At 40.0% G+C, this 72,089-nt stretch overlaps 1 protein-coding gene and 1 non-coding gene across 2 annotated transcripts; one reads left to right on the top strand and one right to left on the bottom strand.

Moving 5' to 3' along the window:
- The first annotated feature begins 31,412 nt into the window (after positions 1-31,412).
- On the top strand, positions 31,413-61,892 carry RNF125 (ring finger protein 125). The gene is made up of 6 exons (XM_066353364.1): positions 31,413-31,806; positions 41,661-41,814; positions 45,228-45,322; positions 47,663-47,753; positions 58,260-58,367; positions 60,347-61,892. The coding sequence occupies exons 1-6, from the start codon at positions 31,643-31,645 to the stop codon at positions 60,431-60,433; spliced, it is 699 nt and encodes a 232-aa protein (XP_066209461.1). The 5' UTR covers positions 31,413-31,642; the 3' UTR covers positions 60,434-61,892.
- An 8,120-nt stretch (positions 61,893-70,012) lies between these two features.
- LOC136383629 (U6 spliceosomal RNA) lies at positions 70,013-70,119 on the bottom strand. Its single transcript, XR_010747450.1, has one exon. It is a non-coding gene; the product is annotated as a U6 spliceosomal RNA (small nuclear RNA).
- Positions 70,120-72,089: the final 1,970 nt, after the last annotated feature.

The following is a 72,089-nucleotide window of genomic DNA, read 5'->3' as shown; positions in this document are numbered from 1 at the left end:
GACCCAAATACTGATGCAGGATGGGATCTCCAAAATCAGTGTCTGATGGTAACTAGAGACACTGAAGAGTTAAGTCACTTGTCCAGCATTACAAGATCTTAGTCTAGTTAATTACTGAGTCATTCCTATATGTTCAGACTCTTAATTCAGAGCTCCTCACATCATACTTAGTGAAGCTGCTGAAAAAATTAACAAGGAAAGGCCCTGGAATCTCACACTCTGACCCCAGGTTTGTTACCTTAGCATGCCTATATTGGAGGAAACTTGAAAAGAGGTCTTAGCCACAGACCTGGAAGAAACCCTGGGATTTAAATAAGTGATGGAAAGCAAAGCATGATGGAGCAAGTTGATCCTGAGTACCAGACTGAGACCGAACAATTGATATATGCTGTATTTCCTTACTGTCAGGGGCCTGTACATCTCTCCACGTACACAGCAGTCTCCTCTCTTAGTAATCTGGGTTAACAAGTAGATCAAACTTGGGGACAGTGCCTGACCTGTGGTGGCACAGTGGATAAACGTCGACCTGGAAATGCTGAGGTCGTCGGTTCGAAACCCTGGGCTTGCCTGGTCAAGGCATATATGGGAGTTGATGCTTCCAGCTCCTCCCCCCTTCTCTCTCTCTCTCCTCTCTCTCTCTCTCTCTCTGTCTCTCCCTCTCCTCTGTAAAATGAATAAATAAATAAATAAATAAATAAATAAAACTTGGGGACAGGAGTTAGTACTCTCAGAGACAATAACTACCTGTAGAAATCTGAGGCCATGCAGCATACATGAACGTGCATCTCCCAACATCAGTGCTGGAGGATGTTAATAGATGTTAGCCCTGGAATACAGAAAAAAGTTCTGCAGCTAGTTGGAAAATGTTTACTTAACCAGTTTTCTTCACTGTGAGACTTTACAGGGTTTTAAATATGCCAATATGAGTTTTGAACCTCCAAAAGGCAAACTGGTTCTCAGACTTTGCCAAGCTATTTGACCATTGTTAAGCTAATTAAACAAGGAGGCTGTTAGGTGACTCTAATCCTTGTGGGTCTTCTAAGCAAACCAAATGTTAGCTTGTAAATGCCTCAAAGTTAAGAAATCAAAACTTAAGGACAATTACAAACAGCCATCTAGGCTTTAAGCTGTAGCCAATCAATTTTCTTCCTTTGCTTTCGCACTTTCTCTGTGTAAGTCCCCTGGCTCCTTTGGGAGAGCGCTCTTAATCACTTCCCACACTGCCCTGTTCCGATCAATTTTTTTTTTTTTTTTTTTCTGAAGTGAGAAGCCAAGTTCTTGTTGCAAAAGTTGTTTTCCTGATATTCCAAGCATCATTTCGTATCAAGAATGGCATTATTTATCATTCCTTTTCTTTTTCTTTTTTTTTTTAAATTCCAGTGAGAGGAGGGGAGGCTGAGACAGACTCGCACATGTGCCCCACCGGGATCCACCCGACAAGCCCCCCTAGGGGGTGATGCTCTGCCCATCTGGGGCTGTTGTTCCTCCGGAGCCACTCTAGCACCTGAGGCAAGGCCATGGAGCCATCCTCAGCGCCCGGGACAACTTGCTCCAGTGGAGTCTTGGCTGCAGAGGGGAAGAGAGAGACAGAGAGGAAGGAGAGGGGGAAGGGTGGAGAAGCAGATGGGCGCTTCTCCTGTGTGCCCCAGCCGGGAATCGAACCCGTCCCTCCACACACCGGACAGATGCTTTATCACTAGGCCAACCAGCCAGGACCAACTGATTTTTGTTCAAATAAACTCTTCACATTTTTAATATGCCCCAGTTATCTTTTAACACCATAAACCTCCTATTTTTTCTTAAGGTTTAAAGGACTTATTTTCTCAATGAGTACATTTGGGGACAATGTTTTTCAAATTTGTTTTTGCCCCCTGGCCAGGTGGCTCAGTAGATAAAGTGACAATTCAGCACACCAAGGTCACAGGTTCATCCCCGGTCAGGGCATGAACTCTTCTCCAGGGCATGTTGGAGAAGCAATCAATGAGTACACAACTAAGTGGAGCAACGCGTTGATGCTTCTCTCTTCCTCTCTCTCCCTTCTCCTCTCTCTCTGTTTGTCTCTGTCTCCCTTCCCCCTCTCTCCTTCTCTCTCAAATCAATGGAAAAAATATATATATATATTTTTTGTATTTTTCTGAAGCTGGAAACGGGGAGAGACAAACAGACTCCCGCATGCGCCCAACCGGGATCCACCCAGCACACCCACCAGGGGCGACGCTCTGCCCCGCCCCTCCGGGGCGTTGCTCTGCCCACCAGGGGGTGATGCTCTGCCCCTCCGGGGCGTCGCTCTGCTGCGACCAGAGCCACTCTAGCGCCTGAGGCAGAGGCCAAGGAGCCATCCTCAGCGCCCGGGCCATCTTTGCTCCAATGGAGCCTTGGCTGCAGGAGGGGAAGAGACAGAGAGGAAGGAGGGGGTGGGGGGTGGAGAAGCAAATGGGCGCTTCTCCTGTGTGCCCTGGCCGGGAATTGAACCCGGGTCCCCCGCACGCCAGGCCGACGCTCTACCGTTGAGCCAACCGGCCAGGGCCAGAAAAAAATAATTTTTTAATTAAAAAATTGTTCTAGGCCCTGGCCAGTTGGCTCAGTGGTAGAGCGTCGGCCTAGCGTGCGGGGGACCCAGGTTCGATTCCCGGCCAGGGCACACAGGAGAAGCGCCCATTTGCTTCTCCACCCCTCCGCCGCGCTTTCCTCTCTGTCTCTCTCTTCCCATCCCGCAGCCAAGGCTCCACTGGAGCAAAGATGGCCCGGGCGCTGGGGATGGCTCTGTGGCCTCTGCCTCAGGTGCTAGAGTGGCTCTGGTCGCAACATGGCGACGCCCAGGATGGGCAGAGCATCGCCCCCTGGTGGGCAGGGCGTCGCCCCATGGTGGGCGTGCCGGGTGGATCCCGGTCGGGCGCATGCGGGAGTCTGTCTGACTGTCTCTCCCTGTTTCCAGTTTCAGAAAAATGGAAAAAAAAAAAAAAAAAAAAATTGTTCTAGCTGTGACTTAGGTTAGGGATATATTTCATATCAGAAGCCAGTACACACATATTTGTAAAACAAATGTTTTATAAAATAATACCTTTTCTATCTATGCTACACACATTTTCTATTCTACTCCCTTTTTTTAAAATGTATTCTGGATTTTAAACCCACCAAGGTGATTTCACAGTCTACTGATAGGTTACAACCTGCAGTTGAAAAACACTACTTTAACAAATACTAACCTTTCATCTTTATTTTACCTGTGAGATGTGCAATATTATTGAGTGAACCTAAGATCTGCTTAGGATGAATTCATATAACAGAATGGGGTTAAATAGTCCCCAGCTATTTTATTGCACTTATTTTGAAGCATACCAGAAAGGAAGTGTAGTTGAGAAAGCCTGGAAACAGAGTGATCACAGTAATCAAGGAGATCTCAGTTTCTTTGCAAGATACCATTTGACCCATTAAGTGAAAATAAGAGAACCAAAACTACCTTATATTCTAACATATAGATATGCTATTAACAAAAATAAGGTATTAATTTTCAACAATCCATAAGATCTATTGTTCAAGGAATAAAGCAAGATGTATGGTGTTGTTACAGAATGCTTTTATTTGTGTTACAAAGGGAAGTTGTATATACATTTATGTGCTTGGTATGCATAGACTGTCTCTAGAGTATAAATTGGCTATAGTGGTGTGTCGTTAGTAGAAATGACTATGAGAGGGGCATTATTTTTCACTGTTTATCCTTTAATACTTTTAATATTTTTTTTTACCATAAGCATATATCACTTTTTCAAAAACAATAATATACTACTAAATGAATAAATAAACATATTTATGAGAGGTAGGAAAATTTTAAAAACCAAAAGACTTCCAGTGTTTGGTTTTGTATGTCACTCACTGTTAGTGATGACATCTGCAAGAAATAAAATTGTCTATGTTCAAATCTTTTTTTTTTTTCTTTTTAAAAGTCCTAATCAGGAATCAAACCCTTAACCTTGGTGCATCGGGACAATGTACTAAACAACTGAGCTATTTGGCCCAGGCTAGGTTCAAATTTTGAAGACATATGGATGTGCTTTGTCACAGTGACGTATGTATGTGATTGTTACACATTCTGCTTCTTTCACTGGACTCCTGACCTTATTAATCAGAACCACCTATGCCTCGGGTGTGTGTTCGCTATTCTCCCTCTTCTATAATGTATGGCTTAAAATAAAAATGCAGGAAGATGTCTCCAAATATATTTTTTCATGGTGATTCAGATTTCCCATTTTACCTGAAACTGAGTAGAAATGCCAGTGAAAAGGAGAAAAAACAAGAGGAACGTGCTGAAACGGGCAAGTCTCCAAAAGGAGGGCTGTCAGTAGTTTGGGTAATTCAAGAGGGACCACAGTTTTGATTTCCAAACTTTAATATAAGAATCACCAGCCTGATCAGGCAGTGGCACAGTGAATAGAGCATCAGCCTGGGACACTGAAGACCCAGGTTCAAAACCCCGAGGTCGCCAGCTTGAGCGTGGGGTCGCTGGCTTGAGCAAGGGGTCATTGGCTCGGCTGGAGCCCCCCGGTCAAGGCACATATGACATATGAGAAAGCAATCAGTGAACAACTAAAGTGCCACAACTATGAATTGATACTTCTCATCTCTCTTCCTTCTTGTTTGTCTGTCTCTCTCTCTTGCTTAAAAAAAAGGGGGGGGATCACCAGGGATACTTGTTAAAAATTAGCCTCCTGGGCCCAGCCCTCAAAGATTCTGATGCAGAGGATCTTAGGAGTATTAGAGAAATTCTCTTTTCTGAAGCTTCTAGGGTTAGAATCAAGTAAAGTGAGGTGTAACACCCCCTTGAGAAACACACACAAAGACAAGATAAGAACCATAGACCTTTTCTGTTATACATATCACTGACACAAGGATTTCTTATATAAGAAAATGATCTGTTCTTCTCCTTAAGTTTTTTGCCTCTAAAGCAGATTTTCTTAAATGAGTTATTAAATGTAAAGAACAATGCCTGCACAGTATGTAGGTTTAGTAAATGTAAACAGTTCTTATATATTTTTAGGATATATAAAAGAACAATTGTTGTAGAGATGAATCAACTCCATACATGATATGGGGATGGGTTGTAGCAATTCACATTAGGAGAAATATTTCTTTAGAACTTAAGAGTTTGGGGTCTGAGAATGCTAGTTTTCCAGACAATGAGCTAAGTAAATGCTCAGGAGGTTGTACAGTATCCAAACAGTTTTTAAAATTAACAATACAGAGTCGTTTGAAGCATTTGTAAAGAAAATGTCCAGTTGGTTTCAAACTTGTATCTAAACTGTCATCAGTGGCACTTTACAAGTAACAATATTATTAAAAGTACATCTTCACAAACCTATAAATGGACCTATGACTCTTTTCCTTATTTCATCTCAACAGATTGTTTTCAATTTTATTTTGTTTTCATTTGCAAAGTTGCTGAATACCCAGGCACTGATCCCAGTTTGGGTTTTAACTTTGTTCTAAATGCTTGAATAATGTCCCAGATTCTGTTTCTTTTTTAAAGCAATAACATATCAACCTAAGGTGAGTCACTCCTCAAACAGATGTGAGTTTCCGTGTTGGCAAAGTCTGAGAAGCCAATCAGCAGTCTCAGCGTTAATACCTCCTTGAGAGTTTCCAAACCTGGGTAATCACACAGATAACATTGTGTTTTTATCAAATTCCCTCCAGTCCCAAAAGAAAGAGGTTCATTCAATAAATAGTATTTTATTTTATTTTATTTTATTTTTTCATACTTGATATTTTAGAGGAAAGCAATAAAGGAGGTCTTCAAAAGATTGAGTTTGGTTCAAACTGGCCCAGCACCTTCAGTGGCCCCTTCCTTCCTTTAGTGCAGGCCACAGATGCCTTGTAAGAACTATATAGGTATCTTCATCTTTAAAACATGCTTTTCAAGAGGTTGTCTAACTTTGACCTTGTTTCAAAATCGTAAGAAGAATTCTCTCCCTGTCAAGGCAGCCTATTCTATTTTTAGGAAACCAGGTAATTAGAAGGCTCTTGCCTTCTAAACGTGCCCATTGGTGCTGACCTGGACTCATGTGCCCTTTGAAGAAAAGCTGAGTGGGTGCATCAGTTATGGACGTGGCAGCTTTTCAGCTTTTTGAAGACAGCTGCAATACTCTATACCACTCTCTTAGTCTTTTCTCTGGCTTCTGAAAGAGGTAGGAAGGAATTGTGCACTGGGATTTACTATATATGTGAATCTAGTTGCATTTAAGCTACTTTATACAGAGTCAGCAACTAAAAAACTCTCTAGAAGACATAGAGAATTAGAATGCACTTGCAATCTACTGAGAAATTTTCCTTGAAAGAGGCATGTATTATTTTTTCTTTTTCAGTAGGTATACTTGGGTGGTGGATCATTTTTAGCATGATCCTTTTGTTTTTTTAATTGTGTATGTGTGCTTGTATGATTTTTTTTTTTTTTTTTTTTTTTTTTGTATTTTTCTGAAGCTGGAAACGGGGAGAGACAGTCAGACAGACTCCCGCATGCTCCTGACCGGGATCCACCCGGCACGCCCACCAGGGGGCGATGCTCTGCCCCTCTGGGGCGTCACTCTGTTGCGACCAGAGCCGCTCCAGCGCCTGGGGCAGAGGCCAAGGAGCCATTCCCAGCGCCCGGGCCATCTTTGCTCCAATGGAACCTCGGCTGCAGGAGGGGAAGAGAGAGACAGAGAGGAAGGAGAGGGGGAAGGGTGGAGAAGCAGATGGGCGCTTCTCCTGTGTGCCCTGGCCGGGAATCGAACCCGGGACTTCTGTGCACCAGGCCGACGCTCTACCACTGAGCAAACCGGCCAGGGCCTCTTGTATGATTTTTAAATGAAATAAAAACAACTTGTGGGGGCTGAAATTTCAACTGTGTGGAGACAGATAAGTTCTATGGAATACATACTTCTTTCTAGAATGATCCACCCGGTTCTGAGTTTACTGAAGGCCGGGATTGTTTTATTCTTCTTGGTATCACCAGTGCCTAGTTGAAGACATGCACAAAGTTGGCCTCAATAAATGCTCGTTGGATTTAATTTACCTGAATTTCCAGCAGTGGAGAGATCAACAAAGAGAGCTGCAGACCAGAAGGAGAGAACTGAATTTACTTCAAGGAAAACATTTTAACTGGATTCTCCTAATCTTGTCCTCCTACATATGAGGAATACCCTCAAGGAAATGAAATTATACTGAGAGCCAGTTGACAAATGATGTTTAGGGCCCTGCCCCCAAGCTAAAAAACACTACCTTCTGAAGCAGGGGTCCCCAAACTACGGCCCGTGGGCCACATGCGGCCCCCTGAGGCCATTTATCCAGCCCCACTGCACTTCTGGAAGGGGCACCTCTTTCATTGGTGGTCAGTGAGAGGAGCATAGTTCCCATTGAAATACTGGTCAGTTTGTTGATTTAAATTTACTTGTTCTTTATTTTAAATGTTATATTTGTTCCCGTTTTGGTTTTTTTTACCTTAAAATAAGATATGTGCAGTGTGCGTAGGGATTTGTTCATAATTTTTTTTATAGTCCGGCTCTCCAATGGTCTGAGGGACAGTGAACTGGCCCCCTGTGTAAAAAGTTTGGGGACCCCTGTTCTGAAGTATCAGTATTGTGATAACTCAAAAGCCATGACATTCTATGTGTCATAATTGGCATTCTTTCCCTTCAAGTCAACATGCATTTTTAACACGGCCTTCTGCGGAAAGTGTTTTTAACTAAAGGAGAAATGATAAGAATGGATAGAAATGTCTTGGAATGTATTTTGGTGTCAAGTGGTACCTCAGACTAGGAGTCGGAGAAACCCACGTCAATGACCTAGCTGGGGAGATCAGGAGACCCCATGAGATAAGCTGGGGTGAGGGGAAAGCTGCGTGGGTGTTGCCGCCAAAGCAACGATGTGGTTTGCTGAACTCCGAAAAACATTCTAACCCAATGACCTATTTTGGTGCAGTGCTGCGAGCGCTGGGGGAAAACACAAGTGGAATTGGCAAAATCCTGGGAGTGCAAAGTACCCTGTATTTTTGTTCTCTTATTAGAGGACTGCTTGTACTTTAACCAGATAATTGGATTAACAGCAGCACTTGCCCTGTGGCAGGAAGCATGGCTATTTTCTCAGAGTAAAACAGGCACTAATCTTGGGACTTGGCCAAACTCACTGCCCGCTGAAGAGGTAGGAGTCTGACTCAGCTGACAAGAGAAGTACAGCCAGGAAGCCAAAGAACAGTGCCATCAGATGAGGCAATCAGTGTCTTGGAGATCTGGTGTTTGGTGGCAACCTCCATTCACCAACCAGCTGGGTTTTAGGAACAGGCTCTTGGTCCTCAAGGAGAAGACAGGCAAATGCAAGACAAACTTCCAGTACCAGGAAAGGTATTGATAGTTAGCCTGGAACAGTACTGTGTGGTGATGTGGTCTTGATATAAGTATAAACAGCATCCCCTTTCATCCTCAACAGGGTCCTGGTTAGAATGATAAATTATAGGCCCTGGCAGTTTGGCTCAGTGGTAGAGCATCGGCCCAGCCTGTGGATTTCCCAAGTTTGATTCCTGGTCAGGGCACAAAGGAGAGGTGCCCATCTTTCTCCACCCTGCCTCTTTCTGCCTCTTGCTTCTCTCTCTCTTCCCCTCCTGCAGCCAAGGCTTGATTAGAGCAAGTTGGCCCTGGGCGCTGAGGATGGCTCTGTGACCTCTGTCTCAGGTGCTAAAAAATGGCTTTGGTTGCAGCAGAGCAAGGGCTCCAGATGGGCAGAGCACTACCCCCTAGTGGGCTTTCTGGGTGGATCCCAGCCCGGGCACATGTGGGAGTAGGTCTCTCCCTCCCCTCCTCTGACTAAAATAAAAAAAAAAAATTTAATAATAAAAAAGAATGATAAATTATGCTATGTATGATATGAAATGCTTGGAATACCAAGAAAACAACTTTTGCAACAAGAACCAAAGAAGAAACTGTCTTTATAAATTGAGGCAAAAGGATGTTAAAATGAGAACAGAGGCCCAGGACTACTTGGGGAGGGGGCGGAGCTGAGCAGGATGCTGTTGCATTTACTGGGAACCTCAGACTCAGTATTAGCCACATCCACATCAGAAGAGCAGTAAGGGTCTTTGTCCTTATTTACAATGACCTCTACAACCCTTTGGAATGCAGGGGTATATAGTCTACCTATGTGTGTTTCTAATGTGAGCTTCAGAGTTGAGCATGACTGCTACTGACTTCACATATTAAAGTAATGTTAACTACCTTCAGAGAAGAGAAAGTTCTGTACTGGGTATTCTTTCCAAAGATATGGACAAATCACTTTGCTACATAATGCAGATTGAAAATGGCTTATAACTTAATTGGAAAGGTAAATAGTTAAGTGTTTTTAAAGAGTCTAAGACAGCCACAAAGAGTTATCACAACACAGTACTTGGTTAATAATCAAACCAATCCTGTTAGCTGTGATTTTTATGACGGTTCAGAGAAACAGTAACTACTTCAGTTTTGGAAGATGAAAGAAAATTTAAGATGGAAGTAGGATTTGGAGGATTTCTTTTTTTTTTTTTTTTTTTTTTTTTGTGGCAGAGACAGAGTCAGAGAGAGGGACAGACAGACAGGAAGGGAGAGAGATGAGAAACATCAATTCTTCGTTGCGGTTCCTTAGTTGTTCATTGATTGATTTCTCATATGTGCCTTGACCGGGAGGCTACAGCAGACCAAGTGACGCCTTGCTCGAGCCAGCGACCTTGGGCTCAAGCTGGTGAGCCTTGCTCAAACCAGATGAGCCTGCACTGAAGCTGGCGACCTCGGGGTCTTGAACCTGGGTTCTCCACATCCCGGTTCAACACTATCCTCTGTGCCACCGCCTGGTCAGGCCAGAGGCCTTCTTATTTATTAAGTACCTATTACTTGTCAATCATTGTCACATATGGATTCTGACTTCTCAGAACAACCCCATGAAATAAGTATTGATATCCACAATCTACAAAGGAGGAGACTGAGGTTCAGAGGATTTAAGCAAGTTGTTCAAAGTCACTCAACGAAGAAACAACAGAAAAGACTTAAACCCATATGTATTTGGAAAGAAAAAGTCCACATGCTTGGGTTTCTCCCCTACTCTCACTACACTTTGACAATACTGCCTCACTTCTGATACCAGATGTGTGAGTTTTCTACACACCAAGCAATTCTGGGACACCATTGTATGTCCTACAATTTTGCTCAATTCTGACACATCTACCTCGAGATAGCATCAGATCCCACAGGCTAAGGGCTGTTGAGTGACAAAGTAAAACAAATAATACCAGTTTGATGTCCTTTATTCAAAGGAAAACAATCTATGAATGGGAAAATGCAGTGCCTCCCTCACTGTAAAACATTCTTCCTAAGAGATATTTGAGCAATAGGTGATTTTAAAAAAAATATGGAACACTTCACAAATTTACATGTCATCCATGTATCTCCATATGATGACCAACCCAGAAACTCTGCAAAACCTCCTTTTGGGGCTTTATGGGGATTTTATTTTATTGGTTAAGTCATTGGCCATTGGTGATTGATTCAACCTCTAGCCCTACTCCCTTTTCTTGAGGTTTAGAATGGGGGATGCTGAAAGTTCCATACCTCTAATCATGGTTGGTTGCCCTGGCAACCAGTCCTCATCCTTAGAAGTTTTCCTAAAGTCACCTCAGTAACCTAAACTCAGGTGTGATTGGAATGGGGCATGTTAGATGCTATTTCAGGAACCCAGGATAAAAGACTAAATATTAAAATAAAAAATGTGCCTAGTTATCTTATCACTTAAGAAATTCCAAGAGTTTTAAAAGTTCTGTGAAATAGAAATAGGGATAGAAACCAAATATATTTGTTATTATAAATCACAACATCACAATATCTTATTTCAAAATTTCTAATTTTTTTTCTACCAGGAGGGTCACAAAATTCAAAGGCTTCCAGCCAAGTTGAACAGTGTCAACAAGTGGAGCGAGATCTAACGATGGAAGGAATGTTTGGAGTTCCGCAAGCAAGCCGCTGGATTTGACAGAACTAGAGATTTCAGGAAAGTGGAAGGGTGACATTCCAGCAATGAAGCTAAGTAAGAAGTACTTACAAGGCCTTTAAAAAGTAAGGACTTTGTTTTCAAAGGCTTTAAATAGTACTCCAAAGAGCACTGGGGCACTACTAATGTTTGGGCCTGGCCCTCCATGCCTGGAGCTCAAGGTGGTGGGGCATCGAGCTCAGTTCTGGATTGTCCACTCAGGTGCAAGGGCCAGGCCAATGTATCTGCTCTCACAAGAGAAAGCAGCCTAAACTAATAGGAATAAACTACAAACGTGGAAAGCAAACAAAAGATACTAGTCTCATGTAGTGCAAAGAACAAGTCAGCTGAATTTATATCTTGGCTTTCCCACTCAATGTAATAATCATGACCTTGGCTGGTCACTTAACATGTCTCAGATTGTTTCCTCATTTGAAAAATATATCTATTTGACCACAGACTTTGTGATTGATTCCTTTACATTCTTTTCACCTCAGTTTATCCATCTAAGCCAATTACAAGAATCCCATTCTTCTTGCAAATAATTGGGCCAGGGATGGCTAAGAAGATATGAAAAAGGATGTGATGGTCTAAATTGTGTCTCCACAAAATTCATATGTCGAAGCCCTAACCCCAGTGCTATGGTATATGTATTTAGAGATGGGGCCTTTGAAAGGTAATTAGGGTTACATGAGATCACGAAGGAGGGACCCTTATGATGGGATTAGTTTTCTTAAGAGAAGGAATACCAAAGAGCTTGTGAACTCTCTCTCCCTCTCTCTCTCCCTCTCCTTTCTCCTCCCCAACCCCCCACTCCTTTTCCCCCCCCTCTCTCTAATGTGAGGACAGAGAAAGAAGTTAGTTATCTACAAGCCAGGAAGAGAGTATGCACCAGAACCCCACCATACTGGCATTTTGATCTTGGACTTCCAGCCTCCAGACTGTGAGAAAATACATTTCTTTTGTTTAAGTCACCTAGTCTATGGTATTTAGTTATGGCAGCCTGAGTTAGCTAATACAAAGGATTTAATGGAGGCTTCTGGGAAACTTTTTCCTTGCTCTGCTAAACAAACCACAGGAAGTTTCTTTCTCACTCCATACATCAGAAAGCATATAAGAAGCCCCGACTGCCTCCAGCACCCATTCCATACCACCAGGGAAATCAGCTTTAGAACACAGCTGACATATAGAATTGAACAGCATTGCAAGGAAATGGAGCCAGAATCCTGATCAAGTTATGCCTAAAAGCCAATACTACTTTTGAACTTCCTGTTATATGAGCCAGTACAATTTCTTATTGTTCAAACAGGCTTGAGTCAGGTTTCTGTTACTTGCAGATTACAGCCACCTAGGGCCATTGTGAGGCTAACAAAAGTAAATCAAATAATGAAAATAAGGACCTTACTCCAGGGCATAGTATATACCAATGACAGCTATTATTATTTTAGGCAGTAAACTAGTTTATAAGTCACTCAATGTAGTGGTCATGACTAAAAGAGCTGTCTGGATTTAGAGAAACTTCCTATCAGTGAGTAAGGTTAGGGTAAGCAGAACCAGTCTCTGAAAAACAATGAAAACCAGAATAAACCATGTAGAGAACTGATCTGGGATTTGCCCCTAGCAAACCAGATTTAGATTCTGGGTGACAGCAGAGAAACCAGCAGAAGAAACAAAGTAGAGCTGACAGAAAGGTTGAGAAACGCAATCTCCTTCCTCATTTCCATTTTTCAGCTGGGAGTTTTCCTATGGTCACAAATCAGCCAGTTCTGCTCTTGAAATTTCCTTAAGTCTTTTCTTTGCCCTTATTAAGAGCTCTCATTTATTAGTTTCTCTGGAATGTGCTTCTATAAAAACTCTACTTCTCCTGTTTAAATGTTTATGCTAGTTAACAGGTAAAAAATAGTAAAATTAAAGAAGCTCTACATTTTTCTTTAGATTCAAATAAAATAATTCTACATTTAAAGCAAAGCAATAAAAACATCTGAAAATTATTCCCAAACCACATTGTTTACTTGACAGTGAGCAGTTTCTAAACAAAACCAATGTAGTCAGGAAGATAGTCTCTCTAGGCCACTGAACAGCTCTTCCTTGAATTGTTGTAGCTGGTAATTAAGCTGGTATATATAGGATGATTGTTAGTGTTTTCTATTTTTATCAGTTGCTCTTCTACATTCTGAAAACTATTCAGTCCTTGAACTACTTGTAAAATCATTTCCTTCTTTTTAAGAAGCATGTAAGACATTAAATGAACTCTTATGATCTTACAGCAAAAATGAAGGAATGTTCAAGGTTTGACTGCAAGAATGTTCATCGCAGTATTAATTATAATAGCAAAAAATAAAATAATCAAATGTTCAGTAATAGGGAATCAGTTAAACAGATTATGGTACAATGCATAAAATACAATTAAAATATACAATAAAATTATATAAATATGTATTGATGTATACAAATAAGTAATAATATGACCAAATAAAATATTTTATATAATTATATTTATTAATATGATACTCCTGTCAGAATAGAAACTCCTATCCAACAGAAACAGAGGTGCCTATTGCAATTGTAGATATACTAGGCAAGCAGCCCTGTGTTAGGCAGAAAAACGGAGCAGCCCTGTCTGAGTATGAAGCAGCCTCCAGCAAAGTATGATGGAATCTGGTGAAAGAGTTACTGTGAGTCAGTAATAGTGCCCAATGGGAACTGCTTCTTTTGTTAGTATATGCGGGATATCTCCTGATAACGCCCCTCCCCCCAAATACCTATAGTCAAACTGGAAGAAGGGAGAAGGGAGACGAAGTCCTGCGTTAGTGATTATGGGGCTGAGAATCCACGCAATTTAAACAGATTGTTGATTAAGTTCTATGTGTTCGATAAACATACAAACTGATAAAGCCTTGGAAGGCTGGCTCATTTTTTGTTTTACTTTCCTCTTAAACAATATTTTTCCCTACATAGCCATAGATGACATATTTATGTATCTTAGGCAAATAGGGCTTAACTACTTTAAAATAATTTAGAAGACTTCATTTGCTTATAAAATTATGTTGACATTAATATTAAGAATTTCCTAGGAACTCCTTATATTCCTCCATTTTATGTAAGTTATGTAGACAGATGAGAACAGTAAAACTTTCCTTCCAAGCAGAGCTCATTTTAAAATATCAGGAAATGTGAAGTAACTTTGTGTGACTAATTACAAAGAACTTCCACTTACCATTTAACAAACTCTCATCATGTTCCTATCATGTTTAAGACCATAAATTGAATGAGATCAGGTCCCTAATTCTGGAACAGACAAGATAATTAATTACTATATTTTTAGTTAACCCTTGATGTTAATGATTCTAAAACCAGAACATCTAATATAAAATGAACAATAAGTCAATAAAAATACAAGTAAAGGCAAATAAATTAATTTGCTAATTATTTGATGCTACTGACATAATCCCATTAAGCTTTAACCTCAACCATATTCTAAAATAGATCATCTTCCTTAAGCAGTTCTTTGGGCTGAAAGTACACTTTGGGATTCTTGAGCATGATTTGGGAAAATCAGCCTGCAAAACCTTCAAAATTTATTAGTGGTTCATATATTTTCCTTGTTGAACTAGTTCATCCAGTTGAATTACTAAAGGGGCAATATTTGGATCACTGCTCACCATCAATTACTTCCTTTCTCATTGTAAAGCAGCCAAATGGTTGAGAAACAGATGACTGTAAGGATATGCCCCAACCTAATAAACCAATCCCCTGCTTTCCTTATTCAAGATCCCAGGCCTAAATTATTTAGACCATTCTTATTTCAAGAAAGAATATGATTATTCGAGGTCAGGGCACACAGGAGAAGCACCCATCTGCTTCTCCATCCTTCCCTCTCTCTTTTCTCTCTATCTCTCTCTTCCCCTCCTGAAGCCAAGGCTCCATTAGAGCATAGTTGGCCTGGGCGCTGAGGACAGCTTCATGGCCTCCACCTCAGGTGCTAGAATGGCTCCAATTGCAAAGGAGCAACGCCCTAGATGGGCAGATCGTCCCCTGGTAGGCTGGCTGGGTGGATCCTGGTCAGGCACGTGGGAGTCTGTATCTCTGCTTCCCCACTTCTCACTTCAGAAATACATAAATAAATAAATAAATAAATAAATAAATAAATAAATGTAAGAATGAATATGACTTAATTCAGGTTAATAGGGAATTTGGTTGAGGATTTTTGTAAGAATCCTCTTTTTCAACATCTCACAACCATTCAGTCCCTAAGTAATCACCTGACATGGAAAGCTTACCATTGCTGAATAGATGTAGCTCTTAGCAAAGGATTTTGAGCTGATGCTCACCCAAGATAGGACCAAAGAGGAATTCGGATAAAGGAAATTGAGCCCAGAGGACAGTACTAGGGCTCAATTAGAGCAATAAAAAGACGGTCCTTGAAAGGGCATAATCTCAAACTGGTTAACCAAGTTTCTCTGCATGGCAGAAAGCTCTTGCTATTCCGGTCCAACAGGATATGATGTATTTTGAACTGTATGTTGTTGCCCAGCCTCTTATTTTCTAACATTTTAATCAGTTCTTTGTATAATAGGGTGTTCGGTGTGATTTATCATTCAGACATAGTCCTCCATAGGAACTACAGCTAGAACTAATAAAGATAACAATACGACATGCAGATTGTTGAACTTGGCACTGATACCACAGTTGAATGCCTTTGGGCTGACTCCTGGGTGGATGTAACTCATATTAGAGGGACTGTGAATGAAGATATATGTAGTAGATGCTACAGTGCACCACTCAGATCTCCCATTCCCACCAACTGCCAGGAATGATGTCGGCTAGTGGCTCATGGCCACTACAAATTGTCCTACCTCTGAATTACTCTTGTCCTCAGGGGAAGCCTGCATCCAAAGTTACAGGAAGGCAAGGATGTGGAGTACTAGCCAACAACTTTCCTGCACTTAAATTCCTATCTCATAGGTTATTTCCTGGGAATTCAACCAAAGATAAATGATAATAATAATGATGATGTCAGGAAATACTTAAAGAGGGCTTATTATGTACCAGCCATTTTTCAAAGTGCTTCACATATATTAACTTATTTAATTCTCACAAACTCTATATGGTAGATGCCATTGCTAACCCTGTTTTACAGGTGAAGCAAATGAAGCACAGAGAGGTTAAGCAAGCTATGCAAGCTCACACAGCTGGTAAGCATTGAAGCTAGGGTCTAAGCTTAGGCATTCTGTTTTGAGAGTTCTGTGCTCCTAACTGTGCCTCTCAGCCACTTGCATAGTACTTACTATGTGCCAACCATCTCCAAACCCAGTACCACTGCTGAGAAATACAAGACCAAGAAAAACAGCAAGTTGCTGCAGAAGAAGATGCATTGTAAATAAAATTTGGCTCAGTTTGCCCATGGCCAGGAGGATCACCCACAGCAAGAGCTCCTTGGCCTATTCCTGGCCTCCCTGGCTGCCTCAGAAGGGGCATTGCAAACAAAGGCTCCAGTGCCTTCTTTAAGAAGAGAATGTGCACTGGCCAGTTGGCTCAGTGGTAGAGCATTGGCCCGGTGTGTGAAGTCCCGGGTTTGATTCCCGGTCAGGGCACATAGGAGAAGCACCCATCTGCTTCTCCACCCTTCCCTCTCTCCTTCTTCTCTATCTCTCTCTCCCCCTCCCGCAGTGAAGGCTCCACTGAAGCAAAATTGGCCTGGACGCTGAGGATGGCTCCATGACCTCCGCCTCAGGCGCAAGAATGGCTCCAGTGGCAATGGAGCAACGCCCCAGATGGGCAGAGCATCACCCCCTGGTGGGCATACCGGGTGGATCCTGGTCAGGCACATGCAGGAAGTCTGATTGCCTTCCCGCTTCTAACTTCAGAAAAATACAAAAAATAAAAATAAAAAAAGAATGTGACAGAGGTAGCTGCTGCTGACAAGAAGATCCAGAGGAAAGCCAAGAACCTGAAAAATCTCAGGTAGTCTGGCTCCACTGCAGAGCTGTTCATCCTACACCCACTGCTTCTCAGCCAGCAGGAGGAAGGGGCACTGTGAAGATGCTAGTAAGCCCAAAGGGCAGGACAAGAGCAGACACCAGCATCTGTCCCACCCCCATCCTTAGTAGCATCCATGTTTTTCAGGAAAGCGACCCTGATGAATTTCCATCCTGCTTTCCAAATACAAATATTGATCGACTTATGACCGTTCAACTTTATGACCACAATCACTAGCCACGACTGCTCCGCGTCTGGCAGCGCAAGCGTTGCCCAGCTGGGTATACAACAGTGCAGACCAGCTTCCGGCAGCACTACCATCTCTGCGTGCACCATTTCAATTGTTATCCCAGACTCAGTACAGCAATTTGTGTTTTGTGTCTTGGATATTTTTAATCAAACCCCTCCCAAGATGTCTACCAAGAGGAAATTGTCTTTACAAATATTAAACCAGTTGTACTGGTAATGCAGTGCTTTACTTAAACCTGACGAATGTAAAAATAAGAAACAAAATGGTGTAGAGATGATACAAATGGCTTAAAATGAACAAAGAAAATTATGATATATAACAATAATGAAAGAAAATTATGATAAAATATGACTTAAAGATTTTTATAACATCATTTCACAGTACTGTACATATAGCCTACTCAACTTACGACCAAATCGTGTTACGACTGGTCTGTTGGAACCAATCATGGTCGTAAGTCGAGCACTAGCTGTATTAGCTCAAGAACTCAGGCCTCACCTCAGTACCTGACATTGCCCCGGACACAGGAATTGTAGCAAGAATTCATAAGGGCTATGAAAATGTGTTGGGGACACTAGGAAAGTGTCCTCAAATTCATAGCAGTTGTCTCACCTCTTCCCTAAGAAGGAGGTGGGCACGGGAGAGGCAGGATAAAAGGAAATGGCTCTGGTGTCCTTGGTGAAGTCAGCCGAGAGGCCTGCAGTTCTTCTGGGTTTGCAGCTGCAGGAGCCAGTAAGCCCTTTGACCGGTTCGGTTCGGTTAAATCACTGTGTGAGCTGGATTATCTGGCAGCAGCTGATAGCAGGGGCATCTCCAGACTTCACTCACATCACCTCCCCTCTAGACCTACCAACGTTCTTGTGAGACAGACAATTGGAAAAAATTCTTAGAGCATTTAAAAAAAAATAAATTATGAGCTCAGATTCTTTTGGTTACATGTGACAAGGATCAACTTTAGCTACCTTAAGCAAAAAAAGAGAAATTTCTGGGAAATTGGGACATTTCACAGAATCCAAGAACAGAGTCCCAGGGATAAACCAAAGCCTGAAACACTCGCAGGGGTCCCCAAACTTTTTACACAGGGGGCCAGTTCACTGTCCCTCAGACTGTTGGAGGGCCGCCACATACAGTGCTCCTCTCACTGACCACCAATGAAAGAGGTGCCCCTTCTGGAAGTGCAGTGGGGGGCTGGATAAATGGCCTCAGGGGGCCACATGTGGCCCGCGGGCCGTAGTTTGGGGACACCTGCGAGAATCCAGAGGCCCTCATTCTCCGTATGACTCTGGTGTGCCTTCCTCTTGCCCACCACCCAAAGGCTGTTTCTCTTCTGCAGTCTGCTATGCAGAGCACGACTACATACATGGGTTCTGAACTTTACATGTTACAGCTAGTGCAGAGAGAAACTGACTCGTTTCCTCTCCTTCCCTCCCTTTCTCCTCTATCTTTTGAAATCTCTCTGCCCGGATTTCAAAATTCCTAGGAACAGACTAGTCAGCTCAATTTGGATCACGTAACCACCCTTAAATGAATAAACAGTTTGGTGGTTTGGGAGAGGGCATTGGGTGCAAAGGCATTTCTGGAAGAGTAGTTACTCTTGCTAAACTAACTGAAAGGATACAGTGGGTGGGAAGAACAATGAACAGAAAAGAAGTTCCCAGCATTATTGCTGTGAGTAACAATGAAGGGGAATACAAGAAAATGAAAGTGGTTTTTACCAGGGTTAGGGGTTTATTTATACAGTTTTACTTTTCAATTTTGTAATTTTAGGACACAGAGTACAGCCATTAGAAACTGAAACTTTGGTGTCATACAGATCCGGCTCCACCACTTAGATGCTGCCTGGCCCAGTGCCAGTTATTTAACTTCAAAGGGGGATAATAATGCCAGTCTCAGAGCTTAGAATGAATGTGTGTTAACACATGTAATGCACCCTGCACTTTACTGGCACATAGTAAGTGCCTTGCATGTAGTAGCTAGTGTTATTTATGAATTTTCTTTAACTGGCTAAAATACCATTTCAACACAAATAAAAAGTGGAAAAGGAAAAAGAGGGGGAATTTCTGCTTTGTCTGAATCAAGTCATAAATCATTGGTACCGTGAGAAATGGTCATTGCTGGGGCCCATGGGTAAGAGAGCTGGGCGGCCTCCTCTAACCACGGAGGTCAATGGTTCATGAGATATGAAGTCTGAGGCCCCGCATTGCTGTATTGATTAACTGTGAAGAAATTTTTTTCTACGGGGGATTTGACAATAGCAGAACCATTAGCAGCATCTCTTTGAGAGCCATCTGGCATTGATTTTTCCACTGTTTCCTGAAGGAGAATTCTCCAGAGCCGTAAAGTGAAAGAAACAACGATTTTCTCTTACCTCTGCAACTGCTGACTTAGAATCACCTGATTTTTCTATATTCACTTCAACACAGACAAAGCTAGAAAGAAGGTCCCACTATGCCATACAAAGGCCATTATTTCCATATTAAGGCTCCTATGTGCCAGGGACACAGTGCTTCACTTTAAAATTTTTGCTCCATTTCTATTCCTGTAAGTTGTATGTTTGCAGTAGAACTAACCCACAGTTACTGTTAATTTTATATCACTCTAACATAAACATTGTTTAATTTAAAGTCTGCTTGTCTTTTGTATTACTGCTATCTACAAATCACTATTAATAACTACAGTTTTTAATCTTGGCAATGGAGTTCCAGATAATTTTTTGAAACAAATTTATTAAAGTAGTATTGTCATTGAATCTCTTCAGTTTGTTTATTTATAGATTATAATTATCAATTGTAAATATAAATAAATAGTTGTAATTATAAATATAAGGCATATTTACAAATATAATTCAATATTCAATTATAAACATAAGGGAATAAAAAATAGCAATTTTAAATATAAACAAAGGTTAAATATAAACAAACTTAAGGCCACTTATTTTTCAAGTAGAATCATCTTTGATTAAACTCATATGTTTAAAAGATTAATAGCTTCAAATTTGACCAACTCTATCTACATGTACCTGACCAGAAATTTGTTCACTTCACTCACATTAGCATTTTAATAGTAACCAGTTTAATATATTGAAAGGGAAGTGTGTTTTATATTGGGATCAATAGAAGAAGAAAATAGGCCGATACAATTTATTAAAGCTATATACACATACACTAAAAAAATTGTGGCATATATTTTTTTAAGCTTTTATTTATTTATTTTAGAGAAAGGAGAGAGAGAGAGGGAGAGAGAGAGAGGGAGAGATGGGGGTGGGGAGGAGCAGGAAGCATCAACTTCCATATGTGCGTTGACCAGGCATGCCCAGGGTTTCAAACTAGCAATCTGAGCGTTTCAGGTCAATGCTTTATCCACTGCACCACCACAGGTCAGGGAAGTGGCATACTCTTAACACACTATATCCAATTACCTAGCGCCTTTAAGAAACATTTATGGATTTAAGTTCATTCTCTTTGTATGATTTTTAATATACTCTTGAGTAGTGTGCTTTTAATAAACTTTTATTGCCAGTGATGATATATTGTTTTGCTATACTACACTGAAGTTGGAGAAATGCTATACTTTTAATAATCTCAGTTGAAGTCTTAAAATTAATAAACTTAATTCCAGTGTTCATTGATCCATAACATCTCTTCCTTTTTAACATCTGTTGCCAATTGTGAAGGGTCAGAGAGTGACTCCATCCAGATATCACCCCACCTAATCTGGCCAGGCACCAGTTGTGAGAAGGTTTTGTATACCTAACAGTTGCCACACAGGATGTCATCATCCCATCTGACCCATGGGGTTGTACCTTCTTTTGTCTATGGCCTATAATTCCTTTGTGGACCATGTCTCTGTACCCTGTCCCACTTTTCCTATTGCTTATACAAAAGACCAAAACTAAATGGGAAGAGGAGTAAAGAGGAGAGTGAGGAACACAAAGACTACAAAAATGCATGTTCTCTATTGCTTTCTTAAAGACAGTTGTTGCTTATTTCAACATCTGAAAATGCCACTGCTCTTTCACCTGGTTTAGTTGATAATGAATGTTGATGTAATGTCAAAAATGACACCCATGCCCTGGCCAGTTTGCTCAGTGGTAGAGCGTCAGCCTGGCGTGCAGAAGTCCCGGGTTCGATTCCCAGCCAGGGCACACAGGAGAAGCGCCCATCTGCTTCTTCACCCCTCCCCCCCTCCTTCCTCTCTGTCTCTCTCTTCCCCTCCCGCAGCCAAGGCTCCATTAGAGCAAAGATGGCCCAGGCACTGAGGATGGCTCCTTGGCCTCTGCCCCAGGTGCTAGAGTGGCTCTGGTCACAACAGAGCGATGCCCCGGAGGGGCAGAGCATCGCCCCCTGGTGGTCAGAGCGTCGCCCCTGGTGGGCGTGCGGGGTGGATCCCGGTGGGGCGCATGCGGGAGTCTGTCTGACTGTCTCTCTCTGTTTCCAGCTTCAGAAAAATAGAAAAAAAGAAAAAAAAAATGACACCCATAACACTTAATGCTCTGCTATTTTTAAGAGGTGAACTTGTTCTGTTAGTTTAAGGCACAGAAGAATAGCTCTTAGCACTAATCTTCCCAGAAGTTTCTGCATAAAATCCATGCATCAGTTGTTGACACTCCAGATCATTGGAATTTAACCTCTACCATAGTATCTTTGTGTCTATTTTTCAACTGACCTACCTTACAAATTGTGAGGTGAGGACATAGGCTAGAAATTAATGCTCTGTTAGGCTTATTTATGTGCTTGAACTCAATTGTAAAATGGGAATAATAAAGTTTACATTTGCTTAATTCCAGGGACATCTTATTACTTATATTATCACCTATATTATTTGCTTACAATGGCAGCATAGATGGCAATTACATTTTTTAAATTAAAGCCTAAAGCATTGACATTCTTCTGTAATAAAAGATAGCTAGTTGTGTCCTGGCTGGGTAGCTCAGTTGGTTAGAATTTCATCCCAGTATACCAAGGTTGTGGATTCAATACGCTATCAGGGCACATACAAGAATCAACCAACGAATGCTTAAATAATTAGAACAACAAATTAATGTTTCTCTATCAAATCAATCAATTAAAAAAATGTGTTAATTGTCCACTAAATATATATATAGCTAGTCATAGAAGAATGTACAGTAGCAAACTACAATTTTTGTTGTGTGAAAATCACAAAGATCTTATATTTGTATGCAGTTAGTTAATCTTAGGCTGCTTTGTTATATTATTTCTAATTTTTAAAAAAATACCATATAAATCATTCATTGTTACTTATCTTTTCATCATTTATGATCTCATCTCACCAAATAGATTATATCTCTTAGAAGTAGGACAGTGCTTTCCAAGTACTAAACTACCATTTTTCTTTCAAATGTGTCATTTTGAAATGTTCAGGGATGCCATGTGAATGTTTTTATCTCAGTGGGAAGCAGTTTGCTTGTATGCAAAATGAGAGAACTGGTCAGTTGCCCTCTATGAGCCTTTCTCATTCTAGGCATGCCATAGTTTCATGTTCATTGAAATAGAACACCCCAAATGTGGATTTGGTTCAAACATTACCCAGTTGTGCTGTCCACTGAGTTATCCTGAAGTGCTGCAGCATGCTTTAAGGATACGCTGTAATGTGACTGTTCACAGTTGTGGTAAATTGCAATGATCAGAATGGCATGGGCATAGCAGCCGCTGACGTGCTATTTGGGAAACCTAGCAACAAATTGCAGTGAAGAAAACTGAGGGCAGTACTCAAGGTTGAAAATCCAATTATGCTGAATCCAGGGCGGAAGATCCAGGTCTTTGACTGGCTTACCCAAGTGAACTCATAGGTCTTGCTCTCAGCAGTGTTGTGATGATGTCCTTCTCCTTTTAAGAAGAGAATAGTCCCTCATTTTATCATCAAATAACAGTTGAGATTGTAGAGGTGGGCTAAACACTATTCAAGGTCACACCTCGGATTTTTGTGTTTCTGTTGAATACTCTGAATATTACTTTCGATAGATTTATAGCTAGGTATTTTTTAAATTGTCTTTGTAAATTCAGAAATATGTGTGTTTCAGTACTAGAGTATTTACCAGTGTACTGTTAGCCAGTATGGAGAAGGTAGATCTAGCTTGACGACAGATTACATTAGGAATGAATATACTAAGTAACCCTCTCTTGGCAGCTGACATCTGTGCTATTGTCTAAGTAATCTGAAGGGTCTGCTGTTTGCCCACCACGTGGAACTGTATTTTTCAGAGACTGATCCATTGACCCCTGCATCAGAACCAGCTAGGAGACTATGAAAAATTCAGCTTCCATAGTTTACTCCTGGCTCACTCAGTTGAAATACCTTGAAATGAGACCAGTTTAATAAGTTCCTCAGGTAATTCTGATCTAGATAAAGTTTGGGAAGCTTTGACACAAGGGTGACTTGTCAACATCGCAGGTATAGCCATGTCACTCTTCTACCTAATCTCTTAGTTGGCTCCACAAGCCACAGAAGCAAGCTGAAAATGTTTCACCTGTCACATGTAGCTGAAGTGACCTGGCCTCTGCCTAGGACTTGGTTTTTTCTCTCCTCATCACCCACTGCATGCTTAAACATTCTAAAACAAGGAACTGTTGGTAAACTTTCCTAATAAAGTGTGCTGCTTCTTCCCCTTCTAGCTGCGCTCACTGAGTCCCCTCTACCTGAAATGTACTACGGTTCTTTCATTCCCGTTTCTCTCTGTCTGGACTGTTCCTTCTCTCTCTTCTTTTTTTTTTTTACATTTCCTCTGGGCTAAGTCAGCACCAGAGCTCTTTCTCTGTGTAGATCTCCATCATTGGTCATATCGTATTGAACTATAAATATAATGCTATTTTTCTTATCTACCAGGTCACAAGAGGCCTTGAGAACAAAGGATAAATACGTCAGTGAGTTTGACTGCAAGTACTGAACTCCAAAGAAATTAATCAAGAAAAATGGAATTATTAGTAAGATGCTGCATAGCTAGGAGATAAAAGAGAGAGAGAGAGAGAGAGAGAGAAAGTACATCAACTATGCTTAGAAAGGACAAACACCAGAGAAGCTACAGATCACAGCAACAGGACTCTGACTCACACCAGGGTAGGCAATGAGGGGTCAAAAGTACACACTATGACTGGCAGCCCTACCAAAGTCAAGTGAGATGATGAGCGGACAATTCCCTAAGGAAGAGTGTCTAGTGCTGCTGTTACTGAGGAAAATGAAGAGATGCTTGGCAGACAAAAACAATGGCTGTCAACTCTATCAAGTCTGGCTCCTTATGCCCCCAGGGTCTAGTGAGGAGTTTGACAAATAGTAGGCTGTCATTGGATGTTTGATGAATGAGTAAAGTCAGAGAAAGAACTAACACTTATTTAACACAACCTGCTAGGTGATAAGTGAGAGTTTCAATGTTACTACATTCAACTTCTCACAACAATTCTAAAGCTAAACACCATCCATGTTTTCCAAATGAGGACCCTAAGACCAAGGAATTAACCTGCCAAGGTCACTCAGTAAGGGAAAGAACTAGAATCTTGATCATGTACTGTAATGCTACCCCCCTCAAAGTGAGAAATATATAATGATTTTTCTCCTTAAGAAGTATATCTTATATTGAGTTTTGTTTCCTTCAATAACATCCCTTCTTAGTTAACAGTGTCTTAGAAATACCTCTATGTTATGTCAAATAGAGGAAGGCGTAGTGACTAAGTTCACAGACAGTGAGAGCCAAATTTCCTGGGTTGGACTCCAGCTTTGCTTTTCACTATCTATGTGATCCGAAGCAAGTTTTTAACCAATTTCCACCCCTGTTTCTCTAGAAAATCGGGGAGACAATATTAATTACCCATATAATAAAGTTATTATAAGGATTAAAATAGTTTACACATACAAAGCTCTTAGACTATATATCTGTTATATAGTTAGTGCTATAAAATTTTTGCTTATTCTTTTTAGCTATTGCATTGGCTTCCACAGTGTGCATGCACCATAACATATTTAATTCTTCCTGTGCAGAGAGTTTTGCTGGTTGCAAATTTTTGGTATTATAGACAGTGTTTCAAAAAAATATTCCTCTTTATGTCTACTTGTGTACATGTTTATCTACACATTGGACCATGAATTAGAATTGCTGAATTAATATATGTATGTAAAAATTATTAATTTTTATATATTGCAGTAAATACACACAGTACAAGTGTCCAAATGGTGAGCTGCACTTTTTTAATGTTTTTTTTTATCTGTTTATTGAGTAAGTTTACATTATAAGAAAACATCTCCCTATTATGCATATTTAAGTTTTCTCTAAGTTTTTGATACTAAAAATAAACTTTGAAAATCTTTCTCATACTTTCAACACTACTGGATATTATAAATTCATTTCTTTTTATCACTTTTTTTTTAAGCAAGAGAGAGAGAGAGAGAGGGAGACAGACAAGGACAAACAGACAGGAAGGGAGAGAGATGAAAAGCATCAATTCTTCATTGTAGCATCTTAGTTGTTTATTGATTGCTTTCTCATATATGCCTTGACCAGGTGCTGCAGCCAAGCCAGTGACTCCTTGCTCAAGCTAGTGACCTTGGGCTTCAAGCCAGCGACCTTTGGGCTCAAGCCAGTGATCATGGCTTCATGTCTGTGATTGTACACTCAAGCCAGCAACCCTTTGCTCAAGCTGGTGACCTCCTGGTTTCAAACCTGGGTCCTCAGCATCCCAGGTTGATGCTCTATCCACTGCATTACCACCTGGTCAGGTTTTTCATCACTCTTTTGAAGGAAGTAAATGTGTTTTTCTGGCAATTGTGTTCACCTTTCAGTTTACTGAGTGATACATTAGCCTATTAGCCTTCTTGATATCAAAGATGTTGGTTTATACTAATCTTTACTTTTCTAGCTGACACCATAATTATAATCTTTATCATTATTACCATCTTTATAAGTTTATTAAGAGCCTTATAAATAATATAAGCTGTTTAATTTTTAATTATCTTCTCAGATTTCATTTTCCTGTACTATTTAATTTTGTCTTATTTTTTTCTAAGATTTTTAGCACTTATCTCTTCTCAAGAGCCTTCGTATAAAGCATATGGATTTTAAAATAAAAGATTTAGAATTAAAACATGATTCTGCCATTTATTGGATATGTGACCTTTTGCTAAGTTAAATTTTCTGAGACGATAAAATGAGAAAAATAATATCTACCTGTGAGATTAATACCCATTTACATATATAAATATATGTATCACCTCCTATATGCCAGGTAATTAACATGCATTATCTCCAACTTCTGGAGTAACCACAAGCAGTATAAATTAGAAGGCAAATAGAACAAGTTATGAAAGAATCAAGGAGATAGTATGTGATGGGTGTGGTGTGGAAAGTCACCAAACTAAGACCTGAAATTTGAGTTGAGGGAAGTTGAGAGTGGTGGGTATTGATAGAAATATTCAGGCAAAGCAGAAAAAGAAAAAAATATATAAAGACCCAGAAAACAGAAAGAAACTCAGTACACTCAAAGAACTTAAAGAAGTAGAGAAATTTAGAATCATGCAGAGTAAGAGAGAGTGATAGCAGATGAAGCCAAAAATGGTTACTTTGGGAGACCCTATTGTTGGCCTTTCCAATTGCTTTATCCTCTTTTTCTTGGTATTACATTGTTCAGATGACTGAAGGGCCAAGACTTATGGGATAAATGATAAGTTTAAGCCAACCAGAGTACCCTCATTGTCTTTTGCTAATGACTATTTAAGAATGATCATGGAGCCTGACCAGGCGGTGGAGCAGTGAATAGAGCATTGGACTGGGATGCAGAGGACCCAGGTTCAAGACCTCGTGGTCGCCAGGTTGAGTGTGGGCTCATCTGATTTGAGCAAAGCTCACCAGCTTGGACCCAAGGTCGCTGGCTCGAGCAAGGGGTTACTCCATCTGCTGAAGGCCCGCAGTCAAGCCACATATGAGAAAGCAATCAATGAACAACTAAGGTGTTGCAATGCGCAACGAAAAACTAATGATTGATGCTTCTCATCTCTCCGTTCCTGTCTGTCTGTCCTGTCTATCCCTCTCTCTGACTCTCTCTGTCTCTGTAAAAAAAAAAAAAAAAAAAAAAAAAAGGTCATGGAGTGCTGGACAGGGTGCAGAGAAAAGGGAACCCTCCTGCACTGCTGGTGGGAATGCAGACTGGTGCAGCCACTGTGGAAAACAGTATGGCATTTCCTCAAAAAATTAAAAATGAAACTGCCTTTTGACCCAGCTATCCCACTTTTAGGAATATATCCTAAGAATCCCAAATCACTAATTCAAAAGAAGATATGCACCCCCATTTTATGGCAGCATTGTTTATATTAATAATAGCCAAGATCTAGAAACAGCCGAAGTGTCCGTCAGTGGACAAGTGGATTTAAAAAGCTATGGTACATATACACAATGGAATACTATGCGGCGGTGAGAAAGAAGGAAATCTTATCTTTTGTGATGGCATGGATGGACCTGGAGATTATTTTGCTAAATGAAATAAGCCAGGCAGAGCAAGACAAATATCATACGACTTCACTTATATATGGAATCTAATGAACTGAGAAATAGAATAGAGGCAGAGGCAGGGTCATGGGAAACAGCAGGACAACTGTCAGAAGGAAGGGGGATGAGGGGATGGGATCAGAAAGCGTGAAGGGATTAGTGAAAACATATTTACATAACACATAGATACAGATAACAGGACAGCAAATCTCAGAGGAAAGGGGAGGAGGGAAAGATGAGGGGAAGGGAATACAATAGGGGGCACATTGTTGGGGGGTAAGGGTGTTATACTGAGTGGGACACTTGAATCCATGTTGGCGCAATAAATTAAAAAATTTAATAAAAATAATTTTTTTAAATGGTCATGGAGCTCAGTGTGGACCAATAAGATATAAGTAGAAGCAGACAGAAGGAGGCCTCTAGGAAACATTTTCCTTTTGTTTAAGAGAAGAGAGAGTTAGAAAGAGGAAGCCTTGTCTTTCTTTTCTGTTTTTAGAGATTGCTGTGTGTCGCTGTGATTACTGGAGCAATCTCTGCCATCTTTCTGCCACAAAGAAGACACTACTGACACGCCAGGGATGGCAAGGGGCTGAGACCTTGAGGGCATCATGGAACTGCCGAGCTGTCTCTGGAACTGTTCACCTCCGGACTAATTTACTATTTAAGTTCATAAATATCTTTATTGAGTAAGGCACTTTCTGTTGAATTTTTATTCCCTGCCACTAAATAGGTCCCGACTGATTATAGTTTTTGAGAGAGTAAAATTTACAGGGCTTTATAAATCATGTTAAGGATTTGGAATTTAATTATAAGGGTTTGGAGAGCCATGAAAGGGTTTTGAGCATAGGATGACATAAGGTACTTGCTTTTCAAAAGGTCACTTAGTTGCAATGTGGATAATAGCTTGGACAGCAGCAATAGTGAATGCAAGTGGAACGAATAAGAACTACTGCAACAATCACACAAGAGAATGCAGTGATTTAAAGTAAGTGGTAGCTGGCCACGGAAATAGATAAAAATGAAACAATTCAAGAACTACTGAGAGATGTACTGGAGGCAGAAATCTGTGATTGTGATTGATTCAATGTGAATGAGGAAGAAGAAGAAATCAAGAATGGCTCCCAGGTGTCAGGGCTGAGACACCGAGTAGGTGGTAGTGCCATTTACTAAGACAAAGATAAACAAATGGAGGTGGAACAGATGGGAGGGTACAAAAGTGAATTTATTATTAGACATGTTGAGTCCAAGGTGCCTATAACAACTGGGTGGTTATGTCAAGTAAACAGTTGGGCATATGAGTGGCCTAGAGTAGAGATAAAGATTTGAATGTGTTTGGAATCGAGATGGTTAAGAGAATCTATGTAGTTTTTGAGATACTTAGGGAAGGAATGAAAAAAGTTCCTAAGACAAAATCTTTAGATTTCTAGCACTTAGCCTTTTGATGGAGAGGGAGAGGCCAGCGAAAGAGACTGAGAAAGAGCAGCCAGAAAAAAAATAAGAAAGCCAAAGATTGTTTCTAAAAGGAGGGAGCGATCAACACTGACAAATGTAATTCATGGGTCAAGGAAGAAAAGGACTGAAAAGAGTCTATTGGATTTAGCCACATCAAGACTACCCACCAGTGTCATTGGTGATGAAATAGTTTTTAGACAGATGAAGATAGAGCCATTGGTTCAGAACCCAGGTTGGACAAGATGAAGAGGGGATAATTAAGAATTGGAGACATAAGAAGTAGAGAATCAGGTCAGGACATTTGGCCTGAAAGAGGACATTGGAAAAGAGCGAGAGACATGTGGGATCAAGGGACAGTTTTTGTTTTAAAGATACCCAATTCAATGAGCAAGCCCTTTTAGGTCTTTCTCCTAAACATACTCCAAACCTGTCCATTTCTCACATACTCAACTCCCTGTTTCAGGCCTTTTCCATCCTCACTTGGACTAATTCAATGGCTTTCTAACTGGCTTCTCTGCTTTCATATTGTGTTCCTGTCTTTTTGAAACCACAGAGCAGTCAGACTAAATAAAATCATGACACGGAATAAAATCCAAGCTATTGGTCCAGGCCTGTGAGAGTGCAGATGATCAGGCCTGTTTCCTACCTCATCTCATCCCATCTACACCCCTGGGCCCCTATGCCCCAGCTTTCTGTTTTTTGTTCTTGCTTCACTCACTGTACCCAGGGCTTAGCAAGCTTTTTTCCTAAATCTTTGAATGGCGGACTCCTTTTCATTATTCATGACTCTGCTCAAATGTCACCTCATCCAGAAAGTCTTCTGTGACCTTCCCTCCCTTTCCCCTCCTCACTCTATGTTTTATCTTCCTCATGGCTCTTATTATCTGAAATGATCTTGTTCACTTATTTGTTGATTACTTATATCTTCTCATTAAAATTCAAGTCTGAAGAAACTGGGTCCAGTATGGGATTATTATGTGTTATATGTATTATTTATTATATTATGTAGTTCTGTATGTATTATATATATCTTAGTAAGCATGTGAAACTATATTTATCTCAGAATAAATGGGTTTTGTTTTATTTTTGTTTTTGAGAGAAAAAGAAACGTTAAAGCCTTGTTTCACTTAGTTGTGCATCCATTGATTATATTGCTTCTCATCCCTGCCCTGGCACTTTGGTGATCCAGCCTGTGACCTGGGACTATGCTCTAGCTACTGTGCCACCTGCCAGGCTGGTTTCTCTTTAAGTTCTGTGAGATCTGGATATTGTTTCTTTGGATCTGGCATGTAGTGGGCACTAAATAAGTCTAATTAAGTGTGTGAATTAAGAAATGATATATTGGCCCTGGCCAGTTGGCTCAGTGGTAGAGCGTTGGCCTGGCGTGTGGGGGACCCGGGTTCGATTCCCAGCCAGGGCACATAGGAGAAGCGCCCATTTGCTTCTCCACCCCCCTCTCCTTCCTCTCTGTCTCTCTCTTCCCCTCCCGCAGCCAAGGCTCCATTGGAGCAAAGATGGCCCGGGCGCTGGGGATGGCTCCTTGGCCTCTGCCCCAGGCGCTAGAGTGGCTCTAGTAGCGGCAGAGCGACGCCCCCTGGTGGGCAGAGCGTCGCCCCTGGTGGGCGTGCCGGGTGGATCCCGGTCGGGCGCATGCGGGAGTCTGTCTGACTGTCTCTCCCCATTTCCAGCTTCAGAAAAATACAAAAAAAAAAAATACCAAAAAAAAAAAAAAAAAAAAGAAATGATATATTTGGTTATGTTGAAAAGAGGATGAAGCAGAGAATACAAACAATAGCAAGAGACCCTGAGCCCAAGAAAGTGGGGATCAAAGAATTTAGCACTAGAATTTCTTAGTGTTGGCATTCGAATGCGGTGTCAGAACTCATTCCACTACTCCATGCCACCTCTCCATTAATGGAGTATTGATTGAATGACTGAAGTAATGATTAGCACTGTCTTAGGAGATGCTCAGTTATCGATCAACTTTGCAGGAGTAATGGGACCACCACCTTCCAAGTAGGTGTTCTCAGATTCCCAGAAAGGATGACCAACTCTGTTCTTTCCTTAACTTGAGACTCTGGAGAAGATGGCCTGGGCACAACAGCCTGGAAGTTTCACTGCTCAACCAGGTCCTCCGCTCTGCAGTTGAGGTTTCAAATTTCAATCCTCCCAGGACCAGGAGACATGCATTGCAGCTTGCACCGCGCCGATGCAGCCTCCGCCTCCGCGCCTCAACTCAGGCAGCACGCGAAAATTTCTGGCTCGCCGCCGCGCACTTCGCCTGCCCAGACCGAGGTTGGGCGCAGCGACGCGGACTGCTTCTAGACGGCGTTTGCTGGGAGCGCTGGGAGGCGGTGATCACAGCTGGGCTGGGACTTCCTTCCTCCACCGCAGGACTACAAAACAACCCGGCAGCAGGCACTGGGCTCTTGGCAGCTGTTTGGGTAAGACGCGCGGCGATGGGCTCCGTGCTGAGCAGCGACAGCGGCAAATCCTCGCCCGCCACCGCCACCCCGAGGGCCCTGGAGCGCAGAGGGGGTCCGGAGCTGCCCGTCACGTCTTTCGACTGCTCCGTGTGCCTCGAGGTGTTGCACCAGCCAGTCCGAACCCGCTGTGGCCACGTGTAAGTGCCGGGGTAGCTCGGTTTGCGCGCCCACCTCCTGAGACGCGCGACGCTGAGGGAGCCGAGGGCACTGGGAGGGGAAGTTCAGAAACGAGCAGGGAGAAATTGGGACCCATTGGGAGCGGGCCACTGGAGAAAATTCCCAGTCGTAAGGTGACACAGGATTTCAGGAGGGGGAAAAAAAAAGAAAAACGCCAGCAGAAAGCGGGCCTTGCAGTTCCCCTAGAACTGCTTCCTTCCGAAGCCTAGGTTCTGAGCCCCAGGAATGGGGATCACGGGAGCAGGACCCGCAAAGGGCCAGGGTTCGCCAGCCGCCTGGGGAGGGTGTTTTGGCAGGAGAATCGGCACCCGCTTTGGCACAAGGCAGCGGGCTCCCGCAGAGCACAGTTATGCCGCCGAATTCCGTTAATCCGGCTGTGCTCCCCTCCCCCCTGTCGGTTTTGTTTTCCTGGCTGTGTGCACGTGTTCCAGAACGCCCGCTGAAGCTCAATTCTTGATCAAACAAGGACCTGTGCAAAACGTTTTTCCACCCTCCCAAACCTGCCTCGCTTTCCTAATGCTGACACCACACCCCTCCAAGATTGTCTGAAACTGGAACGTTCAAGTGACTCATTGGAGTGTTAGAGTTCAACAACCTGTCCGGGTTGGGGTCTGGGGCTTGAACGTTAGCACTAAGCCCATGAATATAACCGTTTAAAACCCAGGAGATTGCGGCTACCTGCTGTACGCACCGCCTCCGCACATCGATTCAAAGTGTAGATAAAAATAACTCTTAAACATCACCTGCTATGTAACTGAAACGCGCTGTTGGCGCACAACCGCGGTAGTTTCTAAGAAGCGTTTAAAAACAAAAGCTCTATATAAAATTGGCACGTCCTTAATATGTGCTTGAGTCACTGGTAGGGGGAGTTGCATCAGTGAATTTGTGTTTGTTTACTCAGAAGCCTTCTTTTCACGGGTGCACGGGTATGTGACTGAGTGTGTGTGGGAGTGGGGATTGCAGTGAGCAAGAGCGGAAGCCCACTTAACTTTTTCTTTGTAACGCCCACTAACTCGAGTTTGATGAAGCTCCAGGCATTACCAAAGAGGCTAGTAAGTGCTTTAGACTTACCCACAAAAGAGAAGCACTGTATTCTAAATGTAAGTGCAGAAAATGTTTCCAAAAACTGGTCCTTGACACCTGTAACCTAGTACATGAGAAGTGGTTTTTACCACTGAAAAGCCCAGCAGTGAGCTATGGGGAGAAAAATCTTGAGCCTACACAATATTGAAATAAGGAGTGTCCTGGGCATTATTCTGTGGCTGTTTTCAAGGACTGTTGTTTCAGCGTTGTACTTTAAACTCAAGGCTAATTTACCTTCTGTCTGATTATTGATGTTGTTTTCCCAGCTGTCCAGCTGTAGCTAATTTACTTACTATTCCAAGGCCAGTATGGAAATCAAGATAATGTTGTGTGACAGTATAAAGTACATCGATTTGTTCAGGATAGTAACAGCCTCATTCAAATTTAGCTTTAAAACTTAACAGTTGTACCAAAGATGCACAATGGTTGTTATCAAGTCTTGAAGATTTCTTTTGTAGAATTGAAATGAGCAGCTTTGCTATTGAGTACTGGAGATTATCTGATTGGAGATTGTTTTCCCTGGTTTGGATTTTGAATAGTATAATTTACTGTTTGCTGCGCTTTTGCTTTTGCTAAAGGATAATTTAAATTTGTAAAATGCTAAGTCTTGTTTAATCTTTTTCTTTGTTAGAGTGAATAGGAAACCAGCAACTGGAAAAATAGTCATGAAGTGTAACAGCCAGGACTGGACAAACGGCCTTCCCTCACATTACTGTTCTTTGTTTTGACAAATCTATGTCCATTGTTCTGGCTGTGGGCAAAATTTCCATATTCCTCCTTTTGGCAAATTTACTTGGGCCCCTTCCACTTTATAAATGTTAATTACAGTCCCTTCTGCGCTGGAGATCGTGAGTGCTGTTAACACTATTTGTACGTCCTAAATCAATTACTCTACTGCATTGAACTTAAATTAGAAAATTAAGTAATGCAAATGAGACTTCTCCATATTATCCCATATTGGAGCTAACTTCCAAACTTGTTGAACTAGGTCATTTAAGCCTATTTGAAGTCAAGCAAATATAACAACGACTAAAATACCTTGAGTGAATATGTGTGTACTTTGTAAATTGTATTGTGATACATAGAAACAGTGGGCTTGATAGAGAAGCAGGAATTGAAATTTATCTCTGCCACTTATCAGCTACATGATGACCAACCCTTTGGTTAATCTCCTTGAATCTGTTTCATTTGTAAAAATGGGGTGAGGAATGGAATTTTATGACTATTTAAAATGTACAAATAGCCCATAATAAAGACTCAAAGCATAGTTTGTATTTCTTTCAAAGTCATTTCACAAAGCAGAAACCCATGAAAGGGTATTATTTCTTATCTCTTTTTTTTTTTCTGAAAAAAAAATTGGATCACAAAAGGTAAACTTTAAGAAGTTCCATTTTAAAGTTTTATCATTTCAGAATGGCTTTATTTATTTATATCACTGTATCAGTTGTAAAAATACACTTGGGGAAGAGGTTTCTTTATCTTTGCCTTAAATTCTGTTATCTTCCAGCTAGGGAAAAGAGGTAGTAGACAAGTTAAGCTGTTTAAATGAAACTTAAAGGGAATCTGATTTACATTTAAAAGAAATAAAGACATGTGTTGTCTAATAGGATATGGTAGATAAGGGAAGATAGTAGTTCAAGATAATCCCCAAACAGGTGACAAGAAAGGGGGGGAGAGTTTAGCTCAGGAGCAAGTGAATAAACTTGTGATGGGCCTGTTGAAAGTATAATAGTCCTAGGGAGGGAGGGAGATATCTGTGTGTAATACCCCAGAGACCCTGGGAGAGTGGGTTTGGGGAAAGAGATCAGAACTAGAGGTAAGGGAGTTATTTAAAAAGGGCTAAGAGGTTGAGAACAGATCTAATAGAGCTAAGTACTAACTGGAGAACAGTGTAAGGTACAAAGAGCCACATCTCCATTGAACTGATGTAGTCAATCACTCTCTGTCACAACACTTGTCTACTTTTTTTTTTTAAATGGAATTGTTGAGCATAATTCTGAAGTGCTCTCGGGTAAATGGATCAAAGCATTAAATTGTGGTCAAGTATAAGCAATACAGCCTATACCAAATCAATGATTTTTTGAGTAGAGTATGAAAATCAACTAATGAGTTTTAAACTGACCTGGAAATACACATCAGTGCTTTCATTCATAGATGCAGGTACTTGAATTGAGTAATGGGAGTTTGTGGAAGTTCCGCTATGATTGCAAATCACTGTCGACATAATATTCGACCTGTTATTTGACTTTAGATGAAATTTTGCAGTTTAAATATGAATCATCCAGGCTCCTGATGCTAAAAACATATGTATATAGGACACTTCCTTTTTCCAAGGTACTTGGGTAAGTGTCATGTAAAATGAGATGGAAGAAGTCATTTGTACTATCAGGCTTCAAAAATCCTTGGAAGCCATTGCTCTAAAAAAGGAATGCTGCTTTCCATGTTGCATTTCTTTAAAACCTGGCACTTAGTAGGTGTTAAATATCAGTTGAATTAATTAACAACTCTTTTTTTTCCTTTTCAAAGTGAAAGGAGGGAAGATAAAGAGATAGACTCCTACATCCTCCAGGGCAGGGATCCACCCAGCAACCCCAGCCTGGGGCCAATGTTCTGCCTATCTGGGGCCATGTTTGCAACTGAGCTATTTTTAGCACCTGAGATGGAGGCTCCTCTGAGCCATCCTCAGTGCCCAGGCCAATGCGCTCAAACCAATCCAGTCATGGCTGCAGGAGGGGAAAAGAGAGAGAGAGGGAGAGAGAGCGAGAGAGAGGGAGAGAACGGGGAAGGAGAAGGGTGGAGAAGCACATGATCTCTTCTCCTGTGTGCACTGACTAGGAATCAAACCCAGGACATCCACATGCTGGGCTGACGCACTACCACTGAGCCTGTCAGGGCCTTGAACAACTCTAAAACAAAATGCATTTTGGATAGCCTGACCTGTGGTGGCGCAGTGGATAAAGCGTCGACCTGGAAATGCTGAGGTTGCCGGTTCGAAACCCTGGGCTTGCCTGGTCAAGGCACATATGGGAGTTGATGCTTCCAGCTCCTCCCCCTTTCTCTCTCTCTGTCTCTCTCCTCTCTCTCTGTCTCTCCCTCTCCTGTCTAAAATGAATAAAAAAAAAAATGCATTTTGGATAGTTTGATGAACACCCCTCAAGTTGGGGTACCTACTTCATAGTGCCAGCCAATAGATGATACGTAGTTTGAGTAATAGAAGAGCACATGATAGTTTTTTTATCTGTTTCTTTTAAAGGGTGGTTCCTCTGTGCCTGTATTACTGAGAATTTCAGAAAGCTGTAATTAAATTGGCCTGAAATTTGCCTCTTCTGATGGTTCCACTGCTCAGTGTTTACTTAGCAACATTAATATTGTCAGAGGCAAATTGACTATTTGTGATCTATTAAATTATATATTCTCTAACAAATAGACCCTAAATACAGTGGCAGATAGAGTTGTGACCAGTTTCTTGTTAAAAACCTTTGTTCTTGGACAAGTAGCATCTTGGGCCCCACCTCAGATCTAATAAACGGAAATTTGCATTTTAACAAGATGCCTGGGTGGCTTGTGTCTACTTTAAAGTTTGAGAAGCACAGCCTTAGATAACCCTTTTTAATTGACAGTAAGAAGGATGAGGACAGTGTTTGAGGGGAATAGAGAGACACCCCTGTACGATCTCAGGTTAAAGGAAATAATATTTGCCTTAAGGGTTAAATTTAAAATCAACACATAATGAGTGTAAAGATAAGCAAAGTGATTTTTTGAATGATTCCCAGGATGAACTTGAAGTGTAACCCAATTGAATACACAGCACATCAAAGGAAGTCTTGAGGTACAGTGGGTGGTTGGAGGGCCTGTCTCTAAGAATTGCTGCACTGGGGTGTGAGTGTCGGTGTGTCTTCAGTGCCCTATATTGGAATATTTTAGCCTGATACTCTTATTGTCACCTTGCATAATAATAGCAGCTCCCCTTCTATTCACATTTTCAAGCTCACCAAGCCAGCTCAGGATTTTCATCAGCTTCATATTGGCATACCCACAGTGAGGCAGTCTGGTGTTGAGAACACAAATAGTGTTAGACCAGTCACATGTTGCCAATGGCCTCTTAAGATTGGGTACATAATTTTACCCAGTTACCTAAGCAACTCTTTCCTTGTTTCCCTCCAATACATTCCTGACCTCTTTGCCAGTCACTTAATTCATGGAAACAAAAAGGGGTTAATAAGATAACCAATGGGAGTAGGGTAATTAAGTTTCCAGCTGGTTTCAGAGTTCTTAAGAGTCATTATCTAGTTTCTAAGTGATTTGTTCAGGAGCAGTAAGCTCAACTGGGGTGAGCTACAAGTGGTACAAATGATAATGTAGGGTGAATACCTCACAGGAGGGGGCACCAACCCACATGGCCACTTGGGAATTGAGTCCAGAGTTGCAGGAGATTGGTTAGCTTTTCAAGAGAAGCCAGAATTTTGGGTTTGTGTGTGAAATCTGATTTTAAAGCAATGGCAACTCATTCAGAATTTTTGAAAACATTGAACTGGTCTTAAAAAACATGCAATTGAAGGGAAGGAGAGTTGACATGGGGTGGTGAACACACAATACAATATACAGATGATGATCATAGAATTGTACACCTGAAACCTATATAATTTTATTAACCCATGTCACCCCAATAAATTAAATTAAAAAAAAATTTTTTAAAGACATACTGTACACACATACATTTTATGTTAGTATATTAGGGTAGGGATGTTAAATTCTCCAGCTCTCATTTCTCGAATTTAGTAACCATACCTTTAAGAAGAGAATTTTAACCTCACATCTTTTGAATTTAGCAGGTCTGCAATCTTGCTTCTGTACCCCAGAAAGTAAGGCTTGACTTGCAGTGGCATCCAATTCCTTTCTAAAGTAACACTTTTAAAAGTTGTAATTTTTAGGTCCTGGCTGGGTAGCTCAGTTGGTTAAAGCACCATATGGATATGCCAGGGTGGTGGGTTCAATTTCTTGTCAAGGCACATATAAGAAACAATCAATGAATACATAAATAACTGGAACACCAAATTGATATTTCTCTTTCTCTCTCTTAAATTCAATAAATACATAAATAAATAAAAATAAAAGTTGTGGTTTTCATGTACTCACAATCTGTAAATTCAGTCTGTTCTAAAACACCTTGGTCTTTATATGTTTTCTCCATTTAATAATTACTTTTATTAAAAGAAATACAGCTAATTGACTAATTTACCATATTTGCAACTAATGTTTCACATAATGCAATAAATCTGTATAATGCTTGCTTAAAAGTTTCATACCACATGCAACACCACAGTACAGATAGATGTAGAGGGGTTATAGTGAGGGACTTGATTAAAATAATGGTTCAAATGTGCTACTTTTCATGATTATCCATTAACCGTTTCCATTGTTGTAGTTGTCACTTATACTTACATGTGCAAAACGTTTGTGAAATATACTCTATGTAAAGCCCACTGGTTTGTACAGGTACATCAAAGACATAATTTTGCTGCTTCTGCTTATCACTGGCAGAGATTAAAGTGTCTTTAAAAAGATTATAACCTTGGCCCTGGCCGGTTGGCTCAGTGGTAGAGTGTCGGCCTGGTGTGCAGGAGTCCCGGGTTCGATTCCTGGCCAGGGCACACAGGAGAGGCACCCATCTGCTTTTCCATCCCTCCCCCTCTCCTTCCTCCTTGTTTCTCTCTTTCCCTCCCGTGTTGGCCCGGGCCGTGTTGGCCCGGGTGCTGAGGATGGCTCTGTGGCCTCTGCCTCAAACGCTAGAATGGCTCTGGTTGCAGCAGAGCAAGGCCCCAGATGGGCAGAGCATCACCCCCTGGTGGGCATGCCGGGTGGATCCTGGTTGGGCACATGTGGGAGTCTGACTACCTCCCCGTTTCCAGCTTCGGAAAAAATACAAAAAAAAAAAAAAAAAGACTACAACCTTGGCCCACCCTGGGTGGCATAGTGGATAAAGCATCGACCTGGAACGCTGAGGTCGCAGGTTTGAGACCCCAGGCTTGCCTGGTCAAGGCACTTATGGGAGCTGATGCTTCCTGCTCCTCCTCTACTTCTCTCTCTCACTCCTCTCTCTCTAAAAATGAATAAATACAAATCTAAAAAAAAAAAGAAACAAAAAACCCTAAAACTTTAAAAAAATAAAAAGACTATAATCTTTGAGCCTCTCCTGAAACTGTTTGAGGAGAAAAGCATGACTGTCTTCTGGCTGTGTGACCTCAGCAAGTTGTCACACCTCTCTGAACTTCAGTGTGTGATCAGTCAAGTGAGGAGAAAGCGCAACATTTTTGTTGTGTTCCTCAACAAAATAAGGATAATATCTAATGGTTGCTATAAAGATCAAATGAAAATACCACCTAATTTAATGTGTAACACGTAATTGGCACTCATTAAAGATTCTGCATTTCATATTTGATTTTGGCTTAGCAAGAAAAGGAGAGAGAGAGAGAGAGAAACATTGATTTGTTGTTCCACTTATTTACGCATTCATTGGTTGATACTTGTATGTGCCCTGACCGGGGGTCAACCCACAACCTTGGTGTATGAGGACAATGCTCTAACCAACTGAGCTACCTGGCCAGGGCAATTTTATTTTTATTTGTTATTTATTTATTTTAAATTATAAGAGAAAGTTTATTTAAAAAATTACAGAGGTGGTAGAGCCAGCTGGGCTATGTGGGCTCAGCAAACAAGTCACAGAAGTAAAGAAGGGCTCTTGGTGCTTAGGAGAGAGAAAAAGAACGGTAATGAGCTCGGGTGAAAAAGAGGAGGAAGGAGCATGTTTGAATTAAGGTGTTTTAAAAATTTGTACAAAAAACAGTGTATCAAGCTTGAAATTATATAAAAATAAAGATTACAAAATAACAATAACAAAAACACCTGGAGAAGAAAGGGTAGAAACCTAGGCAGATGGGAGGTTCTAAGTAAAGAGCAGTACAGTCCCATTCAGTTGTTGCTGAATCAGTCTTTCTGTCGTTCAATCTACAGTATTTAGTATTCATCTTCCAGAGAGAGGGTTCACCTAGTCTGGCCCACTTCAGGGGCTCTCACCTTCAGCAGGGGGTGGTGGGTACCTTGATTGAGGTCCCACCAGATTGTATGTAAGAAGTATATAGCTCCTGTAAAACTAAATCAGGATGCTATTGCAAGGAAAAGGGGAAATGGATGCGTGCAGGCGTAAACATCAAGCAAATGCCTCAAACACTATGCGAACATCAGCCTCCTCTGTGCGCTAATCAGAATTATTTTTATGCCAAATGCAGAAGAGAGTAATTTTAAGAATCAGTAATGGCTGCTAGAATTGGGTATTCAGTTTGTGAAATTTCATTGACCTGTGTGCCTAGGATTAATGAACTTTTCAGTATGTATAATATACTCAAATTTTAAAAAACAATGTTTTCCCATGTATATATTAATACTCCCACATAGATATTACATGCTGAGTACTTTAAGAGCTATCAGATCATGCTAATGTGTATAACCTACCTAAATGCTCAGTTTTAGTTCATTGTGCTTAACCTTCAACAGTTTCCATAAATAGGTCAAGGTATTCTACGAATTTTGTTAAGATTTTATTATGATCATCTTTAAATAAAACAGAGAATATATTTATTGACTTGGAGGACATTCTTAATAGTGGTAATTTGGATTAGATAATTTTCCAAATCTGGGGATGGCTTTAAAATTATTTTATAAAGACTTCTAAAGTATCACCTGACCTGTGGTGGCCCAGTGGATAAAGCGTTGACCTGGAATGCTGAGGTCACCCGTTCTAAACCCTGGGCTTGCCTGGGCAAGGCACGAACAACAGCAACCGATAAACAACTAAAGTAGAGCAACTATGAGGTGAGACTTCTCACTCCTCATCCTCCCCTTTGTAAAATCAATAAATACAATCTTAAAAAAAAAGAGAGAGAGACTTTTAAAGTATCTGATATATTTACATCCTCAACTTGCTATTTTCTTATCTAACACATAAAATTCTACAGAGCAAACACATTTTCTTAAAATATTTTATAGGTAAAGTAGCATTAAAAAAAAAGAATACAAGTGAATATCCTTTGGGTTATCATTTTAACTCATATTTATAGGAATGCTGTTCCACCACTTTGTGTTCTTTTGTTTAAATGTGTGCAGTGCATAAGTGTTATGGAAAGAACATGTGACCCCAGAGAAATCTTACTGGGGAAGGAAACTGTCATCAATGCAGGGTACAAAAGGACCTTTAATTTGGTAGCACAGCTCTTAATAGTGTAAGAGATGTCATTAAAATATAGTTTACACAGCCTAACCAGGCGGTGGCGCAGTGGATAGAGCGTCAGACTGGGATGCAGAGAATCTAGGTTCGAGACCCCAAGGTCGCCAGCTTGAGCGCGGGCTCATCTGGTTTGAGCAAAGCTCACCAGCTTGGACCCAAGGTTGTTGGCTTGAGCAAGGGGTTACTCAGTCTGCTGAAGGCCCACGGTCAAGACACATATGAGAAAGCAATCAATGAACAACTAAGGTGTCACAACGAAAAACTGATAATTGATGCTTCTCATCTCTCTCCATTCCTGTCTGTCTGTCCTTATCTATCCCTCTCTCTGACTCTCTCTGTCTCTGTTAAAAAAATAAATTAAATAAAATACAGTTTACACAAATGAACACGTAGTGGTGGCTTTGATATACTTTTAAGAAAAGTGATGTATCCTTGGTTTGTTTGGGGTAGATTCTGCCGTTCCTGTATTGCTACCAGTCTCAAGAACAATAAGTGGACCTGTCCTTACTGCCGGGCATATCTTCCTTCAGAAGGAGTTCCAGCAACAGATGTAGCCAAAAGAATGAAATCAGAGTACCAGAAGTGCACCGAGTGTGACATGCTGGTAAGTGACTCTACCTGTGTTCATGGTTACCAGCTTAGACCGCTGAGACATTGTTATGCAGCTATCACCTATGGCTTTGACCTCATCCTACCCCCAATCCTAAAGTTTAGCCTTTCTCCAATTTCATACGTATAAACCGCAGGAAAATGGTCACCTGACTCCTACCATCACCTAATTTTTCAAACAAATGGCTTTCATTGACCATCTCCATTTCCTCTCTTCCCATGACTCCCATGATGCCCTATAATGAGAGCTTTATTCCTGATACTCTATTGCAGCCCACCTACCTATACCTTTATTATCAAATCAAGTGGCATAGTTGCACCTATGTTCTTATAGACTTTGCAGTATTTATCTCTCTTGACCCCTTTCTCCGTGTTGCAAATTTATCATTTGATACAATGCTCTCATGGTTAGGTCATGTGAGGTTTTAGGGGCTAGGCAAAAGATTTTGTCTAGATTTTATCTCAAATACAAGAGTGAGTCATAGAAAAAGTGTAAGCTTTTGATCGAGTTTGTATTTTAGGATATTATTCTAGCGTGTGCGTGGACAGTGGTTTGGAGGGGGCGAAAGCAAGACCGGTGACGCCAGTTGGGTGGCTGTCAGGATGGATCCGGTAAGGAAGCTGGATTGGGATCATAGTGTTAGGTATGAAATAAGAGGTTTTTTCCAAGGTGTATTTAGGAGAGCGAATCAAAAGAAATTGGTAATTGACTGCATGCGGGGGTGAATGAGAGTGAAGTGTCAAAAATGCCTGCAAGGTTTCTGCGGGGAGTAGGTGAAGGTGTTAAAATGAAGATCAGGTTTGGAGAAGGACCCATAGGGTTAAATTTTAGATGTGTTAAAATGTGAACTGCTAAATAGGGGATCTTTAGACTTACCAGACTAGAGATCAAAAGAGAGATTATGTACTGAAGATCTAAATGTCTTTAGAGAATCTTTCTTGATCGTTATCCTAAATTATAGCCTCTTACACTTTCTCTGAGCACTCTGTGTCCCCTTTACAGCACTTATTAACACTTGTAATTATGCTTTTATGATTTTTTATTTTAATGTCAGTTATTCCCATCAGATTTAAGTTCCATGAAGGTAAGAAACTATGTCTATTTGGCAACTGTGTACCCAGCACTTTGAAAAAAACGATTGGCATATAGTAAGTGCTTAATGTGTTTTTGCTTTTCATATATATTTATATAAAACTCAGTAATCTGTGGCTGCCTGGGTACAGAATTGATGAATGGTCTTTGGAGTCAGACACTCTGGGATCAGACATTAATTCTCTCACTTTTTGTTTTTTAAACGAAGAGAGACAGACCAACAGGAAGAGAGAGAGATGAGAAGCATCAACTCATAGTTGTATCATTTTAGCTCATTGATTGCTTCTCATATGTGACTTGACCAAGGTGCTTAAGCTGAGCCAGTGACCCCTTGTTCAAGCCAGTGACCACGGGGTCATGTCGATGATCCCATGCTCAAGTCAGCAACCTTGGGGTTTTGAACCTGAGACCTCAGCATCCCGGATCGACGCTCTATCCACTGTGCCACCATTGGTCAGGCTCTGACTTATTCTTTGTGATTTTGGGCAACTTATTAATGTGTTTGTTTACCTCTAAAATAAGGAAAAATGTAGTATTTGTCTCAGAAGGTGGTTTGGAAGGTAAATAATAAAACATGGCTTTTAGCATGGTCTGAAATATAGGAAATTCTCAAAATCAATAGATTTTACATTCATCATAAGAAATCATGGCTTATTTTTATTTGATATTTTAGTCATTATATAAAACTTAACGTGCACAAAAACAAACTCAAGATGTTATTTCATCACCCAGTTCTTTATCCTGGTGTCTTTCTTTATATTTATTGGTGTCTGTCACACACAAGAACATTCTCTCAATTATTTTGGCTGGAAATCTCCTTCCCTTTTCAACACCCCCACCCCACCCTTTCTGATTATTTGCAAGTATTTTGCATTTTCCTTTGAGGTATTTTTAGTATCCATCTTTTCCATTTGGTATTAATTTGTCTTGCCAGGAACCCTGCCATTCCTTCTATAGCCATTTTAGACTCTGCTTACTCCGTAGAGCCCAGGCCAGAGCTCAGTTCCCTGAGCCCCCTTTCGTATTCCCGTCCCCAATACGTTTTCTCTGCTTGTCTCTTCCCCCTCCACCAGATTAGAAGCACCCTTTTAAGAGCAAGCACAGCGGCTTATGTTTTTTTCTGCCTTCTCTTGCAATGTCTTAAGTAAGTTGGTCTATAGAGTAGCCACTGTACGAATTTATCAATTCATTTGTCAATATATAGTCCCCAGATTGATAATTTATGTGAGTAATGCTTAATTTTGTTGACAAAGGAATATGAAGAGAAAGGAAGAAACTTTTAACATGAGTCGTGAAGAGATGAGAGAGCACTAGGGCCAAGTTGGGTGTTCAAGATTGTATACGACAGTCTGTTTCAAGACAGCTACCTAGATCAGTCCTAGCTAGGTTTTACAGCTTTTAGATGGGTATTTGCAAAGCAAGGATTTGCTTTTATTGTTGGTCTTCTGTTAAGCAGTTATAACCATTTCCTTAACGTGATCGATTTCAAGTTTGAGGTTTAACATCCGTAGCTTAGGCAGAATGAAGCAGTGTGGTTCGGCCACCTTACCACAGCTGTAAAAGCTTCTTTTAGCACAAGATCTTATCAGAGTTTCTACTGAAACGTTGAGTAGAATATGTGTTAGTTAGCAACAGATCCCTCATGGTTAGGATCTCTGAATGTATATCTGGAGGAACAAGGGCCCTTTATTCGGCCTTGATAAAAATGGACTGCAAGAGCTGTCTTTCATGTGAGCTCTTAATGAGGCCATTAAGTATACTGTGTATTGTGAATTCATGTGATGTTACTAGATATATTATAGAACCTTGGTATTTATATCTTTCCCCGAGCACAGGGCTTCTTTTCACTTACTATGGACATTTAAAATCCATCCATTTATTCTGATTTCTCTTTCTTTTCCTTTCTTTCCCTCTCTTTTTTACTTTTCTTTTTCTCCTTCTTCCTCTCTTTTTCCTCTCCTCTTCTTCTATTCGACTTACTTCTTTCCATCACCAATTTTCAGTAATGATATACCAAAAAAGTAAATTTGAATTAATGCATGCTTTTCCACTTAGAAAAACATATGCTTTCTAGAAGAACCAAATCCAGGAACTCAACATTTGGGTCTTCAAGGTATTAGAGAAATTTAAAACTAGTGTTATTCTTAATAATGCCTTAAGTTCATTGTACTGTTGTCATGAATGCATCCTTTTAAATCAGCTGACCCCACACTATGACCTTGTTTGAAAAAATGAAAGTAATTAAGCTGGGTCACATAAGACTTCATTGAGCCCCTTTTCAATAGTGAGTTTATTTTGAATTTGCTTTTGAATAGGTTTGCCTCAGCGAAATGAGGGCACACATAAGAACTTGTCAGAAGTACATAGATAAATATGGACCACTACAAGAACTTGGGGAGACAGCAACAAGGTTTGTTTCAATCGAGCATAGTTTAGTGCTAAATTTGATCTGTCTATAAAGAATTTAATGCTGAAACTAATACAAAATATTGAATGTAAACTGTAATTGAAAGTTAAAAAAATGTTCTGTTGCAGAAAAGGAAAAAAAAATTTAATGGACTAGAAAAGTTAACATTTTTATTGTGAAAATATGCATGTAGCTATGTGTAGGTTCTTAACCTTAGTACCTGTTATTGGTAATCATTTGTTAATAGAAATTGTTATGAGAGAATTATGCCCTTTCTACTTTAAAAACTTTGCATGCAGGGAATCAACTGAGCACTGGAGAGATTAGGGAAACTTCCTTAGACAAGTCTGTATTAAGGAAGATCCAAAAATAGAATGCAGAACTGTTCATTTCTGCTAGGCTCTGTTTTCTGACTATAGAGTCCTGAAGAAGATCATGATAAATGGTTATTTTTCCATTGCCACTGCTCAGTTTCCCAGCTCATTCCCTCTCATTTTGCTGGTTTTTCCTTAGAAAGTAGGAAGTGAAGTGACATTTCTGTAAGCATTCTAACAAGGAAGTACAGGCCTCAAGCAGGCATCCTGAATTCTATACTATTGGGGACTGGGAGATGAATAGAGATGGTTTAGAAGGTGTGTAATGGAGGATATTGATCATTAACTATTTTTCTTTCTTTAAAAAAAGAAAAGAAGTCTGAGTCATTATTGTCCTAATAGCCAAAATAACTACGAAGTTTGGAGTAGTCTCTACTAAAAAAATAAAGAAATTATTTGTATTCTTCTGCATAGGTTGATGGCTTTGAAACTATTAAATCTGCTTATAAACTCAGTTATCCAATAATGTATTCAGTAGGAGTGTGATTTTTTTTCCCTCTCCTGAAGGAAAATGTTAGTTTCTTATTTTAAGAAAATATATTCCAAATAGAGCTTACACATTTTAACCTGAAATTTTGAATGCTTGATCTATCCCTTTTGTTTCACTAGAGATTGCTTTGCAAATATACCTGTTTTATAGGAGTAATGTTATCCATGACATTATAAATTTTAAATAAGTATCTTAGCTCTAAGTAGAGTATGGATTCTGTTAGATTGGCCACAAGTACCAGTTGGAAGGAAGGATAAAAATTGGGCTGAGAAATATATATACTTGATTACAAGGTTGATAAGTTTTATGAAAACTTACAAATGTGTGAAAGCTAATTTAAAACCTAATTTCTCCTGCTAGTAAGAATTTTATTATAATGAATTAAAATAACAGAAAGAGGAGTTGATGATTAATCAATCTTACAGGATAGATTAATATTTGCATCTGAGATAGAAATCTCTTCTCTATAGGAACTTACTACATGGTTCACATTTTGAAGTTTTTTATGAAGGGAGCTTGTCTAGAGTACAAGTTTTGGGGAGTAGGAAGTTATTTCTATAACGTAAAGTGAAAAAAATTCCAAGTTTCCATGCTATCCCTAAGAATTTAAGGCAGCACTGTCTAATAGAAATAGAATACAGAAGACATAATTTAACATTTTCTAATAGCCACACTAAAAGAGTAAAAAGAAACAAGTGAAATTAGTTTTTGATACATTTTATTTAAACCAAATATAGCCAAAATATTATTTCAATATGTAATCAATATAAGAGCTATTGGTGTTTTACATTTTTTAATATTAAGCCTTTGAAATTCAGTGTGTATTTTACACTTCCATGTATCTCAGTTTGGACTAGCAATGTTTCAAGTGCCCAGTAGACACATATAACTAATGGCTACCATATTGGACAGCACAGATATAAGTCCTATGTGTAAAGACTAAACAGAGTAGTTATAGATCGTTTCTCATTCTTCACTGTATACTAATTATGTGAGTAGATATTTGTAATTATACAAGGTGGGGCAAAAGTAGGTTTACAGTTGTGATTATGCAAAAAACGGGAGTTCCTTTTTGTGTCGTTATTTATTATTTTCCTGACAAACAACTGTAAACCTACTTTTGCCTGACCCTATATATGCTAGTAGAGCTGAAGGACAAATAACATCCAAATCAAAATTAGGAAAGGGAGGATGTAAATGGGACAGGAAAAGTAGCCCAGGGACAGGTGAGTGAACTGATCTTCAGTTTCTCAGTTACTGGGTGCTTCAGGTATATTATAACTGTTTTTCTCCCCTGTCCGTCTCTCGTGAAACACAATTTAGGCACCAAGACCATTATCAGGATAGGAAAAATTAATACCAAATCAAAAGAATGAAGACTGGAAACTACATTTACCTACATTCTATTTTTTACCTCTAATTAAGTGAATAATATCTAATTTCCAACAATTTTGTAATCTTTGTATTTGCAATTTCCAGGTGTGTCTGTCCATTTTGTCAGAAGGAAATGGATGAAGACAACTTGCTGGATCATTGTATTACTCATCATAGATCAGAAAGGAGACCTGTGGTAAGGACTTTTACTGTATATTTCTGCAGTGCTTAATTGCAATATACATTAGAAAATTCATTTGGTAAGTTTCTATTTCTAGATATATTGCAAATGATAATTTATGTCAAGGTTATGATAATTCTTTGACATTAACAATGTGAACGTGTTGAATTGAAGCTAATACGAATTACTAATATGCACTCATTTATGAAATAAGACAATATTATCTCTTACAGATAATCATGGGCATAATCAACTAAGAAAATCCCAAACACATATTTAAGCTCTAACTTTGGTATACTAATCATGGTCATGTCCTAGGTGAAAACCATTTTTTAATAATGCAAATAAAGTTGTCATGAAAATACACTAGAAATGAAAAGTAGAGTCATATTAAGTAAAAACTAATTAAAAAATGAAAAGTAGAAAGTCATACATCTTCATAAATCAGTCTTTTTTCATACTTTGAATATTTATCCACCTGCTTGCACATTAAATTATACATATTGCTCATCATTTCCTAGAATCATAATAAATGTTGCCTATTTCTTTTCAACCTGGCATTTTAGTTCCTCTTTGCCATGTGGCTTTTATAATTTTTATTTCTGTATAGTTGTGAGTAAAGCAGAGTGATGATGGGTATATCATCATTTTCTTAGCCATTTTACTATTTTCGAACACCTGGGTTATTGCCCATTTTTAGGATTTGAATTCATATTCTTATACATTTAAACTTCTCCTTTTATTGAATTCTTTTCCTAAAAGGAAATTTCTTATGTTAATATTTCTGAGCACAAACTTTTATTTATTTATTTGAGAGGAAGGGGGGGGGAGAGAGAGAGAGAGAGAGAGAGAGAGAGAGAGAGAGAGAAAGAAAGAAAGAAAAAAAGAAAGGAAAGAAAAGAATCAATTCATTGTTCCCCTTTAGTTGTACCATTGATTGTTTCTCATTTGTACCCTGACCTGCGCTCGAGCCAGCACTCTTGGGGTCAAGCTGCTGACCCTGGGCTTGAGCTAGTGACCCTGTGCTTGAGCTGGCAACCCCAGAATCAGACTGGTGACCCCAGTGCTTCCAGATGACACTCTTTCCACTGTGTCACCACCAGGACAAGAGTGCAAACTTTTTAATAACTCTTGGGGGACAGGTGGAGGAAAAACAACCTCTTGAAATCTACTCAAAATACATTCCAAAATGTTTGAATCAATTTATATGATATTTATATCAGCAAGTTATACGTAAACCACTTTTAACTTAATCTAAGATTGTGCACATTTATTTAAAAATTAACCAGACTTAACAGATATAAAATTATATCTTAAAGATTGTGAATTTTAGTTATATGTATATATGTGTGTGTGTGTGTACATGTATATGTACATAGAACATATGTACACACATAAATGTGTGCATATTTGTCATTTTTGTATAGTATATGAGTTTTTGTTTAGGGTTTTAGGTGTTATTTTTCCCCCCATAAAATTCTTCTGGAAAGTGGAGGAGATTGAAACATAGGTATATTAGATAGATGAAACATAGGTATATTAGATACAGAGATGGATAGCTACAGGTAGTCCTCACAATAATCCTGTGAGATAGAAGTGATTATTATCCCTGTTTTACAAATGACAAAACTGAGGCTCAGAGAAGTTAAGTAAATCTTAGAAGATCACACAGCTGATAACTAGGAGAGTCACAGTTTGAATACAGTCTAGTTCCAGGGCCTGCATAGTGGACTCCTGTGCTCTATTAGCAAGTTCATGAGAAAAGCCACACAACACAAAGGTATTTATTATTGATCCTAATGGCCTAGGCGTTTGGTTCTTGAAATGGCTAGGTAAGAGCTTGATAGTGATGGGGGGAGCAGAGGAAATAGTCATGGGCTTTTCCTGCTCAAGTTGCTCTGTGGGAACAACTGAGATAAGGAGTTGTTTTATAATAGCTCCCTGGAGAGCTAGAGTAAGTTAATAGAAAGCATTTGGATGGCATAATAATGGCTACCATTTACTGAGTTCTGCATGTGTCTTCTCCTAGCAACCCTATGAGAAGTGTTATTGACATAGTCTGAGCCCAGACCACTAGTGCCTGGGTGCTGCTCTGGCTGGAGGAACAACAGGAACTCTGGACCTTGGACTTCCTCATAGCAACACTAGGGTAGGCCACATACTGGTTCATCCATTGGTACTATGTACCTGCTCCAGCAGAAGTCCAGTGCACGTGCTGCTAAATTTAGCCATTGAAGGTGGTTCATGGAAGTATTAGGTCTTCTGTGATTGGGTCATCAAAGAAAGCCAACCTAAGGAGAGAAATAAACCAGGAATAATGGGATCAAAATGCTTATGGAATTTAGTAATTAAAAGCCTAGGCTTTGGAGGAGAAAAGCTTTGGTGCAAATTCCAGCAAATCCCATTACCCTCTCAGCCTCTTTCATCATTTGCAAAATGGAGATGATACTATAATGATACCTTTTTCACAAAGTAGTAATGAATGCATATAAAGTAAGCGCTTTTTGTCACATGGTGTTTATACCACAAATAAAAGAGAGTGGAGGGGATAATGGTGGGTTATGGCCACCTTGCAACTATATGTAAAGTTAAGGTTAGAGAAGATGTCTCAGAGGAAGCTGTGTACTTGCACAGTTGGGAAACCCAAGCTAGGAGGGGTGGGGAAGCTCAAGCCCTTCAGGTTTCCAATGTTAGTGTAAGGCATTTTTTCCCGCGAGGAAGAAGGAAGGGCGTAGTCACCAGTGTGGATAACTAAAAGCTTCATTTAGCATAGCGCATCCTGCCCAACGAGGTTCTCTGGTCTGTGAAAAGGGGCCAGAGAAGTCCCACGGATTTTCCCAGTGTGGGGGTAATTTATAGGGTCCTTAGGATGGTCGAGTTGATATGACGTGGCGAAATTTCATTGGCTGAAAGACGGTCACTCTTTTTCAGAGGGCTCCTGGGAAGTTTCTTTTGGTGCGCATGTTTGGTATGGGCAGTTCCAGCCAAAGTTCCCGGTCTGGTTACTCACAAGACCTTCCCCCATTGCCAGCTGACCCATAGTTAGTGTTTCATTCTTGACTAAAAGCTTACGACATGTGTCACTCTGAAGGATCTAGCACAACTAGAAGTCAAATGTATGCTGAGATTATGAAAAGGCTGGAGGTGGATACCATAGTATGGCTGGAGTTCATGTGCTTGGATCCCCAGTGGGGACTCGTAGATGAAACATCTTCATAGACATGGGCACAGCGGGCTGAATCTAAAGCTGATTCTGTATTGGTCTAGAAGTTAGCAAGGAATTACTGCTTTGAATGAATGGATTGCTGGTTTGACTGCAGATAAAATCACTGACGTCATTTGACTTACCTGGTATAAGAAGTTTCATGACTGTTAGAGACTTGCGTAAATGATTCTGCCTCCCATAAATATATAATTAGATAATTGAGAGATCAAACCATAAGCAGCTAGACTTTTTTTGAGTTGCTCAAAATTGGAGTGGTAAATTAAAAACAATGGGGAACTTTAACTTTTCTCTTGTGTAGCCATAAAAGCTCCTTTTTGTCATACAGTAATTATATTCTGCCTTGTTTAATTTTTAAAAAATTATATCTGTGGATTAGACTCAAAGGAGGCAGATGACAAACAGCATGCTTCAGATTGAGTTATGAGACCACTTGAGAGAAATTTAGTATTTTATCTTGTAAAGGGAGAACAATTTAGCAAGAACCATACTTTCTGGCTATTTTCTTTGCAAGAGTGCTCTTTCTTTTACGGGTTGGCTCTTTACCTTTTAGAATTCAGCTTAAATCTTACTTCCTCAGGAAATCCCTTTGACACCCAAATTAATTTCAGCTCTTGCTTTTCTCCCCTCTTTTTTCCTTATTTACCACAATTTGTAATTGTGTATTCATTTCATGTCTAGCTCTAAATTATTAGATTCATGAAGTAACGAAACCTAATTTTGTTCAAAACTTCATGTCCAGTTCTTAGCAGCTAGGTATTAGGATGTAGTGATATGAAAAAGCAGGATATTAAAGAAAAACAATTCCACTCACCCAAGTTCAAAGGTTCTGGTAGACCTTGATTTTTCTGCCTTGCTCCAGAGGTGCAAGAAACAGAACTTCTTTTGCTGTGGAACATAAACTGTGGTCTTGCTAGCCTGAACTGCGCATCTCCACAGCAGTTTGTTTCCATGGGTGTTGGAGACTGCAAGCTGACAGGGTCCTTGAGGTTTAGATTTGGGGGGGACAGAGGTGTGGGGGACTGTCAGTAAGCTGACAGGATCCTGCTGCCCATCCCTCCACCTCACTTGTTTGATTAAGTTGCTAGGGGCAATTTACATGCCCTTCCTCTCACCCTTTGTTCTAGTGTTGGTTGATTTCACTTATGCCTGGTGGGGGAATTACTGTTTACACCTTAAATGTGTAACTTTGTATCTGAGACTTCCTTATTTGCATAGGGCTCTGCACTATATAATAAAGCAGACCGGGAGCTTTGCTTTGCTCTGCTCTTGCAAGCTATAGGCTGTTCAATGGGTCTTCCAGATCCTATCCTTTCTCTTTCTGTTTATTTTCTAATTCTCCACGGTTCCTACCCCAGACCTACTAAATTAGTTGCTATGGGTTTGCGACACATGGGTATTTATATTAGCTGTGATTTACCAGGGCAGTGAGGGTGTATGTGCATAAGTGTTTTGCAAGGGAGAAACATTCTCATTAGATTTGTTTTTAAACTTCTACCCTGATTCTGGTTATGTATTTACCTATGGTCATTTTCATCTCTTGTCTTTGGTTGTTGGATTCAGTAATCTTTCATTTCCCCAAATGACATTTGCCATCATAAGGAAAGTATTCTGTAATTGATTGAGCTGCTATAGAGGTTGATCTAAATCACAGCTAGAGCTGAAAGTTTATGTCATAGGTGCTCCAAAGGATTGAATCCTTTGTATCTCGAGATGTTTGTAACATGAGTGCACTGTCTTCCAACTTTCTTATCCTTGTACTCTGAGAATTCATCTTCGGATTTCAGGTATTGACAGAATATGCTGTTCATTAAGGGTCATTGCTGTTAGATGACATACATGGACAGTACTTGGCAACTGAAAGCCCTCAACAGTAAAATGCCGTGCTGCATGGCATCTGTGCTTTTACAAACAAAGAAGAGGGTACCAGAAAAAAAAAAAATTCTTGCATCCAATTCTCCTGGTTCTTTTAAATTATTAAATTAGTCATGTCTACACTTTATAAAGAGGTTTCAACTTTTATAGTATAAAATATACCTCAATCACAATGAGGGGTATAAGGCCAGTAGTCGCGGCCATTCACATGCAGGTTCACATTAGATTTGGGCAGATGGTAAAAAAACAGTGGAGCCAAAGAATGGTTGGCCATTCCTTTATTAAAACCTTATGCCAGCCGACGAGCAACAAACACACAGGAAAAACAATTCCCTTTCACTCAAGGCTACCAAAGCCACTGACACATTCTCGAGTTCCACAACCAGGAGAATCTTCTCTGATTTTTTGTAGAATCAAAGGCCCCCAAAAACCTCAGTAGGGCTCCCAAAGCCCTTCAGCTCTGGTTCTCCATCTGCACACCTTCTCCCTTCTGCCAACATGGCTTCTTCCTCGGCACCCTGCATTTTCTCTGCTCTCACTCTGCAAACATGGCTTCTTTCTGCCTCTTCTCTTTCTCTCTCTTTTCAAAACTTTCTGGTATGAAAACCTCTCCTCCAAGGCCCTGGTTAGCTGGCTCAGTGGTAGAGCGTTGGCCCTGCATGTGGAAGTCTCGGGTTCGATTCCCAGCCAGGGCACACAGGAGAGGTGCCCGTCTGCTTCTTTACCCTTCCCCCTCTCCTTCCTCTCTATCTCTCTCTTCCCCTCCCACAGCCAAGGCTCCATTGGAGCAAAGTTGGCCCAGGCGCTGAGGATGGCTTCATGGCCTCTGCCTCAGGCACTAGAATGGCTTCGGTTGCAATAGAGCAATGCCCCTGATGGGCAGATCATTGTCCCCTAGTGGGCTTGCCAGGTGGATCCCGGTCGGGGACATGTAGGAGTCTGTCTCTCTGCCTCCCTGCTTCTCACATCAGAAAAATACCGAAAAAAACCCTCTCCTCCAGCAAACATTAGCAAAACACTGGCCCTTCCCAAGCAGGAAGGTAATTTGTAATTTCACAGATCACATATAGCTGTCACTGCCCAGCTTCCAATGCAAACTATAAGTGGAGAAACATAAAAATCACATTTTACAAACTTTTTTGACCAACAAGGGGTTTCAAGGACCTATATTGAGAAAGATATTTTTTATGGGGTGCCCAAAACAGTACAAAAATGGGGGGAAAGCAAAGTATGATAAATTGCAAGGTTAACTACTTCCATTAGTTGTGTTCTCTACTGGTTATTCTTATTTTCAAGGGGATAAGGGAGGGGGTGTCACTTAAAAAAATCAGACAAGGACTAGTTCAGATAGGGATTAGGAAGGATGGCACGGCTCCACTTATCCACGAAGAAGCAGCAAATCCACTCTGTGTCTTTGGTATTTGGTGGTGAGGGGTTTTGGAAAATGTTTCTTGATGTACCCACCTTAGATGTTCACATCTAGTATACTGATGATCAAAATTCATACATTTCGGCCTGGCCGGTTGGCTCAGTGGTTAAGCATCAGCCCAGCATGAGGAAGTCCCAGGTTCGATTTCTGGTCAGGGCACACAGGAGAAGCGCCCATCTGCTTTGCCACCCTTACCCCTCTCCTTCCTCTCTGTCTCTCTCTACCCCTCCCGCAGCCAAGGCTCCATTGGAGCAAAGTTGGCCTGGGCACTAGGGACAGCTCCATGGCCTCTGCCTTAGGTGCTAGAATGGCTCCGGCCACAATGGAGTAACGCCCCAGATGGGCAGAGCATCGTCCCTGATGGGCATGCTAGGTGGATTCCGGGTTAGGCACATGCAGGAGTCTGTCTGACTGCCTCCCTGCTTCTAACTTAGGAAAAATACAAAAAAAAAAAAAAATCATGCGTTTCAATACAGATTTTTGTACATTTTGTGGATTCTCAGAAGCCCTTACATTTCTCAGCGTTTTCTCTGTCCCAGTACACCTAAAGGAGATAATGCTGAACTAAATCATTTTAAATTTCTTATTAGTAACAGGGACTCCTGGGGAGAGAACCCCCCCTGGGGAGAGAAGGTGATTCTATCAGAATTGAAAGGAAGGAGAGGTACAAATAAATAGTAATAGTTGAAAAGGGTTCCATATGATTCTCTGTATCAACTTTGCACTCCCTTTGCTTCCTTATCCCTAACTGGCCCAATTACTCTGTTACAGGAACAGGTGTGAAGTGGAAGAATTTTTCTTTCCTTTTAGGATTTCCCTGCTTTTCCCACGTAGTTCCTCTGCCTGGGCTGCTGCTTTCTCCCCTAGCATGACTGGCTCATTATCCAAGACTCACTTCAGTGATTAGCACCTCGGCTCAATCATTTCCTGGTTTCCTAGGCAAAATTAATGATTCCCTTTTAAGGTCTTGAACAGTTGTCTGTTCATATCATGAATTTAGCACTTGCTGTGCTGTATTGAAAATATCTGCCTAAGGGAGAATAATAGTAACCATTTATTATTTGTGCCAAGGACTGAGCTAATATAATGACTAAGCTTCAGAATGTTACATGATGTAGTGTTTTAAATCTATGAAGGTCCTTGCAAAACAGATAATTCTTGTTTTTACATACAGGTTAAGATTAATTACTTGCCATGGTTAAGTCGGTGAGAGGCTGGAATGAAATTGGAAACTATTTTTGATATTAAGAATATGAGGATGACAGCCCTGGCCGGTTGGCTCAGTGGTAGAGCTTCGGCCTGGCATGCAGGAGTCCCGGGTTTGATTCCCAGCCAGGGCACACAGGAGAAGCACCCATCTGCTTCTCCACCCCTCCCCCTCTCCTTCCTCTCTGTCTCTCTCTTCCCCTCCCGCAGCCTAGGCTCCATTGGAGCAAAGTTTGCCTGGGCGCTGAGGATGGCTCTGTGGCCTCTGCCTCAGGCGCTAGAATGGCTCTGGTTGCAACGGAGGCAATGCCCCAGATGGGTGGAGCATCGCCCCCTGGTGGGCATGCTGGGTGGATCCCAGTCGGGCGCATGCGGGAGTCTGTCTGACTGCTTCCCCGTTTCCAAATTCAGAAAAATACAAAAAAAAAAAAAAAAAAAAGAATATGAGGATGAATGGGACACATGTGGTTTCTTCCCTCAGGGAACTCCAGCTCTTACAGGACAGCCTTCAAATGGTAGTAAATATACAGCATTTAGTAAATGCCTAATATGTACCAGCTCATTAAGGATATTATTTCTAGCAGGTAGGTGGTGATATCTCCATTTCACAGAAGAGGATCTTGAGTCCAGCTAATAAGAGGTGGTGCTAAGCTTTGAACCCTACGCTCTCTAATTTCAAAGTCCTTGTGACACAACCCTGTCTTCCTGGATTCCATATTCCATGTGCTTATTATAAGCACATAATAGAGGCACAATAAAAAGTGTTAAATGAATACAGTACATTTCAATAACTAGTGAGTGTTTCTACACCACAAAAATATTGTTACTTTTCTATTAAATATTTCTTAGTCTCAGCTCCTTTCTCATTCCTACATAAAGGATCCCAGGGGGTAAAGTAAAATTTAGAAATGGACATTTTTAAAAGAAATTGAGCATATTGAAACTGGGACAGCCCCTCAAACCCCTCCACCTCCACAAAACAAGAAGAATAAAAAGAATTTCATGAAGACCTCATTTAAATTTAAAGAAAAATATTATCTAAACTGATAAATTAGACACTGTTATAATACCAAAAGAACATTGGATTGTCTACTAAAGGCCTAGCATCCAATACAGATGCTTATAGTGGTGTAAAATAAGATAATTCTTTTGTCCCTGAAATTGAGTTCTTTAACAAAATAAGGATAGTAACTAATGGTTACTGTGAAGATCAAATGAGAATACCACCTAATTTAATGCATAACACATACTTGGCACTCAGTAATGATTCTGCATTTCATATTTTATTTTATTTTATTTGGTTTAGATAGAGCAGGAGAGAGAGAAACACTGACGTGTTCCACTGATTTATGCATTCATTAGTTAACTCTTATATGTGCCTTGAGAAGGGATTAAACCCACAACCTTAGCGTATCAGAATGATGCCCTAACCAACTGAACTAACAGGCCAAAGCTGCATTTCATATTTTAAAAAGTGAATACATGAACAAATGGAATTAAAAACAAAAACAACTTAGGTTAAAATGTAAGAAAGCACAATATGTTAAAAAAAAGTAATTTATATTAGTCATTAGAGAAATGCAAATTAAAACCATGATGAGATACCACTACACACCTACCAAAATGATTAAAATAAAAAGAAAAAAAAACATTGACAGTAACAAATGCTGGTGAGAATGAGGAAAACTGGATAATTTACACATTGCTGGTAGGAATTTCAGCCTGTTATGGGGGGAAATCACTCAAAGCCATGTTCTGAAATAGACTATTTTATTGTTAATTTTTATCTCAATATAGGAAATGTTAACAGCTATGAATACTTATACAGATTTCCATTTCTGGTCATTTATCCTAAGAAAATATTCTCCCAAAATATAAATGCTGTAGATAATATCATTTGTAATAATAAAATATCCACATACAAAAAGAGTTATTTCAAGAGGTAGGCAATTAAGTACATTACAGTGTATCAACTAACTGTAATATAGTTTAAGTAACCAGTTGATAAATATGAAAATAATGGTTATACAATTATATACAAGAAATGCGTATAAGATTAAATGCATTTTCCTTGGCTGGGTAGCTCAGTTGGTTACAGCGTTGTTCTGATACACAAAGGTTTTGGGTTCAATCCCCAGTCAGGGATACAAGAATCAAGCAATGAATGCATAACTAAGTGGAACAACAAATCAGTGTTTCTTCCTCTCTCTCTCTCTCTCTATCTCTTCCCTTTCCTCCCTTTCTCCCTTCCTCTATTTCTAAACTCATTTTTTTAAAAAAAGAATACATGCAATACTATTTGTTTAATGTTGCTTTAATGTTTATGCAATTTTAAAACATAAGACTGAGGTATAAACCAATAGAGTATCAAGTTATAATTTACTTCATTGAATGGTTAATGTTTTAATTAAATGTAATGGGGTGACATTGGTTAATAAGATTATCTAGGTTTCAAGTGTAGATTTCTGTGATACATGATCTATATATTGCATTGTATGCCCTCCATCTAAAGTCAAATCACCTTTCATCATCGTCATGTATTTGGCTCCCTTAACCCCTTACTACCTTCCTACGCCCTCTCCTCTGGTAACCACTATACTTTTGTCCATATTTATGACTTTATGACTTATTTCATTTAGCATAATATTCTCAAGGTCCATCAATGTTGTCACAAATGGCATTATTTCATCTTTTCTTATGGCTGAGTAGTAGGTTATTTAATTTTTTAATTTGACATTAACAATTATTTTAAATTTTTTCTTGAACTCTTGGTTTTGTATATTTCCAGTTCTGCCCACTTTGCCGTTTAATATCTAATGAGAATACAAACAGCTTCAATGGAAGTTTAATAAGACATTTGCAAGTCAGTCACACTCTGTTTTATGATGATTTCATAGTAAGTATCTATTTTTTACTTTTACATTGTCTTTGTGCTTCTGTGTTAAGCTTGCCTTTTTAATCCAAGTGAATAAAATTATAGGGGAAAAATGTATATAGTTGAAATGTTAAGTATTAGCATTAATTAAGAAATCATAAAAATATAGTATTTTATAAATTTGGCTATTAATATTAAAGTAGTTATCTGCCGTAGACAAAATTATTTTCTTTGTGGTTTATATAATTATCCATCCATTGTATAAGAAGCCAGATTTCACCTTCAAATTATTTTAGTTTCTACTTTACTCCCTCTCTCTGTATAGTTATATTTTTTATGAACTCGAAAACTTATATAGCTGAGATGAAACCACATCAGCAATGAAATGACTCCGAGTTTGCTCTGCATCCAGTTGCTTTTACAGTAGATTGAATGGCTGTCAACAGATACATAGTATTTTTAATTCAAATTTTATAAACACAAAACTCATTTCTTAAACTTTATTAAACTTAAAAAATATATTATGAAAAATATTAAATAAACACAAAAGTAAGACAGAATAGTATAATAAACCCCCCTTATACTCCTACTCTACCCATCATAACTACCCACTCACGGCCCATCTCGTTATACTAGGACTCTTTTTTGAAAATGCAAGAAAAATTAGGTATTGTATGCACAGTCCTAATACTTATGACTGTATTTATTTCCCACGATCAGAAATGAGAATAATAAGTAAAAAGTTAACGTAGCCTTTGTTGTACTTCAGTCCATGCGTTGCCATATGAGGGTAACGTCTTGTCCTCTGAGTCACTTTCAGCCTGTTACAGGGGGAAATCACTCAAAGCCATGTTCTGAAATAGACTATTTTATTGTTAATTTTTATCTCAGTATAGGAAATGTTAGCAGCTAAATTTGAATTTATATATAATTTCAGATGACTTTGTGTTTTTTTAATGCTATTTCAAGATAGAATTTGATAATTGTTAAAGAAGTTCTCGAAGCCAAGTTGATTCCACTACCTATTCTGGCTGTTCACATTCAGTTCATTCTTCCCAGGATCTTTCAAAGTATGAATCCAAAGCTGGTCAGGGTGAAGCCATTTTGATGAGAATATTTCTCACCCATTCAGAACCATGTTCTTGGATATGGAATTGAAATTGAAACAGTGTTTAGTTTTGATTTTTTTGTTTCCTCAGCTACTAAGTACCATGCTAAGCACTTTATACACATTAGCTCATATTATTCCTTGCAACAACTTCTGTCAAGACAATACTGTATTATTATCCTCACATAGGTATGAAATATCTGAAGCTCAAAGGTTGATCAGTTGCCTAAGAAACAACTAGTATTGAATCCCAGATATTATGGTCTTCTATTCTTATGGCTCTCCTTTATATTTTATTTATTTGTCTTTATGGTTTTATGTTTCAGAATGGACTTCCAACAGAGATTTTAATTTTTTCCCTTTTTTTTTTTTTTTAGTTTTTTGAGGAAGAGGAGATGGGTTACAAAGGATAGATTCCTAATAGTTTTTGTTTTGCTTACAGAAGGTGCTGGCTTAACGTTTTGAATGCCATTTTGACCATAGGAAGGCAAAGAGAAAAAGAGTTTTATTTTCAATAGTTTTCAGATATTTAGTAGTACTGCTAGGACTGCTGAAACCTATGGAAATGTCTTAACTTTACTCCATATTCTGACCAGTTTTTGTTTTGTTGATTTAAAACGACTTGTTAGATCAGATAAAAGAAAATTTAATTCCAACTTAAGACTATTTTGTTGTACAGTATCCAGCTAGTCCATAGGCAGTAAAATGAAATAGAAAATGCTCTGGCCTCAAAGCAAAAGTCCTAGATTCTTTGACTGTTTTTAGTGGAAGGTTGGACATATCGCTCAACTCTGTTCGTTTCCTACACAATGAAGCATTATAATAACCCTCCCCTTCAATTTTGTGAAACTGTCTCTAATTGTATGTTTCTAATTATTTGTATTAATTGTAGGATTTTAATATAATTGAGGAAGCTCTTATCCGAAGGGTATTAGACCGGTCGCTTCTGGAATATGTGAATCACTCGAACACCACATAATGTTACTAAAAGGAAAAGGAAGGAGACCAAACGATTACACCGTTTGTTAAGATGCTGCTTGAACAGTTGGAGACAAATTGTCAATGCCTGATGGGCAAGAATGTACAACAGTTACACGTTTGTCCATCTTTGTTGTTACATTACATGTTTAAACTGTTTTCATTTTGATGGTTTAAATCTGTTTTACATTCCTGAGTTTCTTAGACACATAACAACAAAAAATAGTCTCCATTAGTCATTAATATATAAAAGAACATAAATCTAGGATTTGTAGGTGAAGGATCTTTACTTGCACATTGGATGACACTGTGTATAAGGCTTTGTATTAATAAATGCCATCGTGGTTGATCAAGATAACTAATCTTTGTGTAAAAAGGTAGAAAGTGAAACAATTTGTGGACACCCAAGGAAATATGAAATCTGTTTCGATGCTCATGCTTTAATCACTAATAGAATGATTAGTGTATCTTGCATACAACAGGTATCTTGCATGGTAGGAAAGGAAAAGTTTGGAAGTCAATGAAGTCCATTTAACCAAATTATATAACATAATGTAACTATTAATTTCATGTTAGGAATGTATGCTTAATTCTTTTACTTTTTATAACTGCGCATATAAGAATTTAATATTATATTTTTAAACATTTGTAGCTTATTATTTAGAGATATTTCTATAATGTAGGCAATTTCTTAAGAACCATTAGCTGATATTTACAGTGTCATATTTACAGCTCCATAATTTTTACTGGAAAACCAAAAGGGCTTTGATATCATTTTTATTTTACCCTTAAGAAAAAGTATAAAATAAAAGATAATTACTGAAAACCAAACAGAAAATGCATAGCTCATGACATTGCTGTAAGGAAACACTCTTTTGGAACTCTGCTAGCCACCCTGGATGTCCTCGGAGTGTCCTGCCACAGCTCACAACCCTCTTCCCCAACCCCATGAAAGTAACAGCTACATTGATGTCAACAGTAATCACTTCCTTGCATTTCTTTAGTATTTTATTACCCAAGTGTGTATCTCTACATACTTTTTAAAATCTTATCTATTTAAAATTGTTTTTAGATACAGCTTTTACATCCCTTTTTAATTTACATGTTCCTCCATCTTTCTTTTTCTTGAAACTTACCTGTTGAAGAACCTGGTCTTGTGACTTACAGAGTTTCCCCAAATCTGTATTTTACGGATTGCAGACTTATGGGGCAATTTAGCAAGTTACTCCGTCCTCTGAATATTGACACACTGAGCAAACTTTTGGCACGACTATAGGTCCTAATGTGTTCTTTCATCAGAGGGCATATAACGTCTGGTTCTCTCGAGTCTCTCTCTTTTTAAAAATTTATTAATTTTAGAGAAAGAGGAAGGGAGAGAAAGAGAGAGAGAGAGAGACAGAAACTGATCTGTTCCTATATATGCCCTGACCGGGAATCGAACCCACAACCCTTGCTTATTATTATTATTATTATTTTTGTATTTTTCTGAAGCTGGAAACAGGGAGAGACAGTCAGACAGACTCCCGCATGCGCCCGACCGGGATCCACCCGGCACGCCCACCAGGGGCGACGCTTTGCCCACCAGGGGGCGATGCTCTGCCCCTCCGGGGCGTCGCTCTGCCGAGACCAGAGCCACTCTAGTGCCTGGGGCAGAGGCCAAGGAGCCATCCCCAGCGCCCGGACCATCTTTGCTCCAATGGAGCCTTGGCTGCGGGAGGGGAAGAGAGAGACAGAGAGGAAGGAGGGGGTGTGGGGGTGGAGAAGCAAATGGGCGCTTCTCCTATGTGCCCTGGCCGGGAATCGAACCCAGGTCCCCCGCACGCCAGGCCGACGCTCTACTGCTGAGCCAACCGGCCAGGGCCACAACCCTTGCTTATTAAGACAATGCTGTAACCAACTAATTTATCTGGCCAGAGCTGGCTCTCTCTTTTTGTAAAGTCAGCTAAAATTGATACTCAGTGCTAGATGCACTGATTTATTGTGGGTTGGGGAATATTCTAATTCTATGATTTCTTTTTTGGTTATTACTTGGAACATTTTTGTAGTAAAGACATTTTTCCCCACATTCATGACTTTGTAAACCAGTGGTAATGTTCATACAGGGAAGGGAAAACAAGTATTTGAGTTTTTTCCTTTATTTACCAATTTTCAAGGTAAGAAACTTGTTTCCTGTCATCTAGTTTAAGTATTGTGAACTAACTCATGGTTTCAAACATATTTCATAGACTTTAATCCATTTTAAATATTACTTTATTAAAGCTCAAATTGTCCCATTCATCACTGGTGCCTCATCAAGTTCTGAGTCCTGACACTGTTCTAGCAATCTTGAATAGCTTCCTTGCTGTCTCATATGACAGAATATTCCAGGCTCAACTTGTATGTTTCCTGCCCTAAACCTGGAATTGGCCATTTCACTAAAACTCCTTATTGATCATTTTCAGTAGTAAATGGTATTTCAAAATTATAATTGGGGCTCGTACGCTTATTGCAACTAGATTTACCACATGTTTCTGGGAGAGTGCTGGGAAATATCTTTGTATTTTTTTATTTTATTTTTATTTTTTGTATTTTTCTGAAGCTGGAAACGGGGAGAGACAGTCAGACAGACTCCCGCATGCGCCCGACCGGGATCCACCCGGCACGCCCACCAGGGGCAACGCTCTGCCGCGACCAGAGCCACTCTAGCGCCTGGGGCAGAGGCCAAGGAGCCATCCACAGCACCCGGGCCATCTTTGCTCCAGTGGAGCCTTGGCTGCAGGAGGGGAAGAGAGAGACAGAGAGGAAGGAGGGGGTGGGGGTGGAGAAGCAGATGGGCGCTTCTCCTATGTGCCCTGGCCGGGAATCGAACCCCGGTCCCCCGCACGCCAGGCCAACGCTCTACCGCTGAGCCAACCGGCCAGGGCCATATCTTTGTATTTTAATAATAAAACACTTCATGAGTTTATTTTGATATTTCCAAGTCAAATCGAGTACTACAAGGTTTTTACCTAATCCTTTTATTTCAACTGTATCTCCATTTTTCTGTACCGAAAATCTTGATTTTCCAGGACACAGGCCGTGATAGAGTTAGAATATCCCACAGATACTAATTTCTTTTATCCTCCTCACACATGCCACAGTCTCAGAAAATCAGTACTAATATAACCACTACCAATATTTAATTTTAAAAATTAAATATTTTTTATTTGCTCTCCTCATCCTCCCCTTATGTCTTAAAGTCATATTATATCTACATTTTCAGGACATAGTGGTATGGTATGGTATAATATACTATACTGTCTCCCTCTGTCCCTGTTTAGTCTTAATTCTTCAAGTAACCATGTTCAGTGCTTGCCACCAGTCCTTACTCGATAGCTCTGTTTTTCATATATGGCTTTTTTTTTTTTAAGACAACTTTAACGGGATGACATTGATTCATTAGGGTACATATATTCAGAGAAAACATCTCCAGGTCATTTTGACATTTGATTATGTTGCATACCCATCACCCAAAGTCAAATTGTCTTCCGTCACCTTCAATTTGGTTTTCTTTGTGCCCCTCCCCTCCCCTCTCCCCACCCCAACCTCATGTATGGCTTTTAATGAATCCAGGACAGAATAATGTTTCTATCTTGAAAGCAAGCACAGAAGCTCTTAAGACTAGTTAAAATGTTATTTGGCTGCAGTTAGCTTTTAAATTGAATCATTTATAATCTTTTTTGTTTTCTTACACATAAATGTAGTCATAATCGTGGTGCCCGAAATATCTGTAATAAACTATCCATTACTTCCTAAAAGTCTTGCTTATGATTCTGCCATTTCCTACAAGGTAATTAGAAAAACCTAAAGCCAGTGAAGTTGAGAGGGCTTTCGTTCCTCCTTTTTGGTTATTGACTTCACAGCAGTGAACAAGTAACAACAGATTTTTAGTTTCACAACCTCTCTTCCTCCAGTTTGGACGGATCGTCCAATAAAGCGAAACCTGTTGGACAAGTACAAAAGGAGAGGAACTTCAGAGGTAATCATCAGACTGAAAAGCTAGTCCCTGAAAAAAAAAAAAAAGGATATTTCTGAGACAGAAAATAAATATTCGTTAATTTAGAGCAATACAAAAGGCATATTTAAGTCTGTAAAACTTGAAAAAAGTTCAAAACTTTAAATACCATGTTTTAAATAAAGCTTTAAGTCACATACCACTATTGACCTCAATACAGCAATTCTGCCTCTTGTCCCCGGATTCCTCTTATAATTTGGCCACCTACAGGAAAAATTAGGTGCTGGCCGCCTGAATTATTTTGCCTTTTGAATTATTTTGAGTTCTAAAATGGTCAAGTGCAGATATTCATTGTTTCACTGTGCCTTTAACCTTTTGTAAAAAGGAACTTAGAATTCATTGTTTAAACAATGAAAACTAAGATTTAAAGCTGTTGACTGCTAATGAAAAAGTTCACTTTGTTTCTAGCACCTCGCGAGATACAGCTTTTCCAAGGCCTTCCAAGGGAAATCGGATTCCTATATTATTATTCAAATGCTAAATTCTTCTAACTCTACAAACACCGATGGAGATATTCCTTTCATGTATTCTTTCACCCAGGTTTTTAAAACAGGTTGAAAGGTGTGTTGAGAATCTGTAAATCTGCAGTCAAGTGAGTTCCAGGTCAGATCTTCAAAGATACCCTGGCTCCAGCGGTGTTGGCTTCATTACTTTTACTGGGTGCTAAGTGTCTTTCATTTTGAAGTGAGCTTATTCCAGTTGTTGAATGTTTATTATGTAATGTGTACCTTTAAGCACTGAAGTTATTTTAAAAAGTCATTAAGAGATTCATTCTTTTCTTATGCAACTGCAGAAAAAATCTGTACCATGATCAGAATTTAAAACTTACAGTTTTTTCTTCTGTAGATATGTATTGTGAGAAATAAAGAATGGCAGGACCATTGCTTTCATTAAAATATTTGTTGTGTCTATTCTTAAGTGTTGAACTTGATAATTTTTTCACGCAAGCCTAATAAGCTTTTAAAATTGTCATCATTCAGCAATATTGATCACAAAAATAGACCTTCAGGCCACAAAAATGTAGGCATATCAGGACATTTGGCAATGTGTAGACATTATTTGTAGTCATAACTGGGGTTTCTATTGGCCAGGGATGTGGATAGAGACCAAAGATGCTGTTCAACATTCTACAGTACACATGGCAGCCCCCTTGCAGCAAAGAATTACCAACAGTGCAGAGGTTTAGTAACCCTGATTAGGCCAAAGTAATACTGATCACTGGAGTTATTGGTTCTGCTTCCAAGAGGCTTCACTGAGATTTAAAAGGTAAAATGTATATGAATTCTGTATCTTACTCTCTGCTAAATATGATGTTGGTCAAATAAGTTTGTAAATATGATGTATATGTTTGCTGGCTTTGGGTGTGAGAGACAGGCTGTAAGCCAAGGGTCCCCAAACTTTTTACACAGGGGGCCAGTTCACTGTCCCTCAGACCGTTGGAGGGCCGGACTATAAAAAAAACTATGAACAAATCCCCATGCACACTGCACATATCTTATTTTAAAGTAAAAAACCAAAACGGGAACAAATACAATATTTAAAATAAAGAACAAGTAAATTTAAATCAACAAACTGACCAGTATTTCAATGGGAACTATGCTCCTCTCACTGACCACCAATGAAAGAGATGCCCCTTCTGGAAGTGCTGCGAGGGCAGGATAAATGGTCTCAGGGGGCCGCATGTGGCCCGCGGCCATAGTTTGGGGACCCCTGCTGTAAGCTGACAAAGTCATTATAGCCTAAGGCTTAGTTTTTAGACTAAGCCTTTCCTTCCCTTCTAATACTAAGATCTTCTCAGAACTAAGCTTTTCCCCACATCCTTGACTGTTTCATGATGTGGGGTGGTGCACTCTTATGAGGAATCCCATTTATGCCTCAGATAAGTGGCTTTGTATCAGAGACTTCCGTATTTGTATAGTGGCTTAAAGGCTTTAATTTTCTACACTATAAAATGAAGCAGACCAGGGGCGCTCGCTCTCTCTCTCTCTCTCTCTCTCTGTTCCTGCTATCAGCATTACAGAGGCCTCCCTGATCCCCTGCCCTCTATGGGAAAAGCAGGTTTTCTCCCTTTTCCTTGGCTTTTCTTGTGGCTTGCCTGTCTTGGTGAGACACCAATAAACAGAATGACCCACCATCCTCCGACTCCACCATTTTCTTTACCATCTGCCCGAATTCAATGAGAACCTGCAAGGGAATGGCCACGATGGCAGCCCCTGGCCATACATATACACTAAGTTTTAGGTGGCTGTAACTGTCATATGTACCCCAGTTTAGGATATGCTCAAACATATATGAAAGCTTTTCAGATTTTTCACAAGAGGTACAGGCCAGAACACAGCTGTTATTGACATGACCAATGCTGAGTAACATTCTGAAAGATAGAGGATGAGTGGAGAAGACTTATTGTTACCATCTAGGCTAAATTTATTGAAGTCGGTAAGACAATATTACAGAGGGATACCGATATCTGAGATCCTTGAGGCTAAGATCTTATTACCAGAAAATCATCTGGTATTTTAATCCTGCAGTTGTCAGAGAAAGTCACACATGGATCTTGATTAAGACTAATCATTGCCCCCAAGGCAGCCATATGAGAGGCTCAGTGAAGGTGAACAACATGGAGACATGGGTCTAGATAGATTAGAACTGCTGCAGTTATAAACAACCTCAAATCCTAGCATTCAACTAAGGTATACTGGATCCTAGCTATTCTCCAGACATTGTTCTCTAACCTCAGAATTACAAATTACTTTGATCTCATGGCATTTGTATGTCACCATATGCCTCCCCAGTTACTCCTCAATATAACAGGCTGGACAAGTTGTTGGTTATGCAGGTCACACTGGCCTTATTTCCAAATACCATCATATTGGGGATTAGGGTTTCAACATAAGAATTTTAGAGGGACACAAACATTTAGTTCATAACATGTTTGTTGCATAGAAAAATGAATGGCTGACAAGCGGATCAGAGTTCTCATGTTAGTTCCTCTGCAGAATCTTTTCTCACTAGCAGTCTATATGGAGAACAAACTTATGATAAAGAGAGCAGCATTATGTACGAATTTGCTAATTATTGTTTCCCAGAACTTAGCACAGCACTATGCACCTATAGGCACTCAATAAATACCTGATAAATAAATTAGCAAATCAGTTGTAGTTTGAGAAGCATAGACAAAATGTTCTTTTTTTTTTTTTACAGAGAGAGAGTCAGAGTCAGAGAGAGGGATAGACAGACAGGAACGGAGAGAGATGAGAAGCATCAATCATCAGTTTTTCGTTGTTACGCCTTAGTTGCTCATTGATTGCTTTCTCATATGTGCCTTGACTGTGGGGCTACAGCAGACCGAGTAACCCCTTGCTCGAGCCAGCAACCTTGGGTCCAAGCTGGTGAGCTTTTGCTCAAACCAGATGAGCCCACGCTCAAGCTGGCAACCTTGGGCTCTCGAACCTGGGTCCTCTGCATCCTAGTCCGATGCTCTATCCACTGTGCCACGGCCTGGTCAGGCCAAAATGTTCTTAATGAATAAGATCTTCAAGCCAGATGCATCAAACCACCAGGCAACTTCTTTCCTTAGAGTTCTAAAACAAAGATTCAGTCCAGTGGTATAACTCTTACTGGAAAAGCAGTATTAATTTGCCTCCTAGATTCAGTAATATTATAGGCAAGGTGCTAAATCTGAAAGACAGCTGTACATTATATTTTATAGTTGCTGAATTTAATTTGCTCCAGATAAGGTAGTATAATAACTTGTTACATAGTTAATCTAGGTAGCCAAATAAACTTAGCTAAACCTTGTAAACAGATAAAATGAAGAAAATGTTTAGTTATTTCCACTATATTTTGATAAACCTCTAAGTGTATTTCACTTTGTCCTTTTTTGTGTGTGTGTGACAGAGTCAGACAGAGGGACAGATAAGGACAGACAGACAGGAAGGGAGAGAGATGAGAAGCATCAATTCTTCGTTGCGACACCTTAGTTCATTGATTGTTTTCTCATATGTGCCTTGATGGGGGTGGGGGTGGGGGCTACAGCAGACCAAGTGACTTCTTTCTCAAGCCAGAGACCTTGAGCTCAAGATGGTGAGCCTTGCTCAAACCAGATGAGCCTGCACACTGCACTCGGGGTCTCGAACCTGGGCCTTCCGTGTCCCAGTCCGATGCGCTATCCACTGCACCACCGCCTGGTCAGGCCCACTTTGTTCTTTTGACACATCTGTAATAATGTATGTAAGAGGGTCAGATTCTTACATGTCCTTTGACAGTATTTCAAGGGTATGTTCTACAGAAATTTCACCCTTGAAACATTCTGATTTTAAAATGATCTTAAAGTGAAAAACAATAATTTTGTAACTAAAAAAATTAAGTAGTCAAACTCAAAGAAAATAGAAGGGTGGTTGCCAGGGGCCAGTGTGAGGTGGAAAAGGAAGTTAGTTGTTCAATAGACATAGATGACAAAGTTCTAGGGACGTGGGTAACAATGTTCATAGTTAACACTACTGTACTTTCAAAAATAGTTAAAATGGTAATGGTAATCTTTACATTATATATATATATTTTTTACCACAATAAACAAATAAAATTGGTATGTGGATAAACCACATATCATGGTGTATATTTTTTTATGCCAGTTTGGGAAATTATATTTGTTGGTGAAATTTAGGAAAAATGTATTATCTCACTGACAATACCTAAGGTTTCAAAAATAAATTATTTAAATATAGTTACTGAACAATTCTCCCTGTTGCCATTTTCCTGCCCACTGATTTCTTTTTTTTTTTTTTTTAATTTTTATTTATTCATTTTAGAAGAGAGAGAGAGAGAGAGAAAGGGGGGAGGAGCAGGAAGCATCAACTCCCATATGTGCCTTGACCAGGCAGGCTCAGGATTTTGAACCGGCGACCTCAGCATTCCAGGTCGACGCTTTATCCATTGCGCCACCACAGGTCAGGCACCCACTGGTTTCTTTCAAGACTTCTGAAGAAGTTTGGGCCAGCCCAGCTTCTGCATTGCCCTGGGGCCAGCAGCAGCCTGCAGCTAGAAGCTTCCTCCAATGCGCCTCTGGGTGGTATTGTAGCAGACTATCACCCATGAGATACTTCTTTGTGTACAAATAGTCTTCCTTGGGACCTTATAGGACAGATTTCCAGCAAATTCTGACAGCTTGGCACCACAGTGACTTATCTGTTATCCAGTGAGCCACAGCTGAGACCTCTCCAGCAAGGTCTGAATCTTAGCCCTAGTAGAAGTGGTAGAGCCCTTCTTTGGGTACCTATTTTAACTCTATATTACTTTAATATTTTAATTGATTTTAGAGAGAGAGGAAAGGAAGGAGAGAGAGAAAGAGAGAAAAACATCAATCTGTTTCTGTATGTGCCCTGACCGGGGATCGAACTGACAAGCTTTGTGTATGGGGACGATGCTGTAACCAACTGAGCTATCGTTCAGGGCTCAACTCTATATTACTGTAAAAAAAAAAAAAAGGTGTTCATTTGAAACAGGTGTAATTTTGTTAACCAGTGTCACTGCAATAAATTCAATAATAAAATTAATACGGAACACTTCATGAATTTGCGTGTCATCCTTACATTGGGGCCATACTAATGTTCTCTATATTTTTCCAGTTTTAGCAGAGAGAGTGAGCACTCAACTCTATATTCTTTATTTTAAAATTATTTTTATTGTATATATCATATATTTTGATTGCGCACGCGCGAGAGAGAGGCAGGAAGAGACGAGAAGCATCAACTAATAGTTGCGGCACCTTAGTTGTTATGTTCATTGATTGCTTCTCATATGTGCCTTCACAGAGGTGCGGGGGGAGCTCCACCCGAGCCAGCGATCCCTTGCTCAAGCCAGTGATGATTCCACGCTCACTCTGGGACCCTGCGCTCAAGCTAGATGAACTCACCCTCAAGCCAGCAACCTTGGGGTTTCAAACCTGGGACCTCATTGTCCCAGGTCGACACTCTATCCACCAGTGCCACCACTAGTCAGGCTCAACCCTATATTCTTTAGATTTCTCTACTTCTTATGTCAATCTATTAAAGTTAAAAATTAGTTATACTAAACTTTTTCAGTTCAAATTACTGTGTCTACATTTCTCTTTCTCAACTTGACCCAGACTGTTAAATCAGATTATGTTGATTTTTCCTGAGTACCAACAAGAAATTTGCATTGCTACCATCAAGATTTTTCTGGCTGTGGGAAGAGAAAAAGAAGAGTTCAGAATGCTGAGGTCCAAATTCAGATAGTAATTGTTTGTTGACCGGAGGTGCAGAAGTTTTGTTCTCTGACTCACTGAATTTCCTTTCTCTGTATAAAATTGGATGCTGACAGAAAAGGTGAGATCCTGGCAACTAGACGGGAAGGAATTCATGGAGGATTTGGAGGGCCCTGACTCCCTGAGCCACACCATAGTGTGGCTCCCTTCCTCACAAACAGGATGGCACTGTCATTGTAGTATACACTGAACTGGAATTCAGGGGTGGGTGATATTTTGGAGACAGAGAAGAAGAGCTCTCTGTCCGCTCAGCCAACTTTCTTCAATGACATTATCCTGAGACAAAGTCTGTCAAACAGACCAAACTAGGTATGTGTTGTCCCAAAGTTACTGTTGACAAACAGGAAATCTAGGAGTGTAACCCAGTCTTGACTTTTCAATTTAACAGCCCTGCTGATGTAATAAAGTTTTTGGTGTTTACTTTTAGGAAGTTCTCCTAAAATGAAACTGTTAGACAGGTTACTATTAGAATTTACTAGAATTGTAGGCCTAGGCCCTTGCTGGTTGGTTCAGTGATACAGTGTTGGCCCGGCATGTGGATGTCCCAGGTTAGATTCCTGGTCAGGCCATGCAGGAGAAATGATCATCTGCTTCTCCACCTCCTTCTACTTCACTCACCCTCTCTCTCTTCCCCTCTTGCAGCCATGGCTAGATTTGTTCGAACACATCTCCCTGTGTGCTGAGGATGGCTCCTTGGAGCCTTTGCCTCAGGTGCTAAAAATAGCACAGTTGTGAGCATGACCCCAGATGGGCAGAGCATCTGCCCTAGACGGGGGTTGGCAAGTAGATTCCAGTTGGAGCACATGTAGTAGTCTGTCTCTCTATCTTCCCTCCTCTCACTTTGAAGAGGAGGGGAAATGAAAAAGAATTGTAGGTCCAGCAAAAGTCCAACCTGTGTAACAGGCCTGTGACTTAATAAAATCCATGAGGCAGAGTGTCCTAATTCCTAAGAGAGCTTCAGGCAGTTTCTGCACCACAATACCTTCAAACAACTGAGTTGCAAATGAGATATACCACTTCTCTCTCCTCAAACAGGGTCAGCTACTAAATGTCCTTTTAGGTTCTTCTCTGGCAAAAGAAACAATCTTAGCAGGCAATATCAGAGAGCCAGACTGGTTGACAATAAAATTTTCACCATCACCAACTCAACCAACTGATGCTCTTGAGACTCAGTGGTTCTCTGCTTTGCTTCATTAACCCTGTCTGGCAGTGAATGGTACATATCTTATGGTTTCTTCTTCTCTATCCATTCTTTAAGTGGAAGTTTTCATGGTAGTTGTATTTATTCTGCATTGTGGTATATAGAGGTGGTTGCTAGGAATCACATTTATGATTTAATCT

This window comes from Saccopteryx leptura, chromosome 11, assembly GCF_036850995.1.
Source record: "Saccopteryx leptura isolate mSacLep1 chromosome 11, mSacLep1_pri_phased_curated, whole genome shotgun sequence".
In the NCBI taxonomy this organism is placed as follows: Eukaryota; Metazoa; Chordata; class Mammalia; order Chiroptera; family Emballonuridae; genus Saccopteryx; species Saccopteryx leptura.
The sequence above is the reverse complement of the archived record's forward strand: the minus strand, read 5'-3'. Positions and strand labels throughout refer to the sequence as shown.

Excerpts from the sequence above, each read along its gene's own strand:
- RNF125 (XM_066353364.1), top strand. The coding sequence starts at position 31,643 with ATGGGCTCCGTGCTGAGCAGCGACAGCGGCAAATCCTCGCCCGCCACC. Across the intron at positions 45,323-47,662 it reads CTTGGGGAGACAGCAACAAG|GTGTGTCTGTCCATTTTGTC; the intron begins GTTTGTTTCAAT and ends TGCAATTTCCAG. Across the intron at positions 47,754-58,259 it reads GATCAGAAAGGAGACCTGTG|TTCTGCCCACTTTGCCGTTT; the intron begins GTAAGGACTTTT and ends GTATATTTCCAG.